We start from the raw sequence: 60948 nt of genomic DNA, 5'->3' as shown, positions 1-60948 counted from the left end.
ACAGTCCACTCGGGGTGCAATTTGTCACAGTGAGTCACAGCTACACATGTCCAAAAGATGAAAGGCTATTGGCCAAAAAAAAAAAAAAAAAATGGAAAAGTAATTTCCTTATGTAAGCACCATGTAGAACACGCCTGGGCATCATGTACAGCCAGGGATTTGCCGGTTCTTTAATTCCCTCCACTTCAAAGGGGCAGAGGCAGACATGCAATGAAGCTGGAGAGGATGGAGGTCTTTATCTGTCCAGCAGCACTGCCCACCCCCACATCCCTCAGGCCCTGATGGATTGAACGAGGAAAAAAAGAAAAAAAAAAACAAAAAAAACCCAGAGATTATCTGCTCAGAACTGAGAACATTTTGTGGGGTTCACTTCTCCTTAACTGTCCTGGACATGAAGTGAGGTAGAGATGGAGAGAGAGAGTCTTTAAGTGAGGGATGAAAGGATGGAGTGTGTCTGGATCTCTGTAGAGTACATTCATTCCTGGGTTTTGTTGCATTATACCTTTACTTGGTATTGGTTTCGTAACAGTCGTCACTGGTGGAGGAGACATTTAGATCCTTAACTTAAAGGAACGGTTTAACATTTTGAGAATTATGCTTTTTATCTCCCTTAGACGACCTAAAACCAAACTTAACTTTTTGTGCAGATTAAACAGTGTGTATGATGCGGTAAAACATGAGCTTTGAAGGACCAAGTGTGTAGGATTTAGTGGCATCCAGTCGTGAGGTTGCAGACTGCAACCATCTGAATACTGCCCCCCCCCTTCTCTTTCCAGATGTGTAGGACAACCTATGGTGGTAACATTCAAACACCTCAAGTATAATGATTGAATTTTCACTGTGATGTACTCTGTATCAAATAACAGCTGGCTAGAAAGGTGTTTCTTACCTTATCCAACTTGCATTTCATTCTTCATGCAGACACTTGAAATACTTAAATAACTTTTCTTTATTTAGATCTTGGATCAACATCTTTGACCTCTGGAAAACCATGCAAACTTATGACATCTTAGTGTTAGAGCCAGTAAAGTGCTACAAGTACTCACCTAACAATAGTAACTGTAAAATAAACCAAATTATACAGTGACAACATTTGCATAATTGGATCAAATTAAAAATACAAAAGCTCTGCGGGTGATTCCAAATGAGTTGCGGGAATTTATGCTTTGTGGCTTTGTAATTACAGTATCAACTTTGCATACATCAGTAACCAACAATAAATCTAGATCTTGACCTCATTCGATCTATTCATAGTTTGTGAATGACAATGAAAGTCCATACAAGTCATTTTACTTTTTCTATACAAGTGGGAAATGGGGAGCTGAAAAAGAAACCACTGCCACATTGTTGTGACGGAGAGTAGAAAAATAGCCCTCTTTGAAAATCGACGTCTGAATTAATCACATTTCACTTCACAAGTTTGGTGACAGACTTGACTTGTTCTTTCTCTCAAAATAAAGCACTCAATATATATTCTACAAACCTGAGAGAATACAAATGTTGCCGTTATGCAGATGACACTTCATCCAAACTATCTGAAAACTGCTTGTGAGTAGGCCCGAGTCGCGCTGGCTGGGTGTCTGCTGAGAGGTCGGATCTATTTGTCCACAGTGAAGGACTGCAGTCCGGTGATGGCTCTGCCCAGGATCAGAGCGTGGATGTCATGAGTACCTGCCAGAGGAGACAGTAGATATCAACAGTCCACATCTAACTTCATAATGCACTCAGACACATTCGACATGTTTAATATACGTATGCAAGTCTCATGTGGAACTAAAGCCAAATTTAAACTCTTCTAACTCGGTTCTGTTACTGCTCCCTCCCTCCCTCCCTCCTCCTCCTCCTCCTCCTCCTTCTCCTCACCTTCGTATGTGTTGACAGCTTCCAGGTTCATGACGTGGCGGATGATGTGGTACTCGTCTGCAATGCCGTTTCCTCCCAGCATGTCTCTGGCCTGCCTGGCGATGTCCAGGGCTTTACCGCAGCTGTTCCTCTTGAGCATGGATATCATCTCTGGGGCCGCTCTGTTCAGGAAACACCATGTTTGTTTCTGCAGTTTTTCATTAGGAGCACACAGGGTTGTTTGTGTGGCAGATTGTGGCTGATGGATTTTACATTTTAGCCAGTAGAACAGACCATAATAGATAATTCTCATTATTCTTTAAAAACAGTAAAGTTTCTGATCACTCAGTTTTGATTCAGTGTCAGTTGTATCTCTGTAGTGTACGCAATGCACACAGAGGCCAACCTCTACTGCTCTCTAATGGTTTCATGACATGTATAGTTTGAGTTTGACACTGTTGAGAACCGCCGAGGGGAAAATCATTTCCCTCAACCTGACAGAAAGAGGTCAGAGGGACCACGTGACATCCCCTTTAATAAACTTCAGTTTGAGGATAAAGTTACTTTTTCTCATCGATGAGTCGTCCCAGCTGCAGACACGACTGTAGGCCGATGGTGATCTCAGTCAGCATGTCAGCCATTTTCTTCTGCATCAGCTGATTCCTTGCCAGCGGCACGCCAAACTGGATTCTGGTTTAGAGAACAACACAGTGTTATCTTGTATCATGAAAACATCTGACCAAATTAAATTTAAAAATCTGCATTTTGATGAACAAATATTGTTTAGCGGATTGTGCTGGAATATATTGCAACATGTAAATATTTTAACTTATTGAAGTCTTCAGACTTCAGTTACTGGAGATCAAGACACTTGTGCATTTTCATCTGTGACATCTGACCTGTCGAGTGTGTACTGACGAGCGGCATGGAAACAGAACTCTGCAGCACCCAGAGCTCCCCATGCGATACCGTAACGGGCGTTGTTCAAGCAGCCGAAAGGACCCTGGAAGCAGCAAAGTGAGTGAGATGGATGATTACTCCTGTGTGTAGTCTACAACTCTAAGTTTAGTAGGTGTCACATTAAGCTAAAATCCCTTTAGAAAGTATACAAGTTGTTAAATCATCAACTTTATTTCATGGGTATATTATGAATGTCATAGAACTAAGATGTACAATGATTCTGTATCGTCCATACACACGTTACTGCATCAATAATATTCATCGTTTCACTCCACTCACCGCAAGGCCAGATACTTTAGGCAGCAGGTTCTCCTCAGGAACCTCCACCTCGTCCATGAGGATCATGCCGGTGGCGGAGGCTCTCAGGGAGAACTTCCCCTCGATCTTAGGTGTGGCGAGACCCTTCATGCCGCGCTCCAGGATGAAGCCACGCACTTTCCCATCATCACATTTGGCCCAAACTACAGCAATGTCTGCCACTGGAGAGTTGGTGATCCTGAAGGTGGAAGAAAAGGGAAAAACCTTATTGTATGAACGGGTAGGACTAATTTTTTCTGTAGCCAGTGAAGAACGTTGATATGTAGCAATGCTGCAGTACAATGGTGGGTACTTGTTCACATTTGTTGACAGAACAGACAACATATTAGACTTATTTATTTTTCTGGAGTTATAAAATTGATTGAAAATAAATAAGTACACTCCTCCAATAATCCAATCAATGTAAATCCTGGTATGTGTATGCCAGCTTTATAGCCAAGAGAACTTTAACTGTGAAGCGCTCCACCTTGTGGTCAACTGATGACATATCGAGTCCTGTGCCACAACAAAAACCTTGAACTTGTAACAGGAAGGTTGCACAAGATTCTGTAACTGTGTTATTATTATTCAGGTGATCACAGAAAGTTCACTAAATTATGATTTAAATGAACTCTCACTGTAATAAATAACCTAATTTATAATCCTACGTGCATTTTATCCAAAAGTTTTAGATAACATGGTGGTGCTGTATGATACTGATAAGTGTTTCTGTTATTTTATTTACCATGTTTATATCAATGAAGTCTGAATTCTACAACATTTTCTCTCCAATGAGAAGCTATTTACTGAGACATTTTCTCAGAAAGCCTCTCCGATACTTTCCACATAGACAGCAAACTCCTCACCAGGTCTTTGAGCCAGTGAGAGTGTAGGTGCGACTGGACGGATTGTATTTGGCTCTAGTTTCCATGCTGCTGGGGTCACTACCATGGTTTGGCTCCGTCAAGCCGAAACAACCCAGGATCTCTCCACGAGCTTGGATTGACAGAGAAATCAAGGGGGTGATTACAACCCAGGAATAAACCAGGAGCTCAGTGACTCATCAGAAAAGAATAAAAATATCATTACCAGTCTACCATTTCAGTTTTCACTCATCTGTTGTTGACATATCAATAAATAAAAATATTGTTGTTCTCATCTTACCCAGCTTGGGGAGGTACTTCTGTTTCTGCTCCTCTGTGCCATAGGCATTAATGGGGTGCATGACCAGTGACGACTGCACACTCATAACCGAGCGATAGCCGCTGTCCACTCTCTCTACTTCTTTGGCAATCAAACCATAGGCCACATAGCTTGTCCCAGCACAACCATAACCTTTATATCAAATGCAGGAAGAGGAGTTACAGATTTCTCAAAAACAAACAACAAATACAGATGACAAGTGTGCAGATGATGTTGATTTCAGATTTTTCAGATTTCAGATTCAGTGTGCATGGTGCAAGTCAAATCAAGTGGACTTGTTCATCCTGACCTTTAATGGTTGGGCCCAAAACACCCATCTCTCCCATCTCTGACACAATTTCTCTGTGGAACACTGAAAGAAAACGAGGGCAAGTTACAGGAGCTGCACTTCTTTAATTCAGCAAACAGCATGTTCACATTAATTACATATCAGGATCTCATTAAGAAACTTTGATTAGACTAAACCATCAGACTTACAGACATTATGCAAGAACAAAAACACCTTCTCACCTTCATTTCTGTTTGCCATCACGATGCGAGGCATGAGTTTCTCTTGGCAGTATGTCCGGAAGGAGTCCCTGATCATGATCTCCTCCTCTGTCAGCAGTCCCTCCAGCTCCAGGGCATCACGCCAGTTGAACTGGACCTTAGCTGCCAGACATTTAGAATCAGAACAATTATAACCTTTACAGTCAGAGTTCAAAATAAGTTCTGGAAAGAGCTTCAATTTCAAATTATCGAGGACTGACAATTTTAGCAACACCTACGTGCTTTAGACTTCTGTTCAACCTTTTCTGCATCTGTGAAAATACAAACCAGTAAAATTATAAATATTATTCAAGAAATGTAAGGATATAATCTGCCATCATTTTTATGTAATAAAAGTGATAAAAATATATGTAATTAAAAAAATACAAGTAGCAGATAAAACACGGTTTAAAACTACATTTTTAAGGGAAATACAAATGTTATTTTGAGTTAGAGTACTGTGTAAGTCTAAGGTACATTTAATTACACTTCCTTAATATTTATAAATAATTATACACTATTTTTGTGCTGTTTTAAACAAGGCCTTATAATAAATTCTACCATATTTCTCCCTGTGGATTTCAAGTGAATCTTCATGCGATAACGATAAAAAATAAAAGTAATGAAGGTTAATTTCATCATCACCATTTACATTTGCAGACATCAGCTATAACCCAGCATCTCTACAATGTGGTTTTACATTTGGTTTGTGGGACTTAATGCATTAAAACATACATTTGAAAGTCTCTTCCCAAATATATGCAAGTACTGTCACATCTGCACACAGCTATGAGTAACCTCTTCATTATTATATGATGTTTTTGGGATGTTGTGACCACCAAACACCAATGCTAATAATTCCTTTGGGCTGGTATGGTGTCATTGTACTTACCCCATCTGGCAGGTGCTGCAGTTCCCTGTGCTCTGGAAGCTGAGATGATGGCACATCTCTGAGGGTTGACCAAGAGACGGCAGACTGCGCTTCTCAATGCCATGGTTGAAATTAGTCTATAAAATAAAGAGACCATAACTGACTAAACTGGTGTATTACAAGATATAAAAACAGCCATCCAGGTAGTAGTTTGCAGTGGAAGTCATGACAATAACGTTCAACTGGTGGTCCATAGTGGAAGGTGTTCCATTGATCTTGAATTGGTTTCTGGCCCCATGACCAATAGACTTTCAGTGACTTTACAATGTAGGAATGTAGGGCTTGAAAGAAAGTGAATACTGACTGTAGTAGCTAGTAGTAGTAACTGCTGCTGAGTCAGTTTCATTCTCAGTTACCCATGTCAAAGTCTTCACTGTAATATCTAATGAAACAACCTGTCACAGCAAACAGATGTTAGTCCACACAGCCAACCAGGTTTGGTATGTAGCCAAGCTAGGCTATCTCAGCCAACCTGTGCTGCGTTAAGTAACTTCACTGTAGCTACAAGCTAATAGCGCTAGTCCATGATAGTTAGCAAGTAACTTGGGTGTTAATAACATAATTTCTGAATAATTATAATAGAAATATATTATATGAGCACTGTGTATTGTGAGTAGCTATTGAAACCATAGTGGCAAGTGTATAAGGAGAATTTACCTCTGTTGACTGGGACAACAACCCTTGTCCTGGTTTCCCTTTTCTGCCTCTGGCCGACAGTGCAGCGAAACTCAACGTCAAAACACAACCTAACGTCATCACGTAAAGCACTCCTAGCTGCATGCAGCACGGCCATGTTGAGTGTGGCGTCATCATTAAACTACTTTCCAGTGGTTAAATGGTGGTCAGCTATTCTTGTAACAAATGAAACATTTCGTTTATGTGAAGACAGAACATGTCAAATCTGAGACTACGACATAAAAATATGGATGAACTCTTTGTATGTGGCCAGTTTTCATCACTGAAGATGGCTGCCTTTTAAGGATACTTCAGCTACTAGGGATGGAACATGATTGGCTCGTTAGCAGGGGAGTGAATGATGGAGGCGTGGCCACGTCCAAGCTTGAGTTTCCAGAATAAAGTCACCCCAGCAAGAAAAAATTAAAAAATAAATGAATCAAAAAATTAAAAAATAAAGTCACTCCAGCTCCAAGGAAGATGACAGTGCTAACTTCCTACTAGGTCATTCCCTTAAGTCCAGATCGTAACACTAAGCACTCCAATTGTTCTCATATTTGCACTCCTGACTGCAGGATGATGAGACTCAACAGAGCTACGCAAGGACATGTCGTATAATTTTTTTTTTAAGTTGATTTATCCTCTGTATAGTGTTTGGAGGAGGCTAAACAGATTTTATTTCAGTCGTACAGTCTATGACCTCAACCAGTTGAGAGTCGAGAGCCAGAAACACAGACAGTTCGTCTTCAAAGTAAAGGTTGCGCGTTTTCAACAAACGTACTAAGCTAAATAACTAAACAAACTGTCTAAATAATGGACATAATTCATAACGGTTATGGGTTATCGGGAATCAATTTCATGTATGTAGCTATTCATCAAGGTGATTAAGGTTACTTAATCTGTTGGGTGAACATTTAAGGCTATATATAGATAGATATATATAGAGAGATATATACACTATATTGCTGTGTGCAGGTTACCAGAAAAAGACTCTTCACCTAACTTTGATGTGAGACAAAAAACCTTTCTTTCATAAGTAGTTCAGGAGCCTTATATTTTTGGAGGCTCCAGTGGGGTGGAATCTGCAGGGGCATAAGGTTTTCCATTACTTCTATTGACCTCGTTTCTTAACTTTTAATCCACTCTCCCTTTTAAAAACTGAGTCTGGGTTCAAGGTGCATCTCTGCTCTTAACTAAATCTATGTTGTTTGCACAGTCCATGCATATATAACTTATCAAACTGTTTTATATTACCAGGAGTACATTGTTTCCCTACAAGTGGCAGTCATTGTTAAAACTATCTATCTGTCAGACATTGGAGTGTTTTGTAAACATGAGAATAGTCATATTTTAAGCAATTTGTGTTGTGCATCTTTAAATTGACTTAAAAATAGTCTGTTTATTACATTTATTACAACTGTTGCAGTGGCTACCACCAGTCATCTTGGCTTATTGAAAGGTAAGACTGTAGAAATTACAAATACATTAGGTTTATTACACTGAAAGTACTTGGCTGTGTGGAGGAAACCAATGTTAACATGTTGACAGTGAAAATATGAGACTGAATTACCTGCTAACAGCCTGCTCACAATGCAATAAGGGATAGGCTATTAATGCTGTTGATATTATGGGTAGCCTATTCAGAAACGACCCCCCTGTCTTACCATGTATGTGGGCTATTATACTTACTATAACAATTCCCATATAATACTTAGTACTTATACTATCAATACTAACTATTATACCATTGCCACAAAATGACTACATAATCAATGGGCTACTTGACTGTTATTTCTTGGTAATTTCTTCACATTACTACATAATTACTACTAATTACTACACATTTAACGTAATTAACGGCCTGTAATTTAAAGGGTTACCAATTGTTTAACTTTACATTTTCATATAATACTGTATTTTTACCTGAGTTCAATTATGAACACAGGGTTTTTACTTTAATGGGGCATAGGTATTTTTACTTGAGCTAAATTAGATGTTACACCTCCTCTGCAGCCCACTAGCAGCTGTCGTGACTCACAGAGTGCAGAGTCAGATCAGGCAATGTTTGGTCTCTAAGTTGAATTATGAATGAATAAGATTGCGTTCATAATTAATGTTGTCTTGCATTTCATCAGGGCGATAAAAGATATGCCATGCCTTTGCTTTGCAGCACTCTTGGTTGATGAAGACACATTTTTTTTTTTTACCGCAAATGACTAATGATGAACAAACACAAATGATCTAGACCGCGTTATTTTTAATTAATTACTGAGACTGATTGTATTTGGTCCATTGTCATGAGCGGGATATAACTGTTAGATGGAGAGTAACGCTGTCAGTTAACTGTACTAGAAACGAATCCAGTCTCCTTGACTATAAACTCCCGCCTTCTTTCACTGATTGGTTGAGGGACTTGTCAATCACGGCGTCCTGCGTTTTAATTGGCCCGCTCTCCGTTCTAAGGAGTCTCCCTTTAAATGTTAGCTGGGCAGTCAAGATTTTTGGAGGGGACTTGTACGAAGTGTTCAAACTGACAGAATCTCCGCACGATAACCTGAAGCCAAGGCTGAAAATATGCTGTAGTCGTCGCCTGTGAGCAGCTCTGGTCCACATCAAACACCCCGTAATCATGGAGCTGGAGGAGAAACCGAAATATGGTAATTATTTAAAGCCCAAACGGGCCTGCTTCACTTTATTTGTCCCGGGATAGCAAGCGTTACCACTCAAGTTACCGTTAGCTAGTTTTGTTTAAGTGCCAAACGAAAACGTTACTCCAACTGATAGCATAGATAGTTCTGGTATGTGTCGTTGATGACTTAAATACCTCTTTTTTTTCGGTCTTTATTGTCTTACATTAGCTGGTACTGCTGAACCACTTTCCCTCTTACCTGTACTTATGAGTTTAATTATTAACCATGTACTTAAAATAGCGAGTTTACTTCTTCATCTGCAGTTATAGCGAATAAATGTGAAGGATTTTTTTTTTTTGCTGTTGGTTTGTGTCATGTTTTGAAAAAGCAGGGTGCATGTAAGTAAAGCTGGTGGTCCACATTGCCTCGTATATTGTCGGTGTGTATAATGTCCCTGTTTGTCTCCTGCTTGTCCAGTTGCTGCCACATTCCTCAGACTGGTATGGCAGACAACAGGCTATGTATAGAGCTTAGTTTATTAGAAAATACCTCAAACAAGTGAAGAGGGTCTGTACTTGGTAGTGTCATATTAGACATGTGCTCAGTTTCATACAGTGTACATCTCAGTATACTGTATTTGTATTTTACAATACATTATCTCTGGTTGCTTTGCTTGTTCCTTGTTTGTGGTTGTCATATATTGTTGAATAGTGGCACACCCTGTTGTATGCAGTTTGAGACATACTGCTCTTTCTGAATCAGGCTTTTTACGTAGGAAGTGCAATAAATGATTCACACAAAAGACAGAGCATGTTTAGGGAGGATGTTTACTCCTGAAAGGCCTTGTTTTGAGTCAATAACATCATCTTTTAAATGTTAAATGGAGATTTTTGTAGCAATGTGTTGAGCATATTAAGCTTTTGTAGGATGTTGACATTAGCTATACTGCTTATCCTTGCAAGGGGGGCTGGAGTCTATCCCAGCTGACAATGGGCAAGAGGTGTGGTACACCCTGGACGGGTTGCCAGTCTATCACAGGTCTCTAGGATGTTTTTGCACAAGTAGAAATGAAAAACAATATAAGGCGCTTCGTCTGTCTGCTGGTTTTTATGATGGGTCTTTAACATAGTGTTTTTGTCTTCTTGTCTGCACACACCCTTTTCCACTCAGCCTGCCACATGATGGCTAATTGACTCCCATTACCAACCCTTCACGAAAGGGAGCTTCAGTGTGTGTCTGCTTGTTTGTAATCACCAAAATGCCTAGAGGATTCAGACAGTTTGACACAGAGTGAGACGGCAAATAGGTAGAAAGAGAGGAGAAAGATAATTGCCTTAAACCCATGGCAGATGATGGTGGTGAATGGCCGCAAATTCACTTAAGAAATCACAGTGGTATGAGGTAAGAGGCTCTGGAAACAGCCAGTGCAACGTGCACATTAATATATCTCAGTGCATGTTGAGACTAGACTGACGAAATCAAAAAAAGGAGACAAGGACAAAAGTCTTATTATGCCATAGGGAGAGCATTTCAGAGTAAAGTATAGGATCGGCCACAGTTTCACATGTTGGAGTAATTTCAGGCTGAGCTATATGAAGAGACCTCAATGACAGGATCTGCAGCAGCCATGCAGCCATGCCCTGGTGGAGATTAGGTGTAATTATAAGCCAAATTTAGGAGTTTGGTTTGAAACCCGATACCGAGCCTCTCTGACTGTTCCTTCATGTTTGTTAAAGCTTGTTTCAGTCACATTTTCAGATTTACTTTTGGCCTGTTTTATTTGTTTACAGTTCAGTGACTGTACTGTTTGGTTTTTCCTTCTGCGCTACTAATACTCCGTCATTACATCCACCCGTTTCTACTTAAATGTGCTTGATCATACCCTGACAACCCAAGCAGGATCATGTGACTCTGCTAACTGTCGAGTGGTCCTGCCAACTTGCCTACAGTCTGAAATACAAAGGCGTGTTCAGAGCAGTGCAAGACTGATTGGTTATTAAGGTCAGGGAAAATGAGTTTGGGCAGAGGAAGTGATATAAATGCAGAGTAATTTGAATGTGGAAGCAGTACCAGACACTGTCCTCCACTAGTCAGTAGATGGGTTTGTTGATCTTGGCTGACCTCACTGACGCTTTGGTGTTGAGGAACATTTCTGTAATGTTTACAGGAACAGCTCATTATTTTACTATCATTTTCCTTAATGTTCCTTAAAATGCCATTTTTGGAACATTCGACATTGTGGTCATTTATGTCTGTGTACGGAGGTCGTATAAACATACCAGAATATTTAATCTAGCCTAAAAAATCTCACTGTGCTTGCGTCTTGTTTGCCATTGTTGGTGAATAGTCTTTATTAATTCTAATTATAGTTTGAATTTGATCTTGGTTTCACTTTGTATCATCTGTATCTGAGCTACAGGAATAAACAGGCTGGAACGCAGAGATAAGGAGATGAGGAGATAAGGAGATGATGGTATGAGGTCGTCAGCGGTGGAAGCAGAAATTTCACTGTTGCGAGGTCGCTAGTTTATCAAGAGATCACACATTTAAAAGGTTAAATTTGTGAGAGGATTATGTTGGAGAGGCAGTTAGCGATCAAGTTTAGATAAAGTTCCTTTTCCCTGGATAAAATGTGGTTCAATATTCCTGCTGTTGTGTAAAATTATTGCATGTACGAAATCTTTGGAAACTAGGCTTTGAAAACCTTGACTGTCAGATATTACGGGACAGATGTCCCAAGTCTTGAACACAAATTTTCCAATTGATTCAACATTTGCTGTGGACATAACTGGTCTATATTCTCTCAGGCTTCCTTTTGTAACACCAGAAATAGATGTGAACTTGGCCTTTAACACTCCACAACCTCTTACCATAATGAAAGACATGGGGGGACAGCAGCGGGGGGGGGGGGGGGGGGGGGGTGGCAGCAGCTGCAACTTCTAGATTATATTAAAGAGGCTATGATATCACAGTCTCCTTAGATATAGTCTTGTTTTCCTAGAAGTTTTGGATTTTTTTATTTACTATACTAAACTTTCTTACTTTAGCTTTTTTGTGTGCTTATCAGGAACTGCAATAATAAACTTTAGGGTCATGCTATTTCATAACAGGATGTCAAAACCGCAAATAGCAAGAGATTTTAAGAGGGCCATCAATTCATTGTTGAAAAACAAATGAATTTGAAAGGCTGCTACAGTACATGACAGTAACAGCTGGTTGGCAGCTGGTTGGCAGAAGCAGCTAAGCTAAGCCAGTCAAAGTGCTTCACACCCTGCCCAGTTCGTCAAGACCAGAAATGTGGTGTGAAACTCACAGTTAATGTTTTTCACAGTAGATGTTGTTTTGACCTGTCAAACATTGGTGTCACAAATTAATTCCTGACTGCTATGACAAGTCAAAAATATCTGCTGATGAAAAAGCTCTTTAAAATAAAATGTTATTTCAATATAATTCCAATTCCTATTCCTCTACTTTTGTTACAAGCATCCGGTACTGTGGCCAGTATGTGTCTAAGGGCGTTGTTAAAAATATTCTAGCTTCTGAAGGAGGGGGTTGACTGAAAAAGTCTGGGAGCTACTGGGCTGGATAGTAAACATTTGTGCTGTTAGATTTAAAAACAGTCCTTTTCACAGCAGATATCTTGACTTGTCACAGATAAACAAGCACTTATGGGACTAATAACATTAACAATAGCTCCGCTCTATTCAAGAATCTCAGTAAGCCATGACAGTGTGACGGTGAGCCAGCATGAACAATACCAGGATCCTGAAATGGAAGCAGCTAATTGGAATTCAGCCATCATTTCAGCATTTTATTATTTGCACCTGTACTTTTCCTACTGTGACATGCCAAAAGGTCTTCTATGAAAAAAGGTCAGCAAGGTTAATTTTAGTTTAGAGATGGGAAGGGCGGTGGTTAAAAAAAAACAAGGTAGAATAACTCAGGAATGTCTGGACACAAAAGACAAAAGATGTCTAATGTTCATATTGTCCATGAGGAAAAAACACGATGCAAGACATTAAGCTTTTTCTCACTTTTACTTTTGACTTTGTTTTTCTGTAAACAGAAAGTTTTAAGACATGAACTGATGATAATACTCAGGTATTATTTGACTGTTTCTGTTTCAAGTTACCACCTCTACCTTTCTTACAGTTGTTTATTAAATGACAACACAGTAAATACACAGAAGCACAACAGGGATGCAGATGTCTGTAACGGGTGCCCACGTAAACTCTCATTAGAAAAATAGCATGGCATTTCATAATTAAATCAAAGCGCTTACACATGTAGCAAATGTCGTTTGTATTGCTAATGGTTTCAGTGAATGCTCAGTGGCTGACTTGTTGCACTTTGGCGGTTCATTGGAATTAGATTAGATCACATGGAGGGCTTTTAACAGATTAAAACTGTTGCTTACTGCCACAGAGGATAAAGAATTATTTAATTACTCATTTAGCCTGTTTAAAAACTAGAGCTGTGCGTTTTACTTCACCTTGCACTACTGTTGTCACCAGCTGTTCTACCAGTTCAAGAAAATCTAATTACAGGTTAGACAAACAAGTAAGAAATATTATAGTCATGTGTTTTCTGTTGTGTGTCATGTCACTGTCATCCAATGAATCAAATTCCCCAGAAACCTCCAGCCTCAGTTTCACTGTGTCACTTGGTGAAAAAGTTTAGTTTCAGAAAAATTCACAGCCACTCCAGAGCTCGTAATGGGAATCCCTGTTTGCAGTAACATTGGCCATGGGACAAGAATAAAATGAATGGAAATGTTCAGTCATTCCAGATGAATTTTCTGTCTCTGTCAGCATCTGTAAAACACATTTTTGGCATTTAGTCCTTCAGTGGACTCTTTGTTGAAACTGAACATAGTCTGATTGCCTATGGCTGTTGAGGACAGAACAGCGTGTGATGGAAAAATGGGAGCTAGAAAGATTTTTGTTTTATCGTTTTCTGTCTCAGTGCAATGCTGCCTTGTCCCCACAAGATGGGAGAAAACACTCTTTGGAGGAGATTTGACTGGATCCGATTTGAGCTGCTCCACCAGGCAGTTTAATTTTATACAAAATCATGAAATGCTTGATTTTTTTTTTAGCTCAGTATTGTGAGCTTTCACTTCATGCAGGTATGGTATGGCATGGTATTTGTAGCCATAAATATCCTGCACACCTGAATCTAATCATCGCTCCTCCACAGCAGTGACACAAAACACCACAGGAGGCAGAATTCCTCCTTGTTTTCTCCAAACACATGTTTTTGATAACATCTACACAGCTTTTCCTCCTCATCCTCAACAGCAGGCCCCACCCTCTCTTTCCGATGTCCACACCGCTTCTCTTTAACTCCTTGTAGATGAGTTCCCTCGCCTGTTTGGATAGATGGCTGTTTTGAGACAGAAGCAAAGTGGAAACCCAGACAGAAAGAGGTCTTTTGGAAGTGGGAGGGCATAGAGGGGATAGATGCACAGGTGGAGCACAGATTGGAAAAGAGGCAGTTGTTTCAGGATAAAGACAGAAGGGGGGGAAGTCTGAGGTAAGGTGGAGCGTTGCTGTGCTGCCCTAGTGCTCACAGCTATTATTCAGGGACAGGTTGGACTGGTTTTTCCTCCACAATACCTGTGTCTCCACCGCTCTTGCTCATTTAAACCAGGAGAGAGAGGGAGGAAGCAGTGACTAGATAAAGAGGCTGTGGAAAAGGTAAAAGGGTTCTCTGTACTCTTCAACATTTGACCCAGAGAGGAATTTCAAGATGGCTGAGGATGCAGAATATTATGGAAAGCATGGTAACTGCTCTTTTTGCTTTAGTTTCACATTTATTTATTTTTTCATTCTGTGTTCATCCAAGAAATTTCAAATGACTGGAGGATTGCTCTTGGTTAATCTTAATTGTCTTATTTTTGCTGCTTAAAAAAAGAATCCGTGTCATGAAGTGAGTAAATAGTTTTGAGTGAAACTGGATCAGCAGTATCAGCATGTCAGCACTGTGAGGAGTGAAAGGGTGTGTGTGTGTTTGTGTGGAACCTGCTGTTGCTGGTAGCTCTAATTGTACAGGTGTGTGAGAGCGGGGAGCTTTTTTTTTTATCAGTGTTTTCCTTGTACAAATGTTACTGCGCTGTGTGTAGATAAATCACCTGGCAAGCAAGTTAATTCTTCTAAAACTGAATAAATCATCCATTAAGCCCATCACAAGTTGCTACAGCTACACTGAAGTGAACTTCACTTTGTTGAGTCTTGTCAAAAATAGCACCTCAGCCTGACAATACACGACATTACACTATATATTTGAAATACAACGCCCATGCTCTTTCTAACAGGAAGCTGTGACCTCTCTCAGAGCTCCTCTGGTAAATGCCTGCTGCAGCATTATCCCCCCCTGACCACATACATAATTAATATGCAAAGACGCCACAGAGAATATCGTGCTCCTGTCTAGACTCGGAGGTGTCAGGATCCAGTGCTAAATGGTACACATGCACATGTACACCCTTTGGTAGTAGTGTGAAGACTAATGTTAATGATTTGAGAGATTTAAAGCCCCAACAGGGCAGCCATGCTGTCAAAATATTGGTTATGTTGAATATAAAAACATTATTATTGTGGTGGATGTGCAGCCGATCAATCCTTGACTCTTGATCAGGGTTTTTTTTTTTGTTTGCTCTGTAACTATAATGTGGCGCATTGTGTTTAGAGCTGCGAGATGAATTTGCTTAGATAACAAGCGCTCGGCCTCCTGCTTCTGATATACTGACCTCAGATAACCTGCAGCAAACTTAACTGTACACCTGAGCCTGCAGTAATGATCAGGACTCACAGAACTTCAGCTTAAAGATCAGACACTTGTGAGTCCTGAAAGTACCACCTTGTAGCAATGCAGCCAATAAATATGATGGGAATTATTAAATAATTGCCTTTTTCTTTTTTTTTTTTGATAATCTGTATGAATTTGGAAGAAATCTTATCAAAACCAAAATGACACATGTTCATTTTCAGTGACTGTTTTTGGCCTAAAATTCGCATTTTATCTGACAAACTGCATAATTCTACATTTCTTGGGTTTGGCATAAATCGGCATCAACAAGATGTTATTAGATTTTCAAATTAAATCTACTACTATAAAGGATTTACATCCCCTCTGGTGGCTGTGCAAGTTAAGCTGGCTTCGTCTTTCAAAAGGGTTTTCTTTTCTTAGTCACCAGGGAGGAATTTGTCAGGATGCCAGGCGTGTCTGTTTAGAGGGAAAAGTCATCTGACAGAAGAATGGGAGGAAAAGGGAGGGGGGGTGTATCATTTCTGAGCCTTAAATCCACCCCCCTTTTAAAAACTAATTCTTGATTCAAGGTGCACCTTTTGTTTTTAAAATATTATGTTTTGTCTACAGTTCATAGGACGTCTCACCAAGCCGTGTTTTCAGTAGCCATAATGCTAAGAGCTCACTGAGTGATAAATGCACTTGTTTCTTTGATGTAGGCGAGCCAAGGAAGTATGACCCCACCTTCAAGGGCCCAATCCAGAACAGGTGAGATAGAGATGTGATTTTTTTATTTATTTATTTATTTATTTTTAACCCTGGCTTTTACAGTGTGTAAACAACTACAAATAGTTTCTTTCAACCCTCCAACTCTGCTCTCTCCATTCTAGGGGTTGCACAGACATCGTGTGCTGCATCCTCTTCGGTCTTGCCATAATGGGTTATATTGCAGTGGGAGTACTCGGTAAGGAAACAGCACTGCTGTTTGCTTTACCTATAAAACCTCAAACTAAAACCTATTTAAAAAAAACAAAAAACAAAAAAACAACCTTAACCCTCTTTTTTTCTTCTCCCAGCCTGGTCTCAGGGTGACCCCAGAAAGGTGATCTATCCCACAGACAGTCGAGGCCAGTTCTGTGGGCAGGCGGGCACCCCACTTGAGTGAGTTGTTTTCCAAGTATAGATTTACTTATTTCTGTTGCTCTGCTGGACATTTTCTTTTTACTTTGAGAGTGCACATACACGCACAGTTACAGTTTGAGTCCAGTTCACCGGGTTTTATTCACCTAATGTTTTCAGCCATCTTGCCTTCATCAGGGCAGATGCAAAGATAAAAGAAGAAAGAAAACAATATTATCATCATCTTTTTACCTAAAAATGACTATTCAAAAAATACCATTACTCTTAGTTCCAAATACAAAAAGCCAAAGAGAAAATCTTCTTACCATAAAAACGAAACATATATATTTTTTTTTTACAACCATCTGTTCTGAATATTCACTATCTAATACAGGTTGAATGTCCAGACTCTGTTCTCCTTTATCTCTTAATATTTATAGATAACACAAACTTATTTCGATATCAGTCTGTGGTTGACCTCAACTTCCAACTGTTTTTTAAAAAATAAAAAATGCTGTTCTCTGAGATCAAATATAATCCAACAAAACTCTGCAAAAATGAAAATCTAATTCCTTATTCAACCTTCTTAGAGTGCCCAGTTTAGAAATCCAGATTACTCTAAATTGATATGTTAACAGGTATTTCATGAAACCACTCCGCTCACTTTTTACTATTTTTATAAGAGGAAAAAGGTACAAGTGGGTGCATGGCTGAAGCATTTTGCACTGATACTGATCGATGGGCTGTATATACGGAAACCAGAAATGGCCACAAGCGTCACCCTGATGAAGGCAAAGTAAAGCATGGTGCACTGGAGAATGACATTTCCTCATTTTGATGAGTCTGTTAATCATTGAAATACACAGACACTGCTCATGTACTTTTTCTGTATGTCCCCCCCCCCCCCTGACTGTTTTGTATGTTTGTGTTTTTAACAGGAAGAAGCCACTGTTGTTCTACTTCAACATCATGAAGTGTGCCAGCCCCATGGTGCTGCTGGAGTTCCAGTGTCCGACCACACAGGTGTCAACTCCACCCATCTGTCCTCATGCATTCTTTTCTGCTGATGCAAAACTATCCCAGTATACCAGTATATAAGTGGCACGCAAACAGACATCAATCATCATTTTTGTGACCACCACCCACAACTGTGAATGGCTCCATTTCCTGTGCACATTGCACAGTGGGGAAATAGTGTCCAGTAGCAGGGTATACTTTCTCCAGTTTGAATACACTACATGCTCATTCTGTTGTATGAAACTGGGACACGGCTCCTGCTTTTGTTTTCTTCCTCTGTCACCCTGACCAATTTGTTGGCATTGGCATCCGTTCTCTTTGCTGTGCTGCATTTTTTTTTTTATTTATCTAAAATTAGGACCACCGAGTTCTTTTCCTGCACTTGATGTAACTGTATCCTTCCTGTTTAGATGTGTGTGGAGAAGTGCCCAGAAAAGTTCATGACGTTGGTCAAAGCCTACACCAACAAAAAAGACTTTGACTACTACAAGAACTTCTGCAAGGAAGGTGTGACAAACACAATGGTGAGTTTAAAGCCATGTGGTTGAGACGCCTGCTTGGATGCTTCTCTCCAGTGTCACTGTGAATTATCTCGATTATTTTGATTGTCCAAAGCTTCTCACTCACCTTATCTGTTTTGGATGTACTGTGTTTCAGGGTATACCAGAAATCCTCAGGTTAGGCCTCTGTCCTTCCATGCTGATGCCCAGCAAGCCCTGTGAGTCGGATCTCCCTAAATAGATCATCCAAAACACACTGTTAATACAATATATATCACATTTTGTATACATCCAGAGCACCAGTGCAGGTCTGGAAAGTGCTGGCTTATTAAAAAAAAAAAAAAAATCAACCGGTGTCTTTTTAAATTGTTGGGATTTTCTTCTCCAGTCACACGCAGGTGTTTCCCAGCTCTGGGCCAGAAAGGAGGTGTGATAACTGTGGGAAACATCTCTCGCTTTGATGATGGAAGTGGAAACATGAGAGACGCCAAGGATCTCATGGATGGAGTCAAGTGAGTACATCACTGGAGTCATTGTGACAAGAATACTCTTGAGCTTGAAATGAGCTTTGGCCTGTCCCAACCTGCCACATTAGATTTTACACACATTGCCTATGAGGAACTCCGCGGCGCTAAGACAGATAAACTCACAGAAATCTCTCCACAGGAATGCCACTGTGGTTATTGAGGCTCGTCAGGTGGTCATGAAAATCTTTGAGGATTACACACAGTCCTGGTACTGGATTCTCATGTAAGACACTGACATTTGTAAATCTGCTTCTTGTTCACTTTAATCCGGTTTGTGCATGCGGGATGAACATCAGCTGGTTTCACAGCTCACGCTCTCTCTCTGTGCTCTCCCTGCAGAGGGTTGGTTATTGCCATGCTCACCAGCCTGCTCTTCATCATCCTCCTACGCTTCCTGGCAGGGATCATGGTCTGGATCATGATTGTCCTGGTGATACTGGTCATAGGATACGGTAAGGACAAAAGCACCCAAGACTCCATCATTGTCTTTGTCATTCTCACCTCAAAATAGTTGAGCTCCAGGTTTAACAAACTTTGAACCCTGAGTTGACCGACCCTTGACCCTGCGGTTTCTGTTCCAGAAAAGGTGATCACAGTTAGTTAAATAAAATCTGAGTATGTTCACTCTGATGTTATTCCCCAGTGCCATATTACATACTAATTCTGTACTATAGTACTGTAGACTAATCTTTTATAGGGATGTCCCCATTGCTTAGGGGTTAAGATGCCAATCATGAACGGAAGAGTCACTGTCTTGAATCCTTCACTTCATGTTGTCTTTCCTCTGTCACTGTTGATTTCACTCGACTTAATTAGCTGCCAAAACAAGTAGTACAGTTGATTGATATCAACATGCTGATTGAATACTTGCACCACCTGACTAAACGTGAGATGCAACTTTATAATGCCACTGCTAAATAAACTACAAAGACACAGTGGAATGTTTTTATGTTTTCTGAGATTTTACTTGAGCTTTTTTTTTTTTTTTTACTGCCAGTCACAATTAATTTACATTTTTCCAGCTCATCCATTTCTTTGTGTGATGGAGAGTCGTGTGCATCAACAGCACATTCAAAAAAATCTACTGTTTTGACTTTTATTTTGTCATTTCAAGAGTGAACACACTACATACTTAAAACATGCTTAGTTTGCAGAGTATGAATTTAGGACACAGCTTGAGTTAAGTCTGTGCATGGTGAAAGAAAAGAGCCATCATCACTGCAGCTCAGATACTATGATTCGTCATGGTAACTGCTAAGTAAAAGATGGATCCTCCATTATAATAGAGATATTAATATGTGTATATGTGGACTATTTGCATCTGTTTATTAAAATAAAAACACGGCAGCAGCGGCTAAAGAACCTGTTTTAGGAGTGAAGGAACTTTTTCCATAACAGATGATAAAGTGGTGGAATCTCCCAGTAAATAATACAAACAAGCAGATACAAAAATATAGATGAAACTGATGGAAAATGTTGGGTTAAAACTGTTTAGTAAAAGTTTTTTAAAGCATCTACTTTAACTTATCAATCTTGGTTTAAGTGCATTTAATTAGTATACTTTGAATGTTATAACTATGTGTTCTCTATATTCATAAAAACCTTCTCAGCTTAATTTAGTCCAGTTTTAAAATCCTACTCTTCATATGCACTAATCCCACTCACTCTATATTCACATATAATATAGATTTCCACATTTGGTTTCTGCTTTGTTGCACGCTGATTCAGTTCTCTCTTACCAGTGCCATATTTCAAAATTTAAGGTTCTCTTTTGTGATGTGTCAGGTATCTTCCACTGCTACATGGAGTATGCTTCGCTGAAGGGAGAGCCAGGAGCTAACGTGACTCTACAGGATCTGGGCTTCCAGACAGACTTCTCGGTCTACCTGCAGATTCGACAGACGTGGCTGGCCTTCAGTCAGTACACAGCTCATCATCATGCATGTTTATAGACTGTGACATGTTGCTGTAAAACGAGGACACCCATACTATCTCTCCCTCTGCCACCACTTCTCCTGTAGTGATCATCCTGGCCATCGTGGAAGTCGTCATCATCCTACTGCTCATCTTCCTCAGGAAAAGGATTCTGATCGCCGTCGCTCTCATCAAAGAAGCCAGCAGGTCAGACTTGGCATTAGAGCTGCAGACACTTTTAGAGGAGAGGATGGGAAGAGTGCAAAAACAGATCAATGAAAGCTGAGATGTTGAATTGTTCTGACTCTTAAATTGTTTTTAGTGTGACTCACAGTAATGGATTAAAGTGTCAGAGTAATGGCACAGGCACGGATGAAGTCATCAAAATATAACTCAAAGTGAAGATTGTTTTTTCTCTTTTTGGCTTGGATGTGTGTAACCACCAGTGATGCTGTTCTTGTGTTTGCAGAGCCATTGGACACGTGATGTGTTCCCTTTTCTTCCCACTGTTCACCTTCATCCTCCTGGCCATAGTTATTGCCTACTGGGCAGTTACTGCTGTGTATCCTTTCAAGTTACAGTCACTCAGTGTTATTACTAAAGGTGGAATGTAGTCAGAAACCCAGCAACCACAGGTACAGAAATCTAATACTCGGAAACAGTTGTGGAACTTCCTTTTTAAAATCCTTTATTTATACAGGTGTTCTCATTGAGATCGGAATCTCTTATTTCTGAGCAGGTCAGAAAATGGATCACCAGAATCTATTTTCTTCTAAGTCTGATCTAAACAGTTTTCTCTCCTGTGTTAATGACTGAAGAAGGACAGGTAAAAAAAAGTTCTGCCAGGATAATCTCTCTAAAAGTTTTTTTAAATTTGTGAAACAGATGGAATTTTTTTCTTACAAGAATAATTTTTCAACTATGAAAATTGGTAAAATTTCAGCCTCTTCTGGCCGAAATGAGTATTACAACAACAAACAGACCTGACAAAAAAATCACCTGCCTGTTTTCACAGATGGAAAAAAGTCACTTTGAAAAAATTATCCTCATCTTTTTTTTCACCTGGCAAAACATTTATTTATTTTTAATTTTTTTTCCAGATCTTCTTAAGTCATAAACACAGGAGAAAACAGGGGAGATATTTTCCTCGCTTGCCTCTCAGGGCCTCTGTAATTTTTCTATTGGTTGTTTAAAAAACTAAACTAAAATAACAGCTTGAATTTTGATATGAGACATTTTGTGACACAATAATAATAATAATAACAGAAGTATTTGGCAGCTCTGTACATTTTTAATTACTCAAACAAGTGACCTTCCAGTTCATTGTGAAGTCGAGGTCAGACAGCAGAGGATGACATAATGTAAGTCTCTTTGGTGAAAAGCATCTGAAAACGTGAATGTAATGTGATGGTAGTTTATAGGATGTTGATTGAGGTGCTAATGATTATAATCCTTGACAGAGCTGATCAGTTTCTTGTCTACCTCGAATGAGCCCATCTACAAAGTTTTCAATGAGTCGATATGTGAACACTCGAGGAAAGTGTGTGACCCAGCTGTAAGTTTTCTCGTTTCACCGGTTAATGTTGGAACATCCAGGCAGCTTCTTCTTTTTTTTTTTTCTTTCTACATATTACTGACTCATCTGTTAAAATGCATGTTTACACCATCACATCTTCTGGATTTCTCTCCATGTCATCCGAATCTGTGCTCAGAACTTCTCGAGCAGTCCAATGCAAACGCAGTGCCCCGACTCCCAGTGCCTTTTTGCCTTCTACGGAGGAGAGACAGTTTACCACAAATACCTGATCGGCCTGCAGTTCTACAACGTCTTCCTCTTCTTCTGGTGTGCCAACTTTGTCATCGGTCTGGGACAGATGACTCTGGCCGGGGCCTTTGCTTCTTACTACTGGGCCTTTGTCAAGCCAGATGACATGCCTGCCTTCCCAGTGTTTTCTTCCCTCGGGAGATCTCTCAGGTGTGTGTGTGTGTGTGTGTGTGTGTGTGGGGGTATATTTCACATTTGTTGTTTTTCCATCTATGTTGTCTCCCTCACGATTTTCTTAAACAACGCAAAGTTGTGTTTCAACTTCTTTCGTGTCTTGTTTCAGGTATCATACCGGAAGTCTGGCGTTCGGCTCCCTCATCCTCTCCATAGTTCAGATCATTAGGGTTCTGCTGGAGTATCTGGACCACAAGCTGAAAGGTTTGTTACTTTAGTGGATCACAATATTATGTCTGTATAACATATGGACCACAATCAAGTTATAACCTTTGATCAAGCTGACGTGCAGTGCACATAGGTGTGGTTTACTCTTATCTGAACAAATAGTAGCGATAAAGATGTCAGTGATGGAAAAGAACATTAGTTCGATGGCACAGTATTTCCCTCTGTTCAATCACTGAAGTGCAAATATAGGTGAGGTGAGGCATAAATTTGTTTTATATCTTATTTATTTCTAATGCATATTTGGGGATTAGGATTATCTAGAAAACCTGTCTCCACTGTTTGTTAAATGTTCTCGTATCTGTGGATCATTGACTCATTCACAGGAGCCCAAAATAAGTTTGCAAAGTTCCTGTTGTGCTGTCTGAAGTGCTGCTTCTGGTGTCTGGAGAAATTCATCAAGTTCCTAAACAGAAATGCGTACATCATGGTGAGTGGTTCATTAATTTATTCCACTGAGCTCAGCCCTGGCATCATTAAAATTGAGGCAGATGTATTGTTTATGTCTGAGTATTTGATTGTAATGAGTGCATTTGGCCTCTAGGTGGCGATTTATGGCAAAAACTTCTGCACCTCAGCCAGAGATGCCTTCTTCCTCCTCATGAGGAACATGATCAGGTGTGTGCAAATATTGTGTAATTTTGCACAAAAACAATTTAAGTGATTTTTTGTGTATATAAAAGAAGTACATTTTTTTTGCAAATGACTGTTTAAATGATTGTTTTTAATCTCCAGGGTGGCCGTCTTGGATAAAGTGACAGATTTCCTCTTGTTTTTGGGCAAACTGCTCATCGTTGGGCTTGTGGGTGAGTCGCTTTATTTCATCCTTATTCTTCGTACTTTCAGAAAATGTGTGTGATTTCTGTGCATATTGAAGCAAATTGGCACGAGTTTTTGGGTGATATTATAATGCAAACTCATTGATTTTAATATATTGAGTCAGTGATGCAATAGGAGAGAATTATTAATATTAACACATTACAGTATTTACCTCATTATCTTTAGAGACCAGCATTATGAACTTATTCAAAGTCAGTGTGCAACAACCTGTTCTGACATTATTGTGCCATATAACTTATGAACAGTTGAACCGTGTGCACAGGGGAGCTTTTTAATGCAGTTTGTTTCTCGTGTCATAAATATGATGGCACCAAATACGTAATAATATATTACATAATCTAAACTGTACATGTACATTATATTGAGATTGCATACAGTTGATCAGGATGTTGTAGTGACTGTTTAGAGTTAGGATTAAATTTTCACTGTAAACAGGTGCTGTTTTTTTCTTTTTCTAAATACAACAGTACTGAATGGGGATCCATAGACGTTATTGAAATATGTAACCATTATTCACAATTTGAGTTTTCTTTGGTCTTGCTTCCACAGGCGTCTTTGCCTTCTTCTTCTTCTCTGGGAGAGTGAAGGCCTTTGAGGACACGGCTCCCAATCTCCACTACTACTGGGTGCCCATCCTGGTGAGTCTTTTTTTTTGAGTGAAATATACACATATTTACACACACATTTATTTATATATATATATATATATATATATATATACATACATACATACATCTGCTTTACATGCATCTGGTTCCTGTCCTCAACAGACTGTGGTAGTTGGCTCGTACCTCATCGCTCATGGATTCTTCAGTGTGTACGCCATGTGCGTGGACACATTGTTCCTCTGTTTCTGTAAGTAGCACCTCCTCATCTTTTTTGACAATCGTATAATATTTAAAGATTGCCTACATGAGTGTCGGATGGACTTAACACATAAGAAACGAGCACTGTAATCATTGAAGAAAGATGAATCATTCACGGCTCGATGTCAAATGTGAAGCTTAATAATCAGCTGAGACAAAACTTTTCTCACTTCACGAGTTCTTACTTTGCTTCTGGTGTTGGGCTGTCACTAATTCTAAATTGCATGAAGATGGTGTGCCAAAATTTCACCACCATTTCATAATAACAGTCTGTGGCTTACAGTATGTTAACCTGAAAATTGCTGCTTGGTGTTAAACTGTAACTTTTAAAATCTGAAATTCCTATGGGTGACTTTGCTTGCTTGCTATTTGACCCTCTTTCTCTTTTTTTGTCTCTATCTTCCTTTTCTCACTTCTCACAATTCACCACCTCCCCTTCCTCTTCCTGCTGGCCCTTTCTATACTAATTTTCTGTTCCACCCATTAACACATATACAAATACACACGCACACACGCACACACATACACACATACATACATACACAAAAAGGTGAAGACCTGGAGCGCAATGACGGTTCAGCCGCAAGGCCTTATTACATGTCGTCAACTCTTCATGAGATTCTGTGGAAGAACATGGCTGAGGATCCGACTCCGTCCTCTGCTCAGCAACAAGACAATGAAGACCTCCAGTTGAGAGAACAGCAGGCTAAAGAGGAAGACGCATCTTAGAGAGGAGGAGTTTTGTAGGAAAGACACTCAAGATTTTTCACTGAATTACAGGCACTTAACTGCTATGGTTCAAGACTGTCTTAAAACGTGATAGTAAGGAGCTGGTACTTTGTCGTCGCCCATTGGGAAACCCTCTCTTGCACATAACCCACTCGTCTCAGAGAGGCAGATTGTGGTGCAACTGTAGATCACAATGCCTTAAAGTGGCAGGGGTTCAGTGTTTTGCTTCACTACACTTAGTGGATCCAACCCTCTGACTGAATGAAAGTTTCCTTCATTCACAGCTGACTGGTGTATAACGTTTCCTTTAACCTAACTGCCCTCCAACACAAGGAAACATGGGAAATAAGATGTTATTGAATTGTTTTCTTAATTGACCATTCACTAAGTTCTTCCTCCAGTGTCCAATCACAGCTTAGCAACTGTAACTAGACACTGCAGGCCTGTCACACTTGTTGACGTGGTGTGTGGCTGTAGTAGTAGTTAAAATGTACATTTTAAAGAATTTGGACTTTGCTGTCTTTTATGTGAGATTTCCGAATTTAAAAACATTAGTTGTTAAAAGTTTAAGGAATTGACGAAACAGTGTGTTTATCTGCTCTAACAGGATGCAATCATTAGCATGTCCAGCTGTCTAGCTTACCTACCTACCTTAATTTCAAGGCCATTTTCTGGACTTACAAAACTGTGTGGAAACTGAGCCTGGATGCTATCAGAGTTTAGGCTAACTTTAGCAGCTCTGTCATGCTCTTTATTAGATTTAGGAAAGTTTACACTCTAGCATCACATTTATTATCAGAGGTAGCGTTGTATTTGTCAAACAAATTGGTTTGTCCTCATTCTATAAGCCTTTTAATGCTAAAATTAAAAATACTGTTTTAATTCAAGCTTGTATCTTAAAGCATAAATATACCTGTGTATAGTAAAATATGTTAGCTGCAAACGGGGATATGTTATAATAGAATAAGTGTGTATTTAAAATTCCTTTACAGGATTTTCATTTGAAAATAAGTCAGGTGGAAATATGAAAAATTCAAGGCGCTAACGTTAGCTTAATCATTTAGCTAGCTCCGGCTGATAAACTCGTCCTGCAGGCTAGAAATGAGAAGTTGCTTTTGTCTAACTATCTGAAGTGCAGGACCTTTCAAAACTGACCACAAATCTTTACAGATGAATCTTCTCCCTCCTTTAACATCGTTAGCTGCTAATGTGCTGTGCTAGAATGGAAAGTCTGTAGCAACAGTGAGGAGGCCCGGGGGCTTAGTGGATGGTCAGTTGAACATTAACCATTTTTCTTGGAATGAGTGCTTTTAAAATGTGCACAGGAATATTACACAAACATAATTTGATGCATGATTAATATGAAAATGTTGTTCTCCTGTTGGAGGTGATAAGATTTTAATTGGTTAAGAAACTTTGTCTTGTTGACAGCCAGGTATTTCTTCATCTTTTAATAACATAGGGTTGGGAATGACTGTAGCTGGTTTGTGATAGTCTTCAATATGATGGAAAAATTGCTTCACTAAATATCTTGATTATTTAAATGGCTTTATATGAGGTAACCTGACATTTCTAAACTTGTTTTTTTGCATTTTCGTTGTTCCTCCCACTGCCACTGGCCAGTTGAAACTTGAAGCCGTTCATGTGCCTCATTTACAGTGTTAATATTGGTCTGTTTGCACCTTAGGGTACCTAATTGTTTACAGTTTATGCAATCAGAACCACGTGATCATCAGTACTACTCCTTTACTATGCTGTACTATTGATGCACTTTAATTTCTGTTCACACAAAGCCATAACAGATTTGTATCTGTATGAATGAATACTGGTGATTTTCTTGAAGCTAGTTGTTTTGTAGTTTCTTATGTTGACGTTTTTACTGTAAAGCAGTGCAGGTTTGCATTCAGTACCTTTTTACAAAGGATTGTGTTCTTGGCAGTGCAGCTGCTTAAATAAACTGTATTTGAAACAAGTTTTCACTGTGTAAAACAGGATTTTAAGTCTTTAAATGGATGCATGTTGTTGGCAATTGAACCATTTATTAAAGCCTTTCTTTTCTACAGAACTGGAAACGAGCCAAATTAATTTTGTCCTTCAGATTTACTGGTGTATTGAATATTAATTGTGAAGCTTGATCCTCATTTAAAAGCACCTGACTCTGTTTAGGATGTAGAATGTCTCTGTTGTACATAAAAATAAAAACTGTGCTCGAGTTTAAAATAAAAACAATGACTCTAATGATTTGTATTTAATCTCGTTCCAGTGGAGGATCTTGAGAGGAACGATGGCAGTGCAGAGAGGCCATACCTGATGCCTGAGAGCCTCCGCAAAATCCTGAATAAGAAGAACAAGAACCAGCCGGCTGAGTAGAGCACGTCCTCTCACAGTGAGAGCCTTAGTGAGGCGAGACTGTGGCTGAAAACTGACTGTGGTATGAGTCAGAGGGAACTGGTCTGGACCAGAGCCTAATGCCATCAGTCACCAGGAGCCTACAGGTGACAATCAGTAGTGTCATACATTGTATTTTTTTCTTCCAAAAACTTCAGTCCAACGTGTCGTTCCATCAGGGTCTAAAAAGGGAGTTCACATTCCCACATATTTCCGTTTCTTATGAGTGAGACATTTTTGATCTCTGTAGATTTTAGGTTTTTTTGTTTTTTTTCCAAAAACATTTTAATTATGTTGTAAATTATTTTTAATCAAGTAAGCAGCCTACTTTCAGCATGTTTTTATTTTTAATATTTGAGTGTTATATGAAGGTACACATAAAACTAAGGATAATCTATTAAAGTTGTTGTAATCTTATGTAATATTTGAATAAATAATTAACCATATTGTTACCAAAGCCATTACACTGCCAGTCAGGCATATTGTAGTCAAGACCTTTTCTATTTTCATAGACTCTTACATAAAGTATCCGATGCTGTGGTGCAACTTTTATCAGCAACACTATGGAGAGATATAAATGAGAACAAAAGCAAAGCTTATATTGTTTTTGATGTTTAGGCTTATACTCGTGTCATGTTTGTGGAACTGAATTTGAGATTGTTTTTGAAATAAAACATAGTTTTTTATTTTTTATTTGTGAGACCGTTTCTCTTTTAACCCATTGGTTATTTCCTCGCGCTTGGAGCTGTTCCCTGTTGAGCGTCGATGTTACTCTGTGCACCATGAGATTGCACAAATATGCAAAGTCATCCGGATCCTCTTCTGCTTCCGCATGTGACTGGTTAATCCATGGTGGCACTGATGTGCATGATTATACTTCATCATTATCTCTGATAAGGTCTCTGAACATTGAAATCTCTTAAGCCCAGGTCTGCAGGTATTTGGTGGAAGGAATTCATCCTGTAATGCTGACATTGCTTGAACATGTGCAGTACTTGTTCTTGTTCAGAGGTAAAGCACCTCGCTGAAAACCAGTACAATACCGTTATATATTTGCATGTTGAACTTGTTGACTCTAGCTATTTAATGTGGCCGATAGATTTCCAGTGAGAAATTAGAGATAGTTTCAGTAATGACGAAAACCCAGACAAGACCAAGTTAGCTATTCACAGGCAGTGAGAAATGACCCAAACAGGGTCAGTGGGCAGTTTGGGTTAAAAGGCCCACCTTCAACTGACAGTTGGCATGAAATTAATAGTTGATTTATAGTGTCTAACTCTACTCTTTGTTATCAGTTAGTAGTTATTATGATGTGTTATTTTTTTAGCCACACATAACTTTATTTTATTCATTTCAATGTGTATGTTTTGCTGTTAATTTAATGGCTGGAGCAGGGTATCGTTACTCACACAAATGCCCCATTCTGGGATTACACAGCACTGTCTGTTGGTTTATAGTAAATATTGAATTGCTCTAACTGTTGTATTAAGGTTTTATACTCTGATTCTTTAAAGCATGAAAGACAACAACTGTGTGCCTTCATCAGATTACATGTTCCGACTCGTGATACATTCAAAACCAAAATGCTGTTTTCATGAGTTACAAATATTCTAGATCTGCAGGAATTTTCTAGTTTTCTACCTGCTGTTCTGCTTTTGACCATGAGGGGGAGCCAGTGCAGCAGGAGAGGCTCTTATCTCTGCTGTGTCAGTAACGCCAGCTCACCTGACAGGAAAGTTTTGTCATGCTAAGATTCTAATCTGCTTTCTAAAAAGCATATCAGCACCTCAACCACACACAGTACATCACCTGTGATGGTTCATGGACACTACTGTCACTTTGACTCTGTGCCAACAACTGAGTCAGCTGTACTGTCCGGTAGTCTGTGCTAAAACCTTGACTGTAGTGAGTTTCATGAAGGCGTTTCAATGGCAAGGTTGCCATTCAGAAACATATAAAGAAATACACTATGTGTAAAATGTCTTTTGTTTTTCCAAAACGAAAATATGATATATGTAGATATATTGTATTTCCATATATGAAATAAAATTAAAGCACATCATAAAGATTCTATATGGAACCTATTAGAAATTGGAATATTTTCATATATTAACATATCCGTTTAGCCCATACAAATACGTAGCTACGTTTATCTTATCTTCATTCACTGCAGACAGTTTTTAACCTTCCCACAATAAACTCCATCAACACAATAGCTTCATTAGCATCATTACTGTTCCCAGGGAATATGATTTCATTTAATTATGTTTGAAGTCAAACAGTGAGCGAGGAGTGGAACAACAAAAGATGCTGTTTTCTTTGCAGTTTTTGCGTCAGAGGTCCTGAGTGGTTAACGAGGCTTGTCCCATGAGGGGTTTCTTTCACTCCAGTCTCCATGGACAACACCTGAATAAGCCTGAGTGGGTGAGTCATCAGCTGGAGTGGTGGCGTTCTGGAGAGTGACTTGTATGCACTTGATATGTGTCACTGTGGACCTGGCAACCCCTAAAAAATAAAAAAAAAATGGCAAACAGCCTTTTGGTACTACTTCAGTATGTTTCCATTTGAAGCATTTTTGTGTTAGATAAAAGGTTGTAAGACGGTAATTGAGGCTTGAGTCATGATCCACCACATCTGGAGAAGTTTGGAGAAATCCAAACTCAACCCACTACATCTGCCTGCGTATGTTTTAGCTTTTATAACAGTAATTATAGAGGTCAGAAATTGTTCTTTTCTAAGGATGTGTATGTTATTTTGGTCCAGTTTCTTGTGCTATATGTGGGACACAAGCGAACAAACAGCAGGATATGTTATTCTGGGCTCAGGTGAATGATCACTGAGGCTATGTTGTAATACTTGCACCTGGATACTGATCTGTGACCAACGGTGTTTTCATAAAAGTCGATATGGTGAACATCAGTTTGCTTCTCTACACATCCAGCAGACAAGCAGCAACATTAGCATTTATTTAAAGCTGTGTTTCTGGTCAGCTGGAGAACCCATACAGAAATGTAATATATGACACATATGTCCCTATATCAAGAGTGACGTTGCTGTATATGTCTCCTATATTACACAAAATATACATATATTAAAAGAATGTATGTGACGTTTTTTTTATATAGGTTTAACATGTTGCAACCATATATGTGAATGATATATATAGGTTATATAATTCATATATGCAAATTCACTAAAACAAGATACATATTAAAAAATGTTTTTATTTTATTAAATTCTCATTAATTTTAAACATGTTTATCTTCACATTCTGGGAAACTGTTCTCAGACTTTTGGTCCCTACTGTATATAACATCAACATATACTGACAGACTTTGGGATGGATATATATTTATGTAACACGTCTTCAATATAAACATACATAAACATAGCTACATATTTGTATGGGTTAGACACATATATCAATATATGAAATTATTCCAATTTCTAATAGGTTCCATATAGAATTTTTACATATATGCTTTTATTTTATATGCACATGTATGTTCATTTCAATATATCTACATATATTTGCGTCTCCTTTAAGCTCTGTTGTTGTTGAGCTCTCCTGAGACTCATAATATCCGACTGTTTAGAGCGAATCCAAATGTGCTGAAGCGGTGAATTTACTGTCAATGACACACTTTAATGTTTATGCTTTGCCATAAAGGCCGGCCCCAGTCATGAGGCTCATGAATGCTGAGAGGTTTAAAAGGTATTTGTCTCTTGTGCTGCGTTGATAAAGAACCGTCTGTCTGCATTCCTCACCACTGCTGTTGTGCGTCAGCTTTTCTCTGAAGTCTTTGAATTCCTGAATCCAGAAAGCAAATGCTCGAATTCCAAGAACTGTGTGAGATTCTGGCAGCAGGGACTCATTGTTCATGGCCAATATATATAATATTGTGCAACACAAGTACATTACACTATATTGTGGTTAGAACTGGAGCTGCCAGAGTAATAGACGCTTCTCTGTGGCCCAATCCCTGCAAGCGTCGAGACATGAGATTGTAATCCGTGACAGGCAGAAAGCATGAAAATATTCAGTGGCCTGCTGCTGGAGAGTCTTACATAATTTAAAGAGCTCTCAAAAGACGGCATGCAGAGGTGGGACTGAGTGTGTCCAACAGGAACAGACGGTACTCATTCAGCATGTAGTGTGTGTGTGTATTCGTCATCAGTTCAGTCCACTACTTTGGTCCAAACTGACAATTCTCGACGACTATACCATTGATGCCATAAATTTTGCCATAGACATTTGTGTTCCCATCAGAATGAAATGTGAGCCCTTAAAGTTTTCCACCACATGTCAGAATTTGTCCAATTTATGACCAAATACCTATAAAACTACTAATATTCCCATCAGCCTCAGCTGTTCTTTGTGTTTAATGCTAATTAGTAAATGTTAACATGATAGCACGCTGATCTGAGAGGGTGAACATGTTCAACATTAGACCTGCTAAACATCAACATCAACGTTAGCATGTTGATATTAGCATGCTGATGTTAGCATGTTGATGTTAGCATGCTGATGTTAGCATGTTGATATTAGCATGTTGACGTTAGCATGTTGATGTTAGCATGCTGACGTTAGCATGTTGATATTAGCATGCTGACGTTAGCATGTTGATGTTAGCATGCTGATGTTAGCATGTTGATGTTAGCATGCTGAGGTTAGCATGTTTAATATTAGCATGTTGATGTTAGCATGTTGATGTTAGCATGCTGATGTTAGCATGTTGATATTAGCATGTTGATGTTAGCATGTTTAATATTGGCATGTTGATGTTAGCATGTTGATGTTAGCATGTTGATGTTAGCATGTTTAATATTAGCATGCTGAGGTTAGCATGTTGATATTAGCATGCTGAGGTTAGCATGTTTAATATTGGCATGATGATGTTAGCATGTTGATGTTAGCATGTTGATGTTAGCATGCTGATATTAGCATGTTGATATTAGCATGCTGAGGTTAGCATGTTGATGTTAGCATGTTGATGTTAGCATGCTGATGTTAGCATGTTGATGTTAGCATGTTGATGTTAGCATGTTTATGTTAGCATGTTGATGTTAGCATGTTGATGTTAGCATGCTGATGTTAGCATGTTGATATTAGCATGTTGATGTTAGCATGTTTAATATTGGCATGTTGATGTTAGCATGTTGATGTTAGCATGTTTAATATTAGCATGCTGAGGTTAGCATGTTGATATTAGCATGCTGAGGTTAGCATGTTTAATATTGGCATGATGATGTTAGCATGTTGATGTTAGCATGCTGATATTAGCATGTTGATATTAGCATGCTGAGGTTAGCATGTTTAATATTAGCATGCTGATGTTAGCATGTTGATGTTAGCATGCTGATGTTAGCATGTTTAATATTAGCATGCTGAGGTTAGCATGCTGAGGTTAGCATGTTGATATTAGCATGCTGAGGTTAGCATGTTTAATATTAGCATGTTGATGTTAGCATGTTGATGTTAGCATGCTGAGGTTAGCATGTTTAATATTAGCATGTTGATGTTAGCATGTTGATGTTAGCATGCTGATGTTAGCATGTTGATGTTAGCATGCTGATGTGAGCATGTTGATGTTAGCATGCTGAGGTTAGCATGTTTAATATTAGCATGTTGATGTTAGCATGTTGATGTTAGCATGCTGATGTTAGCATGTTGATGTTAGCATGTTGATATTAGCATGTTGATGTTAGCATGTTGATGTTAGCATGTTGATGTTAGCATGTTGATGTTAGCATGCTGACGTTAGTATTTTGCTCAAAGCAAAGTACAGAGCTGTTAGCTTGGCTGTAGTCTCTTGGTCATATGAGGCCAAAGTTGCTCCTGAACTCAACTGAAGCACGTTCAACCTTTCATATTTTCACTTGTTTTGAATGTGAGGATAGCGATTTCTGCAATATTTTACTGGGAGGGAAATTTCATATTCATAAAGCGAAAATTTCTCAAATCAATTCCCTCATTTAAGTTGGTTCTAATTGATCTTGAACGTTAATTTGAGTCTCTCAAATTGATGACAAACAAGAGGTCCATGTCAGCAGTTAATATATTTTCTGAAATGTTTGTCCGAAGAAGTCTGTCTTATCCTTTTTTAATGTATGTATTTGTTTTTTTTTTGTTTTTTTTCAAATTGTTTTAGAAATTATGTCATCTTTTTGATCTGTTTCTTTTATTAAAGAACTGATTTGTCGATTGATTTAAATAAAAAATATTCAACCTCTCAGGAAGACACTGAACTGACATCTTCTTAAAAACTAGAATCAGAACGAGCAACACGTGCTCAAACCTTCACAAAAGGCCCTTCAACTGAACTTATACAATATATTAAAAGAGATGACATGTTAATAGCAGGTGTGGGTGGGGCTCATACTGTTTGGTGTCACATTTGAGTTTACGGGCCAGGGTAAAATATGATAACATCACTATCAACAATGAGAGGCACTCTGGGGAAGAGCCACACCTAAAGGCGTCAGAGGTTTCAAAGCAGTGGTGGAACTGTTCTGGATGGAAAATGGAAAATAAACCTGTGCCAAGATTTTAGATGAAGAGGAAACATAAACGTATTTCAGTGCCATTGTGATGACAAAAGATTAAAATATGACCCTCATGGTGTATGATGCATGAATATGTAATACTTCTAACCTGAGGTCCAAACATTTGGTGTTATCTACGTATCTGTGTCTTGACTAAATAAGAGCGTGTAATGTTTTTGCTGTCCGTTACCTTTGGAGCGGAAGGGGAGGACTATACATCAGCTGTGAGGATGACGCAGAGCGAAATGTCACAGCCAGGAAAGGACAGCAATCTTTCATAGAAGAGCTAAGCATGTTTTAACATTCTTGGAAAAGCCGGATCCAGGTAGGTCAGATTGTGAAGTTGTTGCCTGAAACATAAACACACACAGACTCAGTCACACACAGACAACCTGGGTCAGGGTCTTATTAAAGTGTGACTTTCATCTAAGCAAAAACTACAAGTCATTATACAGCCGTATAGTCAAATGACAGAAAGACAGAAGGACAGAAGTTAATATACAGCAGAAGAATAAAAGTGCTCTTCCTCAGTATTTAATGTCATTAAAAGCCATAAAAATAATCAGTTCCTACTTAATTTAAACCAGATGGAGCATTGTGGCTTTTGTGGTGTATCTCTTCCTCACTTACCTTTGTTGTTATGTTATGCTAAGGACAAAAACTTTTCTCTGATGTTATTCAGAAATATGCAAAATATATTTTCGGACACTCCAAATATATTATAAATGTATTATATATTATGAAATAATGCCGTTATGATCTACAAGGCTAAAACACATTAAGAAGTATCTCCATAAAAGGCTTGTTTTTAATTTACAATAACTTTTACCACAATACAAATACAGTATCAGTAATGACATTAATTATGCAACTTATGTTCCTCTGAAAACCATGAGTAAGAGATAGAAATCTGCAATTCCCATGGTCTCACTCATGAGCCGCTGCCATCCTATCAGTGTAAAAGATCAGAATAGGGGACGGCCATGTGATCCTGATGACAAATAATTATTTGCTTGTGTTTTTGTATTCTAAGAAACCCCCATAAACGACCCGAGGGACAGCAGGTGAAACAGCTTTAATTAAGCAGACATGTTCTCCAAGAAAGGTGCATAAACCATAAACCTCCAATACAAGTGAAAGTTGTTCAGTCAGATTTTTACTTGAGTTAAAGTACTGGAGTATTTGATTTTTACAAATATTTTAGTGCAAAAACATTACATACATTTATGCATTTTGGTCAACACATTGTTGTATTGTTCAACAGTGTATTTACAAAATATAATGACTCTGAAACAACCTGCTGAAGCACTGACTGACTGTCAAACCTGCAGAAGAAAAAGCTTGTAGAACATGATACAAACCCTGTAGAAATGACCATAAAAACACAATTGAATCAACAAAAGGAGCCATTGTTGTTTTCATATTTCTGTCTTTTTTAGGCAGTAATAAAGTTTGGTCACAGCAAACATTTAAAACTTTCTCAAACTTCAAGCATCATTGGTATCGTTGGCCACTGCCAGGTTCAAACTGAATTGTTCAAAAATGCCAATGCAGCAAACACATGACTGACAGTGGAGGATTTGGCTGTGATTGTTTTTTCCCCTGTGATAAACACACAAAATAAAATAAAATAAATTCTGCAGACTATTTTACTTTATAGAAAATGTAGTGGAGATTAAAGTACAATATTTGTCTTTTAAGTGTAGTGGAGTGAGTTTTATAAGTTTCCAAAAGAAGTAAAACTCAAGTAAAGTAAAAATAATTGAAAAATATACTCAATTACAGTACTCAAAGAGATGTAATAACTTTATTTATTCATGATAATAACTTTTCTTAATAAAGAAAGTGCTTTACAAGACAAGTAAAACTACATAAAAGAAAATTCAAAGTGAACATCACAGAAAGTGCAGCTTAATAAAGCCATCTCAAATCAACATTAAGGCAAAAAGATGCAACAGCAATTAAAAATGTAAAACCAATGAGGGATAAAACAATATGAATAGAAAAAGAAATGAAGGAATGTACTGTTACTGTCCACCCCTGCAAATACTAGTTTATTTCTCAAAAGAGTGAACTACTCGTTTACCATGGAAGACAAAGCTTTGTACTGGACAAGACAAAGTACCCCCCCACCCACCCCCACCACCACCACCCACCACCACCACCACCACCCACCACCACCACCCACCCCACACCGACAGACACACCCCCTCTCACTCCTCCTACAGCCAACACTTCCAGCAGAAAGTCGCCTCCCACTATAAAGCTCAGGGAGTTTCAGCCGGGCTGAGCGCTGTCAGGGAGGAAACCCAGCGGCGGGTATCGGTGGATTCAAGTCGCTTCTCTCCACACACACACACACACGCACGCACGCACGCACGCACACACACACACACACACACACACACACACACACACATACAGAGGAAAACAGGCTGCAACAGCTCAGGTCTTGTCCGTGCTCGCTCTCACACAGACCGTCACATGGGAACAATCCAACACTTTTGTATGAGGGCGTGAAATGTAGCGAGAACTCTGCAGTGAAAATCGTCTTTGTAATTGTAATACAGGCGCGTGAATGTAGTTCCTAAGAAGATAATTAAAAAAGAAAAAAATAAGGTTTTTATTCTACCAAGATGCAGCCTTAGACTCTCTGCTTCTCAAAGTGGAAAGATGAAGTTCGGTTCAACAATTCCTGTCAAGATGGAAAACAGCACTCCTTAGCCGAGCAGACGAGATGGGAAAATGGGAGTTAACAATGGTAAGTCTAAGTCATGATCCAAGATCAATAACTCAGCTGAGCAGTAGATCTGGGTTTGTTGTGTAATTTATTTCCACCGACACAAACGGTAGTCTCTGTAATGTAACACAAATGCGAGTAAATTGTGCTTTTATTGTGAAGATATCCCTGCTCTGCTGGCTCCTGCAGTTTACTCTGTGTGTGTGTGTGTGTGTGTGTGTGTGTGTGTGTGTTGTGTGTGTGTATATATATATATATATATATATATATATAAACCGTGTAAACTAAAAGTCTACCCCACAGCAAATCTGTTGTTGCCCATGGGAATCTGCAGTCCACAGGCTGTTTGTACTGAAGCTGCAGGGAGTCTGGCACCAGTTTGTATTCCGATTACATTCAAGTCACACAGCTGAGCATCATACAGTAGCCTCTCTAAAATAATCACCAGACAGGCTATTAAAAACTCAGAGGGGTCAGTGTCCTCTGGAAAAAGCATTAAGTCTTTTTGTAAAGCTCATGCTAAATATTGACTTTGGTTCCAGATGTTCATGTTATTTCTGGCTGTTTGGATTAAGAAGAAGAAGCACCGCCTGAGAAAGGGGTTAAAGATCTTTTATTATTATTATTATTATTATTATTATTATTATTATTATTGTGCAAGTGACAGAAAGGTTAGAAAAGGTTAAAAAGAAAAACACCTCCTGGATTCTTCAGAACTTTTTCAGAGTTTTTAAATAACTTTCTAGGTTTTTCAAAGATAAATCAGTATTTATTTTGCTCAGCTCTGTGACTCCAATGCAATGTTAATACAGGATGTTGCAAAAGGTCAAGACCAAGACTGTGTTTACTTCCCTCCGTTGATGAGTTATCTTGCTGCTCCATGATCATATTTAATGTGGTAGAGACCTGCTACACCTGTGGCTAGCAGGTCCTCCAACAACAACAACAACAACATAGTTTTTTTTATTTTGATTTTTACATCAGTTGTGCTCAGTCCCACCACGACATCACTGACACAGAGTAGGACACAAGGCACAGTTTCCCGTCTGTGTAGCAACCAAACGATTCTAGTTTCTGCCTGGTGGGGGGGACAATAGGGTTTGTGTGATACTGGTTAACACTGTCTTTTTAGATAAAGACATTTAAATAATCATTTGCATAAGATGATGCAAGTCCTCTCATGTAGATAATTGATTTTCAACTACTGTTGTGAGCACGCGCAGTTTCTTTCATCCCCTCTGCAGTATGTAGCCGCTTGCTGCACGTCCACACTGTCCAGCCATGATTTAGACGCTTCAAAAATAGTTATATTTAAGGTTCAAGAGCATGTGTAGTTTTGTTGTATGCACATTATTATCTGTGCTTAATAGAGCTTAGAGGAAGATATTGAATATCTACTTGCTTTGACTCCAGGGAAGTTGTCTAGATTTGAAAAAAACATTTGCATATAAACCAGATGGATTAGACATTAGTCATGCAAGAGCTGTTACTGACGCCCAGGTTATGTAACACATAAAGCAATTAAAAGGGCACTCGACTGATTTTGCACATGAAGTGTAGTTTACTTGTCTTGAGTTTTACTCAGCGTGTGAAAGCAGATGTATAATGTCCTCTGTTGCTCTTAAGGAGCTTTGTCAAGTCTGACAGTGATGTCATTGTGATGTTAGCGGGGTGATTGCAGCTGGGGCTTGGAGAATTAAAAAAGTGGGACCTTTCTCCTACTAGGAACAAAAAGTCAGGATATTTTCACCCCAGTTTCTTTGATTATTTTAAAGTGTTTCGCAAAAGATTCCTAACTTTGTGGAAGTAAAACATACCAAAACAATGGAGAGCTCCTTTATTGGAGGGTAAAGAAAATGGCTGCCCTCAGGTTTACTGTACGCTATTGAAAATACAGACCGGCCTTTTTAAATTGTGCGACACAGCTGCTGTCTCATTATGCTACTATAACGATCTTGTTCTCAAACAGCAAAGATCGAACAAGGTGCTCAGTATTCACATTGGATAAACCCCGTTCCTCTGTGTACATTGCACAGAGTGCTGTTGAGCGTTCTGGAGGAGCTGTTGCTAAAACGCTGATTGAAAGCTCTCACCGAGATCAAACGAGGGCTTGTCTGAATATCTAATGGAACCCGTGTGTTTTTAAATCAGGACACTTGGCGCTGAGCTAGCCCATGATCCTCCGAGGCTCTCTCCATTGGTTACTGGAGGATGAGTGATGGTGAAGGAAACATCTGACATTTAGCATTTGTTCTGGTATTTTGCTTTGATACACTAACCTTTTGATAATCCTCTATTTGTCCATAAACATTCTTGTGTACGTCCAGAATTCATGGAAGTTTCAGCAGCTTACGGTGTCGTGGGGAAATTGTGAAAATGAAAACCAAGCACAGGTTACAAAAACCAGCATGTCACGTGGATGAATCTCTGATAATTACTATCATTACACGCTAACATGTTTGTGCAGTCATTGAAGGTTTGAAACGACGGTTATGAGTACAAGCAAATGTTATGTAGTTGCTGTGGTTCATATGGGATGAGTGTGCATCTCGGTGGTGTTGTGTCACTTGTTTGTGTGTGGGGTCACCAGGCGGTTTGGCCATGGAGTCTTGCAGCTATTTTTACCTCCTCGTGGCTCAACCTCTGACCCTAATGTTGTGAGCAGTAACACTACTAGATATATATTTGTGTTTCTGACCCGTATCTGTATATTTTTGAAACACAAGCAGGGGCGTTGGATGGAAGCTGTTCTCAGTGTGAATGCTGATATAAAACTTAAATATAATTTTCCACTTCTGTCTCTCACCAGAACCCAGTGCAGGAATGGGGTGAGGAGTTCGAGGATGGCGCAGTTTACGGGGTCACACTGCGTCGGGAGCCCGTCCCCTCAGCCCCAAACCCCAATGGGACAAATCCATGCTGCGCTTTTGTCCAGTACCGGACCTGCAAGGTGCGGCGTCTGAAGGCCGCTACCCTGGACCTGCTAGTGAATCATCTCCTGGACCCCGGCTGCCAGGACCAGGATTACAGCAAGATCTTCCTCTCCACATACAGAACCTTTACCAGCTCCTCAAAGCTCATAGAGCTGCTCTTTCAGAGGTAATCTTTGTGCCACTGTATGTCTGGTTTTGTCTGTTTCTTGTTCTGTTTTTTATTTCTGGAAAATACACTTATTTACTTCCTTTTGAGGGTTAGATGAGAAGATTAATACCAAATATGAAGCTACAGCCAGCAGCCAGTTAGCTTAGCTTAGCATAATGACTGGAAACAGGTGGAAACAGCTAGCTTGGCTCTGTTAACTAGCAAAATCTGCCAGCTAGCACCTCTAAAAAATCTCACTTATTAATGCCTTATATATCATTTATTTATCTGTGTAAAAGTGTAAAATTCTGTTAGCTGTAACCAGTGTTTCCAGTCTTTGTGCCAAGTTAAGCTAACAAGGCTGCTGGATGTAGCCATGTCAAACTGACATGTGGTGTTACTTTTGGTTTCGTGGTTTTATTACTGCGCCGGGCCAAGAAATAGTCTGGCACGTAACTGTGCTTGAATCTGGGAATGTTGTTCGTGCAGAGTCACCATGTTGTGTAAGGGTGTTCTTTTTTTTTATACATGTTTCTGTGACAAAGCAACTCTCCCCTCAGCTTTGATGTAATAATAAGTACCTAGCAGGTGCTCATTATCTTGAGGCCAACAACAACAACAATTGTGCACAGAGCGGTTTTAGGCTGTGGCTGGCACAACTTGAGGTCAGGGTAAAGATAGCTACAGAGGAGGGACAAATAATAATTAAAAAGTGCACTGTGACTTCTTTTTTTTTTATTCTTCTTTTGCATGTTTTTGACCTTGTTTTGATTCTTATAGAGACAGTGCTGCCTCAGATCTGGACAACAGTGAAAGCTACAGGAGGTAGGTGGATGAATCTTCCCTTGATCAACTTCATTTAAAACACCATTTTTTTTTTAAAACTTGAACCCTTATATGCTTTAAAGTGTTGTTCAACTAGTTAAAATGTAATGACTCTTCCACTGCCTCCCCAGCCCTCTGTTGGCCTTTGTCCAGACATGGTTGGATGAGTACAGCGAGGACTTCAGGGATCCTCCCGTGCACCTGGCACTCAGGCTGTTGTTGGATCACCTGAGGATCAGCTCTGCGGTGCATGACAATATGCGCAGCCAACCCAACTTCTGCTCGTTGGCTGGGCAAGCTGAGGCGCTGCTCAAGCGGTTGCAGAAAGAAGGTGATCCTCCCAGACATATCATGATAAAAAAGTGATAAGGCCTTTGTTCACACGCCATTCCATCGTCATAGCATTCAACATTGTGAAAATCCTCCTGCCGTGCTCACACTCTTTTTCTGGATTCCTGCTCTGTGTGTTTGTCCAGACGCCGCCCCGACAGGTCTGGAACAAGAGGAGGGATCTGGTGATGAAGATTCAGGGTGTGAAAACTCAGTGGATCGAGTTGGTATCATGGATTTCTCTGCTTCAGCCGTCGCCGAACAGCTCACCCGAATGGATTCTGTACGTGAGAGGATATTGTATGTCCCACGTTTACACACGTCACTTGTTTTAGATTGATTATTAAAGGCTGATAATTGGTTTTCATGGCGTTTCAGGCTCTATTTGTCAAAGTGGTGCCTTACCAGTGTCTGGGCTGTGTGTGGTCTCAAAGAGACAAGAAGGAAAACATGTCTCCCACCATCCGGGCCACAATTGCGCAGTTCAACGCCATCACCAACCAGGTCATCATGTCCCTGCTCTGCCAGCCTACAGACCCCACCTCCAGTCCCACTTCCTCCTGCCGGCCTCCCACTACTCCAGTGCAAAGGGCCCGTATCATAGAGAAGTGGATCAGAGTAGCACAGGTCAGTAAAAAAGCCAGAGTGACTAAATATCAGCTGGCATTCAGGTTTCAAGTCCAAGACTTCATAAGAACCTCATTTACACAGCCTTTGTTTTAGGAGAACAATCGTCAACACAAAACATTTGAAATTAATTTGAAATTAAGTGAATCCTGAACGCCGACTCTTTCTTCTCCAGGAGTGTCGTCAGTTGAAGAACTTCTCCTCTCTCAGGGCGATCCTGTCGGCCCTTCAGTCTAATGCAGTTTACAGGCTGAGAAAGACCTGGGCTGCTGTTAGCAGGTAAGGTTGGACTTTAGCCATTTCTAAGGTCAATGATTTTGTCTGTCTCTATGGTTGCGTTTATATTGTGTTTTACATAATTGTTCTTTAATGAGGGCATTGAACCTTTATCCAGTGCAATTCAATGTCTTTGATAGAGCAAGTCAGCAAATGTCTTGCTTTTGTGTGACCTATATTCTGTGTCAGGTCGTGAACATTGTAGTAAGCTATTATAATGTCAAGGACAGGTGAAGCATAACTTCATGTTTGTCCTCTTTTATGGTTTAAACATCTGGTCATCGACCAAGAAGTGAAATGTAAAATTTTAACACCAGTTATTGTGAATTATAGTTGATTATTAATGTATCATATATTGGATTAAATAGCTGCATATTTACTAACTCTGGTGTCTGTTCTTTTTGCAGAGACAGCATGGCCACATTCAATAACCTCTGTGAAACCTTCCCTGATGAGAACTGTGTTCTAACCAACAGAGAGCTCCTGGTCGAGGTGAGAACAAAACTGCTGGTTGCACAAAAAAACAGCCTACATTTACTTCATTGTTTACAGTGTTAACCCTGAGATGCACAGGTCATGAACCTACACTCTTATGTAAGAGAGTCGAGAACCAGCTGTATGAGAAACAGTGTTTTGTTTTTTTGGTGATACTAAATATATGCTATCTTCATAATTTAGCTCTAAATACTAATTTGTATTCCACACCAGCATAGTTAAACATTTGTGACATTTTTATCATGAAACTGTCAAACTTGCAAATGTTAGTCTGTCTAAGTTCTGCTACTAAGCTAGCTAAGCTAAGTTACAGCAATAGTCCATTCACAACTGCAGTAACATTAGCTAGCTAGCTAAAGTTTGTTAGTAATTTGATTTCTTTTTATAGCAGAACATAATTATAGAGTTTCTCTGTAACTTATGCTACTTAGCTACTAAGCTAACTTAGCTAATAAACTACATAGTTATGAGTACAGTTCAAACACAACTAAAGTAATGTTAGCTAGCAAGCTAATGTTTGTTAACTATAAAGTAAAGTACTTTAATTCTTATAGCAAAATATAATCGTAGAGTCTCTCTGTAACTTACGCTACTTAGCTACTAAGCTACTTGGTTATGGGAACAGTTCATACACAACTACAGCAACGTAAGCTAGCAAGTTAATGTTAGCAGCTATAAACAGCTGTCAGTTTAGTAATATAAAGTAGTAGTAAAGTATAAAGTATAAATAATACTTACATAATGTCAATCGTAAAATTCTTAAGTGGTGATGCCAGTCATAGTTAAGATAAATATTTGAATACTGTGTATAACTGACAAAAGTGACTGATAGGAGGAAAGATTCCTATAAAAAAAGGCCTGATTGACGCATCTACTGTATATATAAGGGTTAATGTTTACCAATGCAAGCAAGTCAACCTGCTGCATCTGCTACATACTTTCAGTCCCAGCAACATCAAAAACCTTTCAGTGATGTGAAGGCTAATTAAATCATTAATACAACCAGTATCTGGGTTTTAGTGTGGGACTATTTCACCAGAGGTTAAATATTTTGTTTTGTAAAGAGAACGGGGGAATGAACTACAGAGAACATAGTACAAAGAATGTCACTGAAAACATGTTTGGAAATGGTTTTCTTCCTGTACATGGATTTTCTCTTGTAATTATTAAAAAGATTCATTTTTCAGTTAATATTTACAATGTGTTAATGGGAAACCAGGTGCCTCAAGCACATTTTGTTCCCTTTTTTTTTTTTCTTTTATGTAGTCTCCTTTAGGCAACTGCGTCAGAGGCGTCTTGTGTCTAGTTACAGTGAAAGGACTCTAAAGTCAATAGATTACCAGTATTTCCTCTACATAACAACTGAGCAACAGAATTTGCTGCTTCACAAAAAAGTTCAAAGAGATTCTTCACTATGAAATCATTTTAATTGTGTTGTTCTCCTCCTTTTCACTTTCCATTGTAGCTGTATTCAGGCACTGCCTTTTATGAAGGAAACTGATCTATGTAAACACAATCAGTCATACACTTAAGCCTATTTGCTGTTTCCAATAACAGATAGCACATAACCCTAACCCACAAAGACTTAAGAGGCTTGGAGAACTCTTCAACAGGATGTCCAAGTTAATGTGTAATAAAACCTATTCATGTATTGAAAACTTTGCTTTATAAGCCACTTCACATGCTTCATTAGAAGACATCTTGAACGTGCTTGTGTGAATTCATATAATGGACTGTCTAAAAGATTTAAGATAAAATCTTGCAGATTATTTTTAATAATGGGTCAATGTATGTGTGTATAACCTTCAACTGAATATAGCTCTGTCTGACCCTCTTCGACAGGACGGGGGCCAAGCGACTGAGGATAACATTTCTCCAAAGATATCCAAGCGGTGTCCAGTCCCCAGACAGATGGTAAGCCAAACCTCCAGATGAAGAAAGAGCTGAGATGTTTTGAAGACAGGACATGAAGCCCAATGCCATATATCGCTGAGGTCTAGTTCAACCGAATTGCTAAGCAGCAAATCTTCTTTTCCTGCAGCAGTAAATGTGCTGTTTTACACTGATAATGTTTCAAAATGTTATCCCTTTGTCATGTGCTATTGTCTTGGGGTCATTTTACCCGAAGCTGGGTTAATTTCAGCTTTTCAAATAGACACATGCAAAATCCCTCTCATATTATCCAACTCTAAAAGCCACAGGAGAGCCAATTTCCCACAGTGTGGGTGGAGTATCTCTGGCATGGCAGAGACCCAGACCTATCTTTAGCCTTGCTTGGTGCTGAACAAGTTTCAAATGGCCTCAGATCACCAGGATTATAGGATAGTAATAATAGACTTAACTGGGGTCTTTTATAAGTCATATGCACATTCTCCAGGGCTGTAACATGAACCCAGGGCGCTGCTAACTGGGACGTGCCCTGTGTCAATGTCGTCCAATCTCAACCCATTCAATACAGATCAAAAATGAAAAAAAAAAGAAAAAGCTAATGACTGGATTTGAAAGGCACAACTGAACAGATACAGTGACAGTGGAAAGACCTGCTGTAAGCCTAATGGAAGGTGTGCTTACATGCTGTTTCTTTGCAGAGTACCTCCAGTGGAGTGGTTCCTTACCTGGGTACCTATCTGACCGTCCTCACCATGCTGGACACTGCTCTGCCAGACACTTTGGAGGTGTGTAATGTAGCTTGAGTAACAGCTGCTCTGTATAATATTTGACTTTCAGTGGTGAAGTATATATTGTGCAGTAAAATATCTCATAATGTTACATTGCAATACATAGTAGTGGGTAGCGGGGGTTGTGATTCTGAAACTGAGACTGAAACTGCCATATAAACATCCATCTTGCGGGATCGCGATACGTGATACTCTGCAGTTTTTTACTGTGTTTTCAATTTGCTAAATCTGTGATGTTAGAATAAAGTGTCACTGTTGTGTTTGTGTTCAGTTCTTGATCCAATCAATCATTGATAAATTCAATAAATAAATAGTGTTTGATCTTTTCTTCTGACAGGGAGGGCTGATAAACCTTGAGAAGAGGAGGAGGGTAAGTGGTTCCTCTTTGTGTCATCTTTTATGTATTTCCCTTTTTATTTATTGTTTTTTTTTTTCACTGTAGTCAAAAACAAAGTACAAAGGTGTTCACATAAAATCATGTCAGCATCACATGCTTGTGTGTTTGGGTGTGTACAGTGTATTTGCACTGTGAGAGTAAACAGAGCAGGTTGGACATTTTCTGACACTTGTTTTTTAGTGAATATCATGCTGAAAGCTAGAGATCTTTGGTTACGCTTTTTAAACCTTTACATATATCTTTAAGGAACACCTCACTGCAGCTTTTTAACTGTTCAATGTATCGTACCGTATCACCTCCAGGCAGGTTATGCAGCAGGAAGCAGGACACCTCGCAGCCTCTGTCACTCTGTTTATCGACCGACATTTCTCTCTCCCTGCAGGAGTTTGAGGTTCTGTCACAGATCCGTGTGCTGCAGGCGTCCTGTTCGCAGTACAACCTGCCCCATCACCCCAGAATCGCTGCCTGGCTGCAGGGATACAAGCTGCTCAATGACCAGGAGAGGTGAGATGCAAAATGTGTTTCATTTCCTCAGTAGAGGAAAGCCTGATAAAAGCCCAACAAATATTTGGTAGTTACATAATCTACATAGTATGAATGTCATGCTCAGCTGTTATATGGCATCTGGCCAGTTAATCAGTTCTTGTTATCAGCTGAAGCATGGGAGTAATGCTGTCACAGCTGGAGTGTTGTCATCAAGAAATCACTAGTTTGACATTTATAATGCAAACATTCACGTGACTAAACTGTGGTTGTGATGCAGCTCATGGTCCAAGCAGGTCACGGCATCTTTGCTGTATGTTTTAAACCCCAGACGCTGGGTAGTATGGAGCCCCGAAGGGTCCAATTTTAACTTTATGGCATGAATAATCAAATTATCATCATCATCATCACCAGTTAGCTCTTGGAAGCCAGACAAACAACAACTTCAGAGTTATTCTGAATCAACCTACTGTAATCTATTTAATATTAAACTCTTTGGGGCTCCATAGTGAAGATTTCTGTTGCATAAAATATGCATCAAAAAAGTATGCAAAAATATGCACAAAATTGATGCAATAAATTGGAATTCACTGAAGAAAAAAAATGAGTAGCTAGCATGACCACTGTTAGCTAGCTGATGCTAACATGGCAGTTGCTGTTGTATAATAAAATGAAATGTGCACATTATCTTGTCAGGTTCGTCTCGAGTGTCACTTTCTGATCGTCAATGTTCATGTTTGATGTGTTTGCAGCTACGAGCTGTCGAGACAGCTGGAGCCTCCGGTAGACCTCTGTTCACCAACCCTCTGGAGCCACCGCACGCTCACAAAGAAACTCTCCAGGTGAGTATCGCGCTCTGGTCTGATTTGAATATTCAAACACACACACACCACACCACTCACATTTTACTTTCCACATGGACCTGCACATAACACTTAAACAATGAAGTAACAATTGGTACAGACAGTATTTGCTGACTCATTTTTATGCCACAACAGGAAAAGGAATGAAATGTTTAAAGTATATTTTGATGCATGCAGTGCTGATCCGCTGTAAAAGGAAAATAAATCCTACAATATTCTATATTTATAATAACTTTATTATCATAGAATGAGTTTTTGTCTTTGGTACAAATCTCAAGTTAAATCTCTGCCCTCAGTCTCCTGGCAGTGAGCGATGGATCAAAGAAACTCCCTGCTGATCAGATCAGCGTTTCATCTTCTGGATCCAGTGGATCTGAGATGGAGGATCTCTCCTCCCCAAACTCGGCCTGCTCCATCAGACTGCAGGTATACAGCTGTTTGTGTGTGTGTGTGTGTGTGTGTTTCTGTATGTATCTGCCTCATTGTCTCATAACCTTGTTTTCTGTCCATCCTTTGTCCTTTATGGCACGAACAGTGGTGTCTTTTGTTGACAGCTTTGTCATGCTCTGCCTTCATCTAAAGGGTCTCTGTGTTCAGAACAACATCCACTATTTACACTTCACAAACAATCGTCCCGTTTTAAGTGTTCAAACAAACCCTTAAGCATCTCTAATGAGGAGTAAATGGCTTTTAAAACTGGGAATCTTACATAAGCCCCCTTCACAAAAGATCTTCTTTAAAGGGTTGTAGAAACTAGCGTGAGCCCTCAACAAGGAGAATTTCAATTGAGCAGGTCCCTGGTTGAACTGGAGTAGGGTTGTTTAATGGTGCTCAGTTCTCACTGTGGCTCAATAGCTTAGTTGTTCCCTGTCGAACAACCAATTTCTAAATCACTACAAATGCAATGACTATTGTTTTCTCCCAGTGGCACTCATCAGTACTCTTTCTCTTGTCTCTTTCTCCCTCTCTTCTTCTCTGCAGTCCTTTCACAGCTCATGCAACAATGTGTCCGAGGCCTTCTCTTCCTCCTTGCCCTCCTCTTCCTCACCCTCTCCCTGCTCCTCCTCGGCTTCCTCTCCGGACTCCCCCACTCCCTCCAGCTCGCCAGCCTCGTCATGCAGCGGTGCTCGGCCGAAGCCTGCCCCGGTCTCTCACCACAAGCGCTCCGTGTCCATGACCTCCCTGCCCGTGTATAACCGTCAGGTGGCGGACTCCTGTATAGTCAGGGTGAGCGTGGACCTGACCCAGAACAATGGCAACATGTACAAAAGCATCATGGTGAGATTATCCTCCAGAAAATATTTTAAATCTGATTGTATATAAAAATGCAAGGTATGGTTTATACTTGTAAACAAATATTTTTTCAGTGTAGCATTCCTACTTTTATTTAAAGACGTCTCCAGAAATGTTTGAAGACATACTATGTTTGGAATAATAATTTGTCTCTGATGTTTTTTCTACAAAAAAGTTCAATTAGCTCAGTAAAAAATATTAAAATGACTTTAAAATTGTTGAAAAATCCAGAACATATGAATATGCAAAAATTTTCCATCTTAAAAATCTTAAATCGTGGACAAAAGAAATCTCCCACTTCACTGAAAAGTCAGTGCATGTGCAAATTTCCTCATCACAATCCTGTAACTTTAATATTGGCTTTTAACCTAGTTGTGACATGCACAGTGAAACTTTCCCCCTTCAACAGATGAATATGAAAACAAACTCTGCACATACTTCATTCTGCACAGTGAAGGTAAAACATCAATAGGCAGAATCCATTTCTAAGTGGAGGCAGACTTTAATATAATAAACACTTCTTCCACTACTCTGCTCTATTTGCATGAGCAGCACCTTAGTAAAGCACAATGTTGTAACTGATTTTCTCAAGCAAAAACTTCCTTGTCTATTTTATAGTTAACCAGCCAGGACAAAACTGCTCAGGTGATTCAGCGGGCGCTGGAAAAGCATCACCTTGAGCACATGGACTGGCAGGAGTTCACCCTGACGCAGGTCATCTCTCAGGAAAGAGGTCAGAACAGAAGGACTTGAAATGAATCCTTGAAATAGAGCAGAAAAAAAAGAAAACGCCTCTCATGACACTTACTCCTGTTTTTTTTTTTGTTTTGTTTTTTTTTCTGTTTTCAGAGCTGCTCATACCAGACAAAGCAAACGTCTTCTATGCTATGTCCACAACGGCCAACTTTGACTTTGTTTTGCGGCAATTCCCCAAAGGCCAGAAGAAACCACTGAGGGCCACATCCAGCCTGGGACGATACTCAAAGTAGCACTTCCACTCTACAGATTCTCCACCTGGAAGAGCTCATGGGACGTTCCTGGAAAGTGTTCCTTATTTTCTTTTTTAATAGTTGTTTATAGGACAGGTATCCTCTCTCAATGTGACTTTTTTTTTAACGTTGATGATGATGTAGAAGCACTTTATGAAGAAGAATGCAGCAGAAACTGATGAAGCTTTAAAAAACACCCGGACCGGATATGCCTTTATATTTCTGTTGGAATAAACTGGGTATGAATCCTACTATTAAACCAAAAAAAGGAAGATAAAAAAAAAAAAAAAAAACCCATTCCTTGACTTTTTCCCTCAGGTGTGTTGGTAAAACATTTTCTCTCTGACTCTGCTGCTATATGTCTCTCCCAGTAACTGTATGGGTGTGAAGATGCACACGCTCCCACCAGAGAGCAACACGTGCCACCATCAGCGACCTATTTATACATGTACATTGAGAAATGACCGGCCGTGTCCCAACACAGCTGGGCGCCATTAATAATCTGTGTGTCAGAAAGGGAATGTGGGTCAGATGCTGTGTGAAGGGTGCCGGTAATGAACCCCTGGCCCCCCCCACCCCCCCACCCCCCTGCAGTAGGTTGTCTGCCACTTGAGATGAGAGAGTCCGATGTCCTTATCTGTCGCCGTGCCTGTGCCATCTGAGGAACGGGCGGGGACGTTCTCACCAGGGATCACTGTGTTCCCTGCGACGTGGTGATACTCATCATGTGTGGCCGGCAGCCCCGACTGGAAAGATGGCATTCCTGAACTGGCGTAACCATGGCAGCAGAGACTTTGATGGATGGGGATGTAAATGGCGAATGGCTACTGTATCTAGATTAGACAACAATAAGGGTGAACTGTTGTTTGTGATTTTTGTGTTTGTGCTATGACTAAGTAGCTTTGACTTTTAGAGTTTTAGATTTTGCAATGTTTTGTATTTATTTCACTTTTGTTCCACTGTGGTTCACTTTGAATGCACCTTTATTTGGTTAATGACACATTGTGATGACTCACTAGCAGGCTCTAACTTGTCTTCTGACTGGCGGGAAAATACTTACTTACTTTATTTTGCAACATGTTTGATTAGTGTGCTTATAATTTTAGAGATGTCTTATTTTCCGATGAATCCTGATAATATCTAAAGTGATAATGTTTTATATTTTACTTAATTGTATTTAACAAGTTGGTTCAGACTTGTGAAGCCTGGATGTAACTGGTGCTTAAATGGCTTGACCTAAAGCCTAATGAGGAGTTTAGATCTGATCATTTCACTGACATCAATTGACGCAAACGCTGTAACGAGATAGTTGACACTGATCATGTTTTCTTACAGTTAAAACTCCAGGGAGTATTTGCAAAGTGGAATAGTTATACAATGAACAGACATGAAAAGTTTTATCGCTCAACTTCCCTGGGAGCATCTGGGAGTCGAGAGCCTTGCTCATGGGCGTACGTAGCTGCCGAGGAAAGAAACGGGCTTCTCGTTGAATTCCTCAATCCACATTCTCCCTGTAAACAGCAAACACTCTCCCAAAAGCTTACTTCTACCGGCAACTGTGCAATATCCCTCTCTTGGCAACTGAAACTTGAATTGATAGTATTTCTTGGCTTATAAAAAAAACTTCATATTGTTCAATCTTTTTTAATGAAGATAATATCACAGTTGTAAAAGAAAAAGGAATAAATTGTTTCAAAAAAAAAAAATCCAAGGTTTGAAATGCATTTACACCCTGTATTGATGACTTTCTAATAAACAAATTTTCCTATTTCCCATGGCCTTCATCATCCTTTTTTGATTTTTATTTTTTACAGTTGATCTAATGACTTGGTTTGAGGCTTATTTTATTAAAGACAAGTTTTAAAAATGTCTGCTTTGAATTTAAATAGGCTATTAATATGAAAATATGAACCAATCTTCTCTACCTCTACTATATCACAAGTTGAAAATATAATCAAACTACCATAGCCTACATTTTGTCTTAAATAAAGTGGCTTAATATAATCCACAAAAACTAGCAAATGCATTTAAAAAGATGAATACCAGTTTCTTTCAAACATAACACATATATCAGATGAGTCTGTGAATTTCATGAGAATGAGGATTAAAAGGATATATTATGGAAAAAGTGAACTGTTTAACCATGTTCCAATATAAACCTTTCCCCAGGCCATATGATAAAAAAAAAGATTTATGTGTGATCTACTGAGTGTTGAATCTATTTTGAGAGTGAATGGTCTCTTTTGTATCTGGTAAACAGACTTCACAAGGATAATATAGATATGAACTTTCTTTTCCCACCACTTAAGTTTTTTACTTTAATAACTGAGCAATTCCATTTCTTTTTTTTATTTGGCAAGTCAACAGATAACATTTTGAGCCAGGGGTCAACAAGTAAACAATTAAAAAACAAGGCATACATATTAAATTAAATTAAAAGACAGAGAGAGAGAGAGAGAGAGAAAAAAAAGGAAGAGGAAATTACTTTGGAACCGGAAAAGGACGTCATTCAATCTCTGTCATGGGTCATTTCAAATTTAAAAACAATAATTAAAAACAAATTTCAAAGTTCAGTTTTGTAAAATTAACATGTTTGGCAAGAAAAAAATTGGATTTGTTAATATAAAAAAATAAAAAATAAAACAAAAATAAAAAAGGAGAGATTTTTTTAAAGGCTTTGTCTCATATTCCCGCCTTACGTGACGTCACTGACCCCTACCGGCGCTGCTGCGTGGTACAAACTTACTGCTCGCGGTTTTTCTTTAACGGTTACAAACATACAAAAGTGCAACAAAGCCTGTATTATTTTGGCATGTTGAATTTCCCCCCATAGAATAAATGTGGGTGCAAGTTGTTCTCCTGACCAGTAACGACCACGTCCTCGAGCCAAACACGGAAGTGAAGACTACAAACCACAGGTAAGACAAAGGTGAATCTACCCACGAAGTCCACTCAACTAGCTAACAATAAAGAAAGTCACAATGGCAGAAACAGTTCACCTAATGTTCACAAAACCCACCACAATAATGATAATAAAGAAAAGTCGATTAAATTTCGTCACTAGATAGCGCCACAGAGCTGCGTGCTCGGCTCCTGGTGGAGCTTAATATCAGCAAACTGTACAGACACCGAGACGCCACTCGGGTGCACTCGGGTGTCAGCGGTAACTGGGTCTGAACTTACTTGTTTTTCTCCACCTCTTCACTCCATCCAACCTGAATGTGAATGGAGGTGATCTTATAGAAAACATAATATCGTCCCCATTCACCTGATCAGGGGAGAAGAGCAGTAGTGGATTTCTGTCAGGACAGACCTAAAAAAAGAGTCTGTCCTGTATTGAGTGCTGCTCGCCCATCTACCCCACTCAATGCACTTGGCTGCAGTAGACGCTCACTCAGCAGAGGGATAGGGGTTTGGATTCATTAGATGAGGCATTGCCTGATGATGTGTGTGTGTGTGTAGGCGTGCTGTAGGAGATGCATAGGTCAGCAGTTCTGAAGGAGAAACAGGACACTGCCTCTCATCTTATACTTTCTCATGTATTATGTATACTTATGATGTCCGGCCGTGAGCTTGTGTGTGTGTGTGTGTGTGCGTGTGTTAGGTGTGTGTGTGTGTGTGTGTGTGTGTGTGTGAGCTGCATGTCGCCACTGAAGTACAGATTGTATCAATGCTGCCCCTTAGTCCTGCAAGATCCAAAATGCTATTTATCTGTGTTGCTGCCGGTGCTCTGCAGGCCAGAGGAGACATTCAAGGTCTTATGTGGATTTGTCCAGGAAATCAGTGTAGCAGGTCTCTAATGAGGATTGATGAGACATGGAGTTTAGTTGTCAATAAAATCGATAGTTTTCACCTCTGTTGACCCAAGAGTGTTTGAGGAAGTTGGTGACGTTTCAGTTCATGGCTGCTTGCCATCTTTAAGTCATGTGTGCAAGTTGTGGTGAAGCCAGACGTCATTTGCACACAGTCTCAGGCCTGTTGAGATAGAGTTTTCCTCCCAAGTATAATAATAAGACCTTCATTTGGCCATGAAATGTTGACATCAGTTTGTCTCGTCTTGATATAAAGGATCAGTGTGGTCCCTTAAGCTTTAACACTCAGCCGTTACATCCATCTCTTGCACAAAGCATGACGACATCAGATCCTGTGTATTGGGTAAGAAGTCAGTGTTGCATATCTGAATAAAACAAAGCCGTGTGAGGATGCTTTACTTGTAATGTTAGTGGCTTTTCTTTGAGAGCTCACGCACCTCAGTTTTTACTTACATCAGGATGAATTCCAGTGTGTAAAAGCAGAAGAATGTCCTTATCTTTTTAAAAACATCCCTGTTGTTTTGGTTGTTTCATAACCGCAGTAATTGGGGGCACATGTGAGAGTGTGGAACCAATGAAAATGTTTGGCAACGCTTTGCTCTGATCTCTGCTGACGACAGACAGCTGCCCCCTGCCTCACCTGAATGACTCTCCCCCCGTGGAGGAGAAAGGCATTCAGCTGTTTTTACAGCTTCCAGAGGAAAAGAGGCATGTGCCGACAGCTTGTGTGTGTGTGTGTGTGTGAGATATTGCATGCATGTTAAGTTCAGAGAGTTACTGCCATGTTTTCACCATCTACATAGATACGTGTGTTACGTGTGTGCCAGTGACTGTAAAAGCTGTGACAAAGCCAGCTTGAAGCCCTGTTTGCGTGTGCCAGCTCTGCACTCTTGTTAAACTAACCTTGTTCCCCATTCGCAGAAGAGGAAGTTGGGGTTGTGGGGTGGGGGGGTGGGGGGGGGGTCCAAGTGCTGACCAAGTGCACACACACAGAAAAAAATTCACACACACACCTTATATATAAACATTGACTCACTGTGAGTGACAGTCGTGCCTGTTTGCACTAATGCACCCCGAGATATTCTTGGCAGGGTGCAGTTTGGTTTTGCCATATGTGCACACGCTCATGCATATGCATGAAGGGCTAAATATGACTCCCAAGTTTAATGCAGACGTTTATGCGATTGCATGCACATTTAAACTCACATACAGATGTTTTACGCCCACACGAGTTATTCATGGCTCTCCACCCTCACCTCTGAAATGAGTGTAGGATCTGTTGATAAGCATCGTTAACCCTTTACTTGCTGTGGCTCGAGCTGCCACAAGGAAACACATACACACAGTGGAGTCACACGTGTGGAGCTGGCACAGTTATATTGCTCTATTTTGAGAAGGTTTTAATCACATGATTTATGAAACTCTGACGTGGTTCTGGCACTGCTTTTGTGACTCCTTTGAATGCTTATCTTCACCCATGTAAAACACGATCATCTCAGCCGCCAGCAATTGAATTTCTGTATTGATGGGAAATTTTTATAAAGCTGTGAAACCTCTCTATCAAGCCCCAGTTTTGTGTGTGGAAATTAACATACTAGCTACTTCTCATGATGTAGATGATGTAGATGTTCTGGCGGAGGCTGAACGGGATCTTCAGAGTCGGGTCAGTGTTGTACATTGACAGTGTAGTAAATGGCGGCTGAAGGTAGAACAAGACTAGGTCAAAACCTAGTATGTGGCTGGACCGCCTATGGTCAAACTGTGATTTTATAACTGTGACGTCATCTGACACAATAACCAAACATATAAAGGAAGCTCTGATTTCAGCTGTATTTATTTGTTCAGAGAGAACCTTAGAAGACTTTCGAGTAATTTTGCCTTTAATTTCAGCCATAGTGAGAGAGACAGAGAGAGAGAGAGAGAGAGAGAATGACACGCAGCAAAGGGCCACAGACCGGATTCGAACCCGGGGGCAAGGGCACTCCGCTGACCAGTGACCAGTGGTGGCCCTGCTGTTGTGATCCAGCCAAATGAAACATGAAAAAAAGGGAATATCCAAGTAAGTTTGTGTTTCATATTTTCATATTGGTTTTCTTGTTATGTCATATTCTGAGAACTATTGAGGTTTTTTATCTCGGATGATCATGTTACTATTAAAAGAGGAATAAGAGTCCCGTCTGACTTAGACACAACAGTTTTTAAACCTTGTGTCCAATTTTGGATTATGCCACAGGGATCTGCTGCTGTGCCTTGTGATGCCAGTTGCTTTTAAGTCTCTGCTTTATGAAAATTATGAAGAATAGTGGTCAGAAGAAAGATTAAGCAAACCAAAACTGAGAACACGTTTTGTTATGATGGCACACTTACCATCATGAACTACATGTCACCCTTCACCTGACCAGAGCTCAGATGTCTGTTTGTGCTCAGTTAAGATCTGGCATCCTGTCTTTTGCTGTGGGAAATGGATGTTTCCATTCAGTCCAATGAAAATGAAGCGAATGAAAGGAAAATTTTATATTTTACTGCCTCTTTTATCAGTTTTTCTTGAAAATGTCGGCTGTACGTCCCATCCGATTTGAACTAGTCAGTGGAGATTACAGTAAATGTTTACATCTATATATGATTACAGATCAATTTTTGTGAAATGCTTGCAATTAACCAGGGCTGAACAATTAATTGAAATATTATCGAAATTGCAATATGGGTAAGTGCAATAGCCAAATTTCAGGAACTGCAATTTTTGGTAAACCATTATAAAGCATTGCTACAGAGATGCCCCGGCTTTCCAAATCATACTCTCCAGGTGTTGGGGAACAATTTTTGTCTGATACAAGACACAACAAAACATTTTTATATTCTTTTCCAGTGAAAATTAAATGCAAAAATGACCATTCCCACTAAAATAATGACTCGCATCACAATATGTCTGCCGAAGTAATTGTAATCTGATTTTTTATTTATTTATTTTTTGCATATCGTTCAGCCCTGCTATCAACATATGAGAGCTTTGCATATTCAATTTATGAAATTTGCACTTGACACAATGTGTTTGTCACATATTTATATGATTTGTTTTCTCCTGCCCCTGTAGATGCGGTAAGCAGTATTTCTCTTGTAAGGCCATTTGGGCTGGGCACCTTTTTTTATTTTAAGGTCGATGACACTTCAGTAAAAATACCAATTCATCCATTCATCTTATACATACCACTTCATTTAGCTGCTCTTGAGTAAAACACACATTGATCATTCGTGAGTCAGTCTTATGACTTATGGGCGAAGGAAGTTTCAGTTCCAGTTAGAAGCGCTAATGTGCCGGCGGAGGAGTGCCAGTTTTCAGCTCAGGAAACTCTGTGTTGACCTGTTAAATTTGTCTCTGAGATGCATCTTCATATTCATATTCCGGCCAATCAGGAGAGACTTCAAAACGCTTCCTACCATTATTTCCTCATTTGCTTATAGGCGAACTTAATGTCTTTAACCTACTTTCCTGGTTTATGGTATTGTGTGGTTAAGTGTTTTTTTTGCAAGTGTTTCTTGTATGTAATGCACCTGTGTGTGCTTGTCTATTTTTAGACAGTAGGCGTACATGTACATGTACATATGTGTTTGTGCGTATGTGAATGGAGATGTGTAGCGCGCTAGCCTCCTCCAGTGTGAGTCATACAGTGACGTTAACAGCTTCAGTCACTCACACGCCTTGCCCAAGCACATGGCGCTCAGACAACACACTCCCTGCCTTCACGTGCAGTCCTTCCCCCTTCCTCTGCCTCTCTCACACTCTTTCTATGAGACGTGCTTTTTTTTTTCTTTTTTTTTTATCGTTCTACCAAGAACCCACCCATTTCCTCAGTTCTGCCTGTTGCTTCATAGACAATGGCAACCATTATTATTCCCTGATTTAAGTACATGTCAGTAACCTAGTTTCTCTTGAAAAACAACAAGATGAACAAAAAAAGAGCTGTTTTTCCCACTTTTACATTTCATGTAATTCATCTGCCCCCCCCCCCTTTTTTTTATCTTTTATAATCATATTTTCCATTCATGTGGTTTTATTTTTTTTTTGCTTTCTGTCCCGATGAAGTACAGTTTACCCTGTTGCTGGAGAATGTTTCATCGCCTCTGTTGCAACTCATGGCAGGGTCTTGCTCGAGCTAAATGTAAACATGTTCCAGCTGCTCATGCCATAGCTGCTATGAAGAAGGAGCTGTCTGTGCAGGAGTTGCTTAAGAGCTGAAAAAAAACCAAAAAAAAAACCCTTTGCCACGAATCCCAGTGGGTTATTTGGAAGCAGGAGGGTTTCTTAGAAAGTGGGTGTGTGAGAGCGGGATCGGAGGTCACAACAAATTTGGGAAGCGTATCGCCCAGCTCACATGTCATTAGTAGCTATTTTCCCGGTCTAAAACACTAAATGTTGAACAGCTACTGAGTTCCCAGGCTGTAACAAAGACTCTGGTTTTGCTTTTGTAGCGTTTATTTGCTCATGGCCGAGAGTGAAGGTCACTGTGCAGCGGAGGGTTTGAACTAACACGGCTGTATTGTGAATTGTCATCACCAGCATTATGAGAGGGTCTGAAAAACCTGGTGTTACAGGTTCAGTGACCCACATTCTCTGAGTGAAATCCCAGATTAACCCATGTTTCTCACTTGCAGAAGCCTTACAAAAATGTCTCTTTTTCTTTTTCGCCAAGAACCGAAACTGTGAAACCCAGACAAAAAGTAATTTTCTAAAATAATATAATCAGTCCTTGTATGATCTAAAAATTTGTTATATTTGTGTTAAATTCTTATAATCATACTTTGGGATTTGTCACATCCTCTGCTCACCTCTCACTCCCAGTAAATCTGTTGAATGTAATCTACTCGCACATTATGTTACTTTGGCAGCAAACTTGGTGTGTTAACAATGATGCAGCTTATGGTGGCACTCTTGAACGCAGCATGTAAGCAGTGAAACGGCAAACACAAACAACAGCTGATACTGTAAATCCCCCTCCTTCCAATCTTCTGCCTTACCCACCTGCTAACCCGACAACCCAATCCCATTCCATGCCCTTGGCACAGTGTCGTTCTATATATGTGTGTGTGTGTCTGTCTGTGTGTGTGTGTGTGTGTGTGTGTGTGTGTGTGTGTGTGTGTGTGGCTGCTTTACGTAACCGCCCGCCTTGGCCCCAGTAAAGGTGTTACTGTAACACGTTGCGAGCCGACTGCATGTGAGCAACCACTCACATGGGACCTGCTGTTCGCCCTCCTCCCTCCCCCCTCCAGGTGTTTGGATTAGAGGAGGAAGGATTGAGTGGCGGGGAGGAGCAGGGAGGCCCTTAGTGTAAACTGACTCCTTTGCTGTCACCGTGTACACTTATGGCCTACTTCTGCCTCTTTACTTCCTCCTTTCTCTCAGTCTATCGGTCTCAAGGCACAGTGACTTTTATGTGCACTTGTTGCCAGATTGCGGTAACTTTATTGGTCTGTTACCGTATCCCGTATCTGTTTGTTTTTTTGTTTGTTCTTGAGGTTTTTCACATGCACGCTCACCCTGCCTTAGCAATTTATTCTGAACATATGGTAACATCTGTTCATTTAAAACCTGAACACTTTAATCTTTTATGCGAGTTATGTAATTGTCGGGCTGTGTGTCTGTTTTTAAAACATCAAGACAATGTACTCACTGTTAAGAATTATACATTTTATACTAATCATCTTGTTAATGTTAATATATTTCCTGTAGGTTAATAGATCAGTTCAAGCTGAAAAATTTAGGGTTACAAAGTTGTGAAAAACCCATTTTATTTGCAGGTTTAAATGTTGGTAATCCATTAATAAATGCTAATAAAGTTTTTGATATTGGTCCATATCCTGTTCAACTCTTTTTCACATGGTAAATCTATCACACTTTACTTTGGTCTATTTAATTTAAGTGATATTTCGGTTTTCTGCTCCGCTACTTTCTACTACCACTTTGGTTAATTGTCGTGGCTTCATCTGTTTCGTCTGTTTTTGGCTGCAGCAGGAAAAGCTCAAACGCACATAGCAACAAGCCCGGTGAACACAGTGGAGCATTTAGCGGCTAAAGAGCCACATATTTCCCTCTGGAGTTGGTGGAGACCAAAAGCGGAGCTAAAAGAGAATATTAATATTGAACCTAGATTAATCAGGTGGACAGAAACACAAATGAATGATAATCCTTCTCTGTATCTACTGAATGTGTAAATAAGCACATGTTTGCCACGTTAACTTACAAGATGAACATTTGTTGGTGTTGTGTTTACAGCTTGTTTTTCAGTGCTAATTTATCAGATTGAGTAGGAGTAGTGAAACCTGAAGGGCGGTTTCTTGAAGCCAACCAATCTTGAAGTTATGAAAATGATAATAGACCAATTTAAACCAGAGAACTTCCTCATTGCAACTTTTATCATTTTAATGGCTTAAGTGAGAAGCTGAAATTAGACACTTAGCAATTAGCCTATATATTTATCAGCAGTCAGCACACTTCTGAAGAGTTGTTTACAAGGTTATTACACCAGGAAGCCCCCCCCCCCCCTGTTGTTGTCTGAGTTGTTCACTTCGTCCTTTTGACACCTTACACAAGAAACAGGAAGTGCTCCTTTTGTCACGCTGGCTGTTTGCACTAATTCTGCATTGATGACAACAGGTGTTACCTTACTGGCCTGACTCAGTGTGCTATAGATCACACAGTGTGTGTGTGTGTGTGTGTGTGTGTGTACATTTTGTAAATGTGTAGGCACACACTTGGATGTTTGTGTGCATTGTTAACAGGTTATGTGGTTGTGGGACTTTACGGGGGGCAAACAGAAGGACGAGTCCCCGCTGCTCTACTTACAGTCACTCCATCCAAGACGGCTCTAGACAGATGGATGGGCCTGTTGACACTAATCCACTGTATGAGGTAATGGAGTTAGCCTTTGTTTGTGCACTCCTTCCTTGCCACTCCTGACTTACTGACTGACCTACTTAACCAGCAACTCACGTGGCACAAAAGCAAGCAGACACAGATTTGGTATTTCTTTCCCAGGAGCTTAGACGACTGTAAGAAGTGTATGTGTCTGCTGGTCACACCACCATTTGTACTGTTAGTATACATATTCTTTTGGTTTGTTGAGATAATACCCTGAATTGATCATTTATACATTCTAGGTGTGTGTGTGTGTGTGTGTGTGTGCGTGTGCTCTCTTTGTGTGTGTGTGTGTGTGCATGTGTGTGTGGGTGGATGGGTGGGTGAGTTTGTGCGGTGATTCATTCACAGAGCAGGAGTTAAATCTTGCTAATAAAAACGAACATTTATTGAAAACCATAGGATGTTTTTCTCATGAGACACTAAAAACACTTCATGTTACCACACATTAATGTGATGATAATACAGAGATGATTGATTATTTTGATTCCTTGTCCATATTGCCCTTACCAGGTTTGTCAGAGTACATTATAAACTGTGTTCCAGTCTGTTTTAATTTAAGACAGTCTGTGTTAGCAACCATCTGGTTAGAGGTAACTCATATGAAATGTCAGTAAAAATGAAACTGATTGTAAAATGGTCTGATAACTCATAGCTGTAGAA

General features: G+C 39.6%; 3 protein-coding genes across 3 annotated transcripts; 2 read left to right on the top strand and 1 right to left on the bottom strand.

Moving 5' to 3' along the window:
- Nucleotides 1–931: 931 nt before the first annotated feature.
- Nucleotides 932–6521, bottom strand: gcdh (glutaryl-CoA dehydrogenase). Its single transcript, XM_022747929.1, has 12 exons — nucleotides 6419–6521; nucleotides 5723–5838; nucleotides 5070–5102; nucleotides 4813–4953; nucleotides 4592–4654; nucleotides 4264–4434; nucleotides 3966–4095; nucleotides 3082–3298; nucleotides 2742–2845; nucleotides 2407–2532; nucleotides 1864–2024; nucleotides 932–1671 (listed from the first exon to the last, which is right to left on the bottom strand). The coding sequence occupies exons 2-12, from the start codon at nucleotides 5823–5825 to the stop codon at nucleotides 1598–1600; spliced, it is 1323 nt and encodes a 440-aa protein (XP_022603650.1). The 5' UTR covers nucleotides 5826–5838; nucleotides 6419–6521; the 3' UTR covers nucleotides 932–1597.
- Nucleotides 6522–8927: 2406 nt separating this feature from the next.
- Nucleotides 8928–28633, top strand: LOC111223688 (choline transporter-like protein 2). Its single transcript, XM_022747924.1, has 22 exons — nucleotides 8928–9093; nucleotides 16536–16584; nucleotides 16707–16780; nucleotides 16893–16977; nucleotides 17874–17958; nucleotides 18363–18476; nucleotides 18610–18670; nucleotides 18841–18964; nucleotides 19119–19202; nucleotides 19319–19431; nucleotides 20765–20896; nucleotides 21001–21100; nucleotides 21363–21455; nucleotides 22364–22448; nucleotides 22606–22868; nucleotides 23002–23096; nucleotides 23444–23547; nucleotides 23662–23735; nucleotides 23853–23923; nucleotides 24507–24595; nucleotides 24728–24812; nucleotides 27816–28633. Exons 1-22 carry the CDS (start codon nucleotides 9066–9068, stop codon nucleotides 27920–27922), a joined length of 2115 nt encoding a protein of 704 aa, XP_022603645.1. The 5' UTR covers nucleotides 8928–9065; the 3' UTR covers nucleotides 27923–28633.
- Nucleotides 28634–36793: 8160 nt separating this feature from the next.
- Nucleotides 36794–51276, top strand: LOC111223725 (ral guanine nucleotide dissociation stimulator-like 1). Its single transcript, XM_022747972.1, has 17 exons — nucleotides 36794–37247; nucleotides 40036–40325; nucleotides 41088–41132; nucleotides 41264–41463; nucleotides 41609–41745; nucleotides 41841–42089; nucleotides 42265–42368; nucleotides 42773–42857; nucleotides 44703–44774; nucleotides 45449–45535; nucleotides 45876–45908; nucleotides 46318–46439; nucleotides 47171–47260; nucleotides 47578–47707; nucleotides 48263–48559; nucleotides 49193–49307; nucleotides 49424–51276. The coding sequence occupies exons 1-17, from the start codon at nucleotides 37224–37226 to the stop codon at nucleotides 49561–49563; spliced, it is 2220 nt and encodes a 739-aa protein (XP_022603693.1). The 5' UTR covers nucleotides 36794–37223; the 3' UTR covers nucleotides 49564–51276.
- Nucleotides 51277–60948: the final 9672 nt, after the last annotated feature.

Source organism: Seriola dumerili, unplaced genomic scaffold, assembly GCF_002260705.1.
Source record: "Seriola dumerili isolate Sdu_G_001 unplaced genomic scaffold, Sdu_1.0 BDQW01000113.1, whole genome shotgun sequence".
Taxonomy (NCBI): Eukaryota; Metazoa; Chordata; class Actinopteri; order Carangiformes; family Carangidae; genus Seriola; species Seriola dumerili.
This window is presented reverse-complemented; position numbering and strand designations above follow the sequence as displayed.

Coding starts and splice junctions, on each gene's coding strand:
- LOC111223688 (XM_022747924.1), top strand. CDS start 9,066: ATGGAGCTGGAGGAGAAACCGAAATATG. Junction 19,203..19,318: donor TCCTGGTACTGGATTCTCAT/GTAAGACACTGA, acceptor CTCTCCCTGCAG/AGGGTTGGTTATTGCCATGC. Junction 21,456..22,363: donor TACTGGGCAGTTACTGCTGT/GTATCCTTTCAA, acceptor AGAGCTGATCAG/TTTCTTGTCTACCTCGAATG.
- LOC111223725 (XM_022747972.1), top strand. CDS start 37,224: ATGGGAAAATGGGAGTTAACAATG. Junction 40,326..41,087: donor ATAGAGCTGCTCTTTCAGAG/GTAATCTTTGTG, acceptor TGATTCTTATAG/AGACAGTGCTGCCTCAGATC. Junction 44,775..45,448: donor GTCCAGTCCCCAGACAGATG/GTAAGCCAAACC, acceptor GTTTCTTTGCAG/AGTACCTCCAGTGGAGTGGT.
- gcdh (XM_022747929.1), bottom strand. CDS start 5,825: ATGGCATTGAGAAGCGCAGTCTGCCGTCTCTTGGTCAACCCTCAGAGA. Junction 4,954..5,069: donor TGAACAGAAGTCTAAAGCAC/GTAGGTGTTGCT, acceptor AATGTCTGGCAG/CTAAGGTCCAGTTCAACTGG. Junction 2,533..2,741: donor CGTCAGTACACACTCGACAG/GTCAGATGTCAC, acceptor TCTCTAAACCAG/AATCCAGTTTGGCGTGCCGC.